The 72089-nt window shown below is 42.3% G+C and overlaps 2 protein-coding genes across 2 annotated transcripts; both read left to right on the forward strand.

Moving 5' to 3' along the window:
• The first annotated feature begins 8173 nt into the window (after window positions 1–8173).
• On the forward strand, window positions 8174–10805 carry LOC133275071 (homeobox protein HMX1-like). Its single transcript, XM_061464816.1, has 2 exons — window positions 8174–8450; window positions 10101–10805. The coding sequence occupies exons 1-2, from the start codon at window positions 8189–8191 to the stop codon at window positions 10676–10678; spliced, it is 840 nt and encodes a 279-aa protein (XP_061320800.1). The 5' UTR covers window positions 8174–8188; the 3' UTR covers window positions 10679–10805.
• Window positions 10806–18202: 7397 nt separating this feature from the next.
• Window positions 18203–20068, forward strand: LOC133275075 (homeobox protein HMX1-like). Its single transcript, XM_061464828.1, has 2 exons — window positions 18203–18472; window positions 18959–20068. Exons 1-2 carry the CDS (start codon window positions 18274–18276, stop codon window positions 19543–19545), a joined length of 786 nt encoding a protein of 261 aa, XP_061320812.1. The 5' UTR covers window positions 18203–18273; the 3' UTR covers window positions 19546–20068.
• The last annotated feature ends 52021 nt before the right edge of the window (window positions 20069–72089 follow it).

The raw sequence follows: 72089 nt of genomic DNA on the forward strand, positions 1-72089 counted from the left end.
GATTTAATTTTCTTTATAGTAGCTAGTATGAAGCTATGTTTTGGGTTTGTGCTGGAAATAGTATTGGTAATTCAGGAATGTTTTAGTTACTGCCTAGCAGTGTTTACACAGAGTTGAGGCCTTTTCTGATCCTCACCCTACCCCACCAGTAAGTAGGCTGAGGGTGCACAAGATGTTGGGAGGGGACACAGCCCAACACAGTGGGGGACACAGATGACTCCAACTGATCCAAAGGATATTCCATATCGCATGGTATCATGCTCGGCATAGAAAGATGGGGGAAGGAGTAGAAACAGGGGGATGATCAGAGTGATGGCTTTTGTCATCCCAAGTAACCATTCCGCATGCTGGAGCCCTGATTTCCTGAAGATGGCTGAACACCTGCCTGACCATAGGAAGTGGTGAATGAATTCCTTGTTTTGCTTTGCTTGTGCATGTGGCTTTTGCTTTACCTGTTAAACTGTTCATCTCCAAGTGTCTTCCTCTTATAAAATTCAGTTGACTGCATCTTGTCTGCAGAGCTGCCCTTCACCCATCTGCACTATGGTATGTATTAGCATGAAGTGGCAAGAAAGTCCCCCCCCCAAGACCAGAGAGCTTGACGGAGACATGGAAAGTGATTCAGCTGGCTTTTTGTATGAAAATTAGCCCCTGAATGTGTGGACAATACTGGCTAGATATCCTTTGCCTTTAACAGCAGCACAGAATGAAAAGGTTAGATGTAGAGATCTCAATTTAGTTTGATTAATTTCCACCCTCCCAGTAGATGTGGAAGGAGAATTCTGAGTGAGAGGAGGAGATAAAAGGGACATTGCTACCTCTTCCTACTTAGTTGGCAGGGCATTGTGCTGTGATGTACATTCGGCTCTTCTTGCCCATCTCTCCTGTACTGCCTCCATTTAAATCAAGACTTTTGTGTCCTCTGGGTAAGACATGGATTTACAAAGTGTGATATGAAAGTTTTCCTGGAGCAAGTCCACTTATTGCTCCAATTTCAGATAACTGCAGTGTAGATTTTATTATTCATAGCCAGAGGCCTGTGCAAATTTCTGGGTTGACTTCTCATGTCCTCTCAAGGGCAGAATGTGGGCTGTGGTGTTCAGGTTTCATGAGGAATTACTGTGGGAACTGGCTCACGCTGCCCTAACACAACTCAAGGAGTTTGTGAAGTCAAAGGGGAATCTTATGAGAAGGAGCTGATATGGTTGGGTTTCCTGCTGAGCCCCACTGAGATCCCAGGGAAGATAGCACATCTCAGTGCTGCTTGCCGAGAGAAAGCAGAGCTTTACCAACGGAGTTCACTCAGTGTTTGACCTAGCCTTCCTACTGCTTCAGGGTTTTCTAGGACTAATCACACTTGATCACAAAATAATTCAGAACAAGAAATTGAATGCATTTGGGGTTTCCATGGATTTGCATTACGATCTGAGTTCATTACAGTATTAATTTTGACTAGGTCCAGTCCTTTCTAAAGGCATTTCAACACTACTTTCATGCTATGTGCAAATGTAATTCTTGTATGCCATAATAAAGATATTCATGTGTATGTAACTGTATATATCTCCAGATACATATCTCCACATATGCTGGAGCATTGCAAAACCATTTATAATACATTGCAGAACCATTCGAAAATTGCATTCATCCCAAGATTTTAATGACTCACATTAACTGCTCATAGATTTATATAAATTATTTCTGCACTGACTAAAATAAAATCATGCTTTTACATTTATATATAAATCACTGGTGACAGAGGGTTGGGGGGCAGAATTTATATCCCTCACTCAAACAGATTTGCGAAAGTATAATTTTCACATGATGGTGAAAAACATTTGATCTATGGCAGTTTTAAAGCTTGATATCTTGTCCTCTTTTATGATAAATAAATGATGGGTCAGTGGAAAGGAGATGCTGTTTTCTATCTATGCAGAGCTCACTTGCTTCGTATTAATGTAACTCACAAATATAAATGATTTTTCAGTATCATAAAGCTCCATGTAATTTTTACAAGTTTTCTTGAACTTTTCCCCTATAATGCACACAGTTTGAATCATTTTACTACCAAAGTACAAAAGCTAGTATAATTCTTACCCCTATATTATTTGGGGGCTAACTTTGATCCATGCATCAATTTTCCTTTCACACGACTGTAAAAATACAAAGGATGTTTTGTACTGGAAGTTCTTAATACTTTCTTTGATTGAATTTGGCTCTGTCCTGGAATTAATCTAAAACTCCTGAGTCAACCAGATTTAAGAGGGTATGAGGTTTTTACTAAGTGTACTAAGATCCAACTGTTTTTGAAGTTTGATCTAAGAATCCGATGTATCAACACATGCAAAATATCATTACAGTCCTTGACAATGGTTTAATGCTCCCCTAAAATAATTCAAGATTGGATGAGGGAAGAAAACAGCATCTTGATAAAACTTTAGTTCAGAATCCTTAGCTTCAAGTTCTGGCAGAAAACCTTCAGATTCGAATTGCAGGTACATATAGACTGGAGATAAAATCTACCTTCCTAATTAAAAAGTAGTTCGATTTTCTTATCTTGCGTAACACAAAAAATCAACTGCTAAATGTTATTTCAACATTTAAACAGTTATATTCTGTTGTGATAGTGCAATATATTTTTTCCCTAGATTTTTTTGTTTGTTTGTTTTAGACAAAATCAAGAGTTGTGTGCAGTGATTCATTTCAGGAGAACTTCGTTTTCTGAGGGAAAATAATTCCAAAAGTCTTATGGAAAATAGGTTAATATTCAACTCTGAAAAATCATTGGGTTTTACTGTCTCTCTGTATTTTCCAACTTGATTGTTAACAGAACAAAATATCCATGGTTAGGTCTGGTAAGGATCTCTTTCCATAATGCTCTTTTGTCTGTATAACAATAATAAAAGCTTTATTGGCACCTATTTCACATGACCTCCATAATTCTCCTGTGGCTGACCCTAACCAGTACCAATAAAACCACACATTCTCTCACTGTACATACAAAAAACCCCTCCACAAGCATGTTAAAATTGTGTAAGAAAATCAATGCCAAAGACCTTTCTGGAGTAGTCACTTTAAAACAGGAGTGTATTGTAATTGTTAGCTCATTTCAGTAGGGACTACCTTTTCTTAAAGATATCATTTAATTTGCTGATGAACCATCTCCAGTCACAAAATTAATAAATATTTCTCAAAAGGCTCTGGAATTTTAACACTTTGGAGTAGGTATCCCCCAGAATCTTTCTCAAAGTGTTTAATTCATTCATATATTCACGTACCCAAGGATATCCCTCAGTTTCATGGGTTTAAATACTCCTCACTTAGCAAGGAAACAGCACTTAAGGGTACGATTCATGCTCCCAATTGTATGACATGTATAACGAGCAATAAATAAGCATCACGGACAGTCAGGACACCCTATAGGCTGAAGTTTCCATCCAAAGCACTTAGTGACTACCTGTGAATAATGAATACATCTATGGGAATCAGCGTGCAGGGTCCTTGAAAGGGAAAACAGTTCTCTGTCAGTATCACTGGTGGTGAAGAATAGAGTGGGGTTGTGTTTATAGAGACAATTTGCTGGGGAAAGAGCACAAACAACCCCAAACCGTAGTTATCAGTTTCTGTTTCACCATCCTTGAGGACCCCTCAAAATGCACTGCAAATTTAGAAATTAATTACACAAAGTTTTGCTGCATTCAAGTGCTATCTAACCCATATTTGAAGGGACTTAGGGTTTTCTACCTGCAGAAAACCAGCGGTTCCTACTGCCGTGTTGCCCTAGTCCTTTGCGGGTTCCCTTCTGGAAAGGCCACCCAAAATGGGGTACCCTCGTGAGATACGGAAAGACCCTCACCGAGGCTGGAAGGGGGGACTGTGCGGAACACCCCTCTGAAACGTTCCCTCCTCCTGTCCCAGGGGGGATGTGTCCCCCCTACCCCGGGTCCTGCTCCGCGACTTTCTGAGGGCAGCAGACCCCGAGCAGAGAGTTGGCAAGTTCCATGCAGGGATGAGAGGAGCCCCGGAGGGAGAGGTTTGAGCGACTGCTTCGGGAGCTGAGCGGGCCCCTTCACCCAGCCCTCCGAGCGGGGAGAAGGAAGATGTTACACAGAGGTTTAGAGGCGGTGAAACATCTTATTGCTGATTTTTTATGTTCGTTTTTTCAGTAGGTACCAAACAGCCCCACCGCCACCTCTGCTCCTCTGAAGGAGCCTTGGACCCAAAACGCAAACGCTGCTTTGCATCTGCCTTTCATCTGGCTCCGGACTGTTTACTGAAGATGAGAGTATGGTCTTTACTTGCTTTATTTTTATAACTAAACCGAACCTGGCTGAAAATTTGGTTTTATTTACATGTATATACATACATATCTATGTATCTCAATGTCTCAACCAGTGGCAGATGACGGTCAAGAATTTCCTTACCCGCAGCGCTGCCGTCGGATCTGTTAGGAGGGTGACAGGAACTGAGTGATCTGCTCAGGACCGTTGTTTCCTTGTGGAGACGCGAGAGGTGATTCCCCTGCCCAGAGCCCCCCCCGCTGCCCATTGCAAGAGGGGTTAAACGCGTCCCGCAGAGATCCGGCTCCCAGCGCCTGCGGGCCCGTCGGTGCTGAGGAGCAGAGGTTAGGCAGAGAGCGCTCCAGCCTGTCTTTCATTTCGCTTCCAGTTTACGACAACATCGAGGCAGTGCTGGTGAGGGGGGAGCCAGGGGAGACATCAAACACCAGCACGGTAATTGCATTCACATTGCAGGCGGGCCCGCTCCTTGCGAGAGGCGTGAAGGCAGCGGCGGGAGCGGCCGGCCCGGCTTCACTGCGGCTCTTGTCACATTCTGGAGGTTCTTGTCACACCCACGGACACCGTTTCGGCCCTCAATCTGCTGATTCCCTCCGGAGCCAGCCCCGGCCCATCCCGTGCCTTGCACCTTCACCGAGCCACTCGAGAGCCTTCGGTGGTGGTGAGGGGGCTATCCCACTGGCATCCCAGGCCAGTAGTAGACACAGTCTGGGAGCCGGAGCTGCTCGGCGGGAAAGACGCCATCAGCAGCTCCCCGGAGCTCCAGCCCCTCCCAGAGCTGATCAGAGCTAGAGGTGTCTATAAAGCTTCGGATAAAAACATATATCCGGGAAAGAAACAGAGCCTGAGAAGGGAAAAAATAAGGGACGCGCAACTCATAGTCTAAATCTGGTGTCAAAGCCACCGTTGCTCCTTTCTGACCCGCGGAGGCAGGCAGGAGCTGGATGCCCATCGAACGCCTCTTCATTCACCTGCCTGCAAAAAGCAGAGGTTTCCCGTGCCGCGAAGAGGTGTCTGTGGGAAAGAAGGCGGTGGGGGAAGGAGAGGTCCTCCTGGGACAGCCCAGGCCCGGCTGGGGATGCCCGGGGGTGTTGGAGATGCCCTCGGCGCAAGGGACTCGCCCGCTCCGCCTTACTTCAGGGTAAGTGACACCGAAAGGAGTTAGGACACGGGCCAGGGGTGTATTTCTGGCATTATATTACGAAAATACTGTCCCCAGCTGCTTTTTCTGCTCCCTACACGGAGCACTGCCGGGTGGCGGCGGGGAGACGTCCAGTAAACACACGCCCTGTTCCTCCTCCTCCTCCTCACAGAGAGTAATAAGCACGAAGTGTTAGTAGTCAAGTCACTATAGCAATGTAGAAGGTACGTAAACATAGCTACAAGCTTAAAACAATACCCCGTACACGCAAACACGTACGTACATGTGTTTGCAGGTATAGAATTATCCTTATTTGGCGTTTCAGGAATATGTCTGAGTGTACATGACTTTGCACAATCACTGTTCTGCATTACTGCACCCAGTTATATGTTATTCTAAAGAAATACTGAGAAAAACAAGAACAAATTTATTTTAATTGATTTTATTATACTATTTCTAAGTGGAAAGCAAAAAATATAACATAAGTTGCATGCCCACTCTGTAAGAACGCTTTATAAAACATGGGTACAGAATACACGTATATCACTTGCGAATTGCATATAGAATGTATGGAAGTAACCAGTGTCCACGTTTTTCTGTTTATTCAGGAAAGCCTGTATCTATTTTCTGACTCTGCCAGTCAAACAGAGTTGATGGTTTATGGATGCTGAAGACATCTCGGTCAAACTCGTATTTCCTACCCAGCAACACTCACCAAAGTGCGCAGATCATGAAAGCGATGTTTGTTAACACCGCTCCTATGCAACAAGTGACGAATGCCCGTCTGCTCTGTTTACAACTCACCGGATTACTGCATGGCTCTTCCCAGGTGAGACCGAAAGCTAAAGCATGCCGCCCTATACTCCTGTTTTTCCAGAGTCCCTTTCAGAGCTCTGTTTACACCTTTCTGGCGTCTTTGGAAGTGGCATTATTCCTTTTTCCCCTATTTATTTATTTATTTACATATATATATTTAAAATTTATTTCTTTCCAAATTTTTTCCTCCCTTTCCTAAATAGGCCCTGGCCTCAGAGGTCCCCACTGCCACTCGGTAAAGGAAATAACCACTCCGCACCGGAGGCACCGCCTCCGCACCAGACTGCAACCTGGCCCCACCGGACACTCCCGATGGGCAGCAACCGGTGCCCTCGCTCCAGAGGGGAAGGGGAGGTGGGGCTTGGGAAAATGGTGCTTCTCAGGAGTTCCGTAAAGGGGAACAGGTAGGGGTATCCCGGCAGAGGGGGAAGAGCAGGGCGGGAGGAAAAAACTGACCTTCAAATGAGCATCGCAATGATATCTGTGTACTCACCCAAATCTCTACGGGTCTCCGGCATGCACTCTGGATCCACTCGTCCCTTTACAAACCTGGCTTGCCTGGTCCGAAGGAAAAAGTCAGAGGAAAACCCTCCTGCCCCAGAGCCCTGCAGCGAGGGGGGGATATTTGTGGGATTGCGGGGGGTCCCTGTGTCGAGGCGGGCGGATGCAGAAGTCTCCGGAAAAGGGGGCACACAAAGGGCTGGTTTTGGCTTTCCATGAGGTAGAATTACAGCAGAAATAATAATAAAAAAAGTGTGGGGGTTCGGAGGGGAAACGCCAGAAACCTTGGGCTCCGTGTTGGAGCAGACAGCGCAGCGCCGCTGCCTCCTGCCCGGGCTTCGTGGACGGACCCGGCTTCGCTGGGCGGGGTTGGCTCTTTCCGAATAAACTATACAGGCATAATATACGCATATATACAAAAATACATATATATATATATAAAGTAGAAGGTTAAATATCACCAACTGGCCCCTGGGACGCTCTGTAGCCGAGAGCCCCCCCGCCCTCCTGGACCCGACACCCTCCCCTCCACAGGCGGGACAGTCCGCGGCAGCGGATACTCCTCCTCACGGGGATCCGTCGATCTACCCCTCCAGGTTCAAGAGCCCCAACCCGGGGTCTCTGGGCGGGGGGGAGCCTCACCGCTCCGCAGCGGCGGCTGCCGGGTTCTGCGAGCGGCGGGGGGCGCATCTCCCCCGTCCATCGCCACCGACGCGAACATGGAAGCGCTCGGCGGGGGGTGGCGGGGGCGATCATTATTATTAATTATATTAATATAACGGCGGTGTCCGCGGCGCGGATTGGCTAGCTGGGCTGCGCGCTGAGCCTTCTACAGCCAATGGAAGAGCCAGAATGTGGAGCGGCCAAGCCCGCCCTTTACACCCCCCACCAAACACTGCCGCCCCCCCCCCCCCGGCTCCGGGATTTGCTCCCTAATTGACCTAAATAAGGAGTTCGTGAGTGACAGCCCCACGGTGGCGCGCGCACCTTCCGCACCGCACATGCACACTCACACGCATCGGTCTCGCCGCGCTCCGCGCATCCCCCGCGGACGCCCCCCCCCCAACTCCTTGGCCGCGGCGCTCCGCCCATCCCAGGATTCCCCCTCTCGCGCCCAGCGTTTAACTCGCGTGACATTTTTATTTCGTTATTAGCGTTTTCGCGCAGAATCTGGCGCCTCCGATGGGTTGTCGGGCTAGGTTTTTTTTCCTTCCCCGTTCCCTTCCCCTCCTCCCCCTCCCCCCTCCCATCCTAGCTTGCAGGAAATGATGGCAAACCGCGATCTGAAATGATTACTCCGGAAAAAAACCCTTTTATACCAGGAGAGCATCCACGGGGCTAGGCAGAGGCGGGAGGCGGCTGCTGGGCAGCGGCGCGACGAGGAGCCAGCCGCCGGCTGAGCCGGGACCCCCCCGTCCCGCACTCCTCTCCGACCATGCCGGACGAAGCCACGGAAAACGCCGGCTCCACCTCCGCCCGCGTCTCGTCCTTCTTCATCGAGGACCTGCTGGGCACCGAGAGCGCGGCGGGCCGCGGGGCTCGGCGGGCGGCTGCGGGCGGTGGTCCCCGCGGGGCTCCGCGCTGCGGGCCGCGCTCGCCGCTCCGCCTCGGCGCCCCGGGCTGCCCCCTCCGTGACGCCGCCGTCGGCTGGTACCGCCGAGCGCACGCCGCTTTCCTGGGCTGCGCCAGCCCCGACAGTAAGCCGCCTTTTCCTATCCTTGATGGCCAGGCCCGGCTGGGGATGGGGAGGGGATGTCTCTGCTCCCCCGGGGTGTCCAGTCCCGTTGCACACTCCACACCCCCCCCCCTCGCAGGCAGACGCTGAGTGGGACGCGTGGAGAGCCCGCAGCCCTCGCCCTGGCTCTGCGGGCAAATCTCCGGAAACGCTCCTTGTGTGTGCGGCACCTGGAGCCTCCGCCTCGCCGCCCAAAATGTAAACAGGGGTCGTGTGCTGGCTCAGGGTTTTTTTTTTCTTTTTCCTCTCCTCCATCTCTTTTTCTTTCTTGTTTTTTAAGAGAGGTGTCTGTTTTGTTTTTATATATATATGTATATATGTATGTGTATATATATATATATATTTTTTTGGCACCCCATCATGCCAAAAAGATGGGAAGCAGGAATTTGGGCAGCCAGGGGAGCCGTCGGGCTGAGCCCTACGCTGCCCTCCTCCAGCAGCGCAGCTGGGGCAGGGGCAGGCTGCGGGAACCCCGCTGGAAAGGGAGCTGGAGGAAGAACCTGGGTTCGGGAGGCAAAACTAACATCTGAAAAAGTTTATGGGCTGCCATCGGTTGGTTATTTTTATCCTGATAGAAAAAATATTGCCTTTCCACTCGTCTCTATGATCCTGCACGAGCCTTTAGAGTTCTCACGATTGCTCAGTAAGGAAAAGAGGCACGAATAGTAATCCTCTGAGTTTGTTTTCACAGATATAGGTTTATTAATATTTTTAATTTCTCTCAAAACTACATTTAGAAACAGAAATCTATTCTAGAAAAAATTGCCTTAACTTTTTGCCTTTTTTTTTCTGTTATGCTTTTCTCTTGCTCTAGAAAGAATAGGATTTTTTATCTCCTTTGAAACTGCAAATGGAGAGAGCAATGTTGGAAATTCCTCGGTGACATGCTGGGAGGCAACGTCCCGATAACAGAGTAGCTGACCCGATCGTTTGGTTTATCAAGTTCAGAATAACGTGAAGGGAAAATACTTCTTTTTAACCTCTCTTTATATACACACATGCACTCCTATACTTACCACTTCTACACACAGCAATACACTTATGTGTATGTACGTGTAAGTATATGTGTGTACACATGTGCGTGAATATATTTGTGCCGTATGTGTGTAAATATATACGTGTGTATATAAATTAAAGCTCAAGTGTAGTCATATGTGTACATACAGATATAAAAAGTACATACTTCTATTTAGATAATGTGTGTATGTACATCTCCGAATATATACGTGTGTGTATACATACACATGCACACTTGTATATTTTGTGTAGAAAAAAGGTACACATATCCGCGTGAAAATACATGCATACACTTTGCTGTGTCTACACATACGCACATACGTGAGTGTGTACATAGCTGAGGGTATGTATACATACATGAAACACCATCTAGGTGTTTTTATATAAGTATATAAGCTTGTGTGTCTACACAAACGCTAGGCGGGTTATCCCAGGAGAAGCAGCAGCGGCAGGAGCCATTGCCGGCGGGCCGGCCCCGGCCCCGCTCTCTCCACAGCGGCGCCGGTGAGCGGGGCAAGGGCCGGGCGATGCTCTCCCTCTCCTCCCCTTGCCCGGAGCAGCAGCTCCACCTCCCACCCTCTGCCTCTCTTCGCAGCCAGCGACCGGGACTCGCCCGAGCTGCCCGAGGAGCCGGCAGAGCGGGAGAGCAGCGGCGGACGGGCGGCGGTGCGGGGCCCAGCGGGAGGACGCTCAGGCCTGAGCGGCCGCGAAGAGGAGGAGGAGGAGCGCGGAGAGGAGCCGGGAGAGCCGGAGCAACGCGCCGCCGGCCGCAAGAAGAAGACGCGCACGGTGTTCAGCCGCAGCCAGGTCTTCCAGCTGGAGTCCACCTTCGACGTTAAGCGCTACCTGAGCAGCTCGGAACGGGCCGGGCTGGCAGCCTCGCTGCACCTCACCGAGACCCAGGTGAAGATCTGGTTCCAGAACCGCCGTAACAAGTGGAAGCGGCAACTGGCCGCCGACCTGGAGGCGGCCAACCTGTCCCACGCCGCCCAAAGGATAGTGCGGGTCCCCATTTTGTACCACGAGAACTCGCCGGCGAGCGCCTTGGGCTTCCCCCTGCCCCATATGTCGCCCCCCTTGGTGGGCTTCTCTAGCGGCGTCAGCTACCCCCTGGGCACCTTCCCCGCCGCCTCCATTCCGTTCCTACGATCGCAGATGACAGGACTCGTCTGAGCTCCCACCTGTACCCATCGCCCCCTCCCCCGGCTCCCAGCTCCACCCCCATTCCCCCGGAATTTTCATTTCCCACTCACACCTTTCTCGATTTTCTGCTTTTTGATTTTCTATTTTTTTTTTTTTAACGTGCAATAAACTTACTTTTGGAATAAACTCGGAGCCACTCGCAGCAGCCGGAGGGAACAGAAACGACTATGAGGACCACGCCATGAACAGGGAGCGGCTCCACGGGGCTCTCCCTGCTGCGCATCCAAAGAAAGTGCAGCCCCGTAGCAGTGGTCAAGCCCTCCCCACCGCCTCGGTCCCGGCTGACACCGACCGGCGTTTTCCGTGGGGCCCGCAGCTCCCCCAAACTCTTCCTCCCCGCTTTCCGCAGAGCTGCCGAGCCTGAGACGAATGTAGCTATCGGCCGGGGCCCCAGGGACTGCGAAGCTCGCTTTTCTCCCCTCTAAGCGACCTTCCTCAGGTCCTCCGCTGCCCCGGGCCAGCGCTCCTGCCGGGAGACCTTTCCTTGTCCCCGGTGCCCCGGCTGCGCTTCGTGCAGAGCGGGGACTCAGCGGATCTGCCCCCAGCAGCTTCTCCAGGGCCCTTTGTTTTAGCCACTTAATCCGTAAAGAACATCCCCCCTTTCCATTGTTACTCTGATTTTCACCCGATCGATACCCAAGCATGTGCTGGTGCCCCCTGCTTCTTCCCGCTGGAGGCTTTTTGATTTGAAACAACTTGAAGGAAAATTGTTGGAAGGAATTCGATGAAGCCCGAGCTGTGAGGATTAGATTTCTTTGTTTTAGTTTATATTTCCCTTTCAAACGGTCGGCTAAAATACACGGTTAAAACGTATATACACATATAATTCAACATACTGCATTTTTACCAGTGGGTTTGCCACATTTCCGTCTCCTGAGGAGGCTGAAGAAAGCGCATCTCAGTTCTTCCGTCTCTTAACGGTTTGTGTAATCGATTAATAGTTCGTGCTGGTAATTAAAAAGGAAGGAAAGAAAAATAATCAAGTGGGGATAGACTGGGGAGCTGTACGGCTAGTTATGCAAGCTAACCTGTAATGTGATACTATATGAAGTATTATGCATGCCACTCTATTTTTTTTCCTTTAATAGTTGTTTCTTTTCCCCCTCTCTACCCACTGCTAAAATGAATATCGGATCTATCACTGTTTATAAAGGTTTGAATTTCATTTTCCAAATATTAAGGGGGAAATGACCTTATAAAACACAGCTTTGGTGGAAGGTCAAGCTTTGATCCTGCGTTTTAGAGCATAATCAGGTGTAACTGAAGCGACCAGCTCGGAGCACTCTGTGTCCCCGCAGGGAGAACCGGGTGCTGGATCTACCAGGGTACGTGCAGGCGGACCTGCCTCCAGTGAAAGAAGAGCGTCTAATCCTTGCTGTTTCCTACGCTTGACATTGTATTTGGACCAATCTCACCGTTTTTTGGTTTGAAATAGATCGTCGAGATGCGGTGGAGCTTCAGCTTTGATACGAAACCTGAGCAGAAGGAACAGTGGCGGATTACAACCTCTCCAACACCTCCTCCCCCCCCCCTTTTTTTTCCCCCCCTTTTTTTTTTCCTTTTTTTCCGCTTTGGCCTGAAACGCGGCTACATACATCAGTCTGCGCAGCTAAATCAGGGTGCTGGAAGCCTCAGAAGCACTCGAGAATGAAATACATCTAGATATGCCGGGTTCCTGAGAAAAGTACTAACTTGCCGGGATGCTCGTTTCGATTTGAGCCGCGTTTCTGGAAGTTGCTGTTTTGGGGGCTTTACTTACTTTTATTTTCCCAACTGCTATGAAATCCCTCGTCTCACCCCGGGAGATCTTCGCCAGCTCTTTTCTTTGCATATCCTTCAAACACCAGCCTTCGAGGCTAGTCCTTATGCAGCCCGGCCCTGAGTGGTGTAAGGACTGGGACGCGGGGCTGGGGGTGCCAGGGCCCCGGGCGGGCTTCAGCCTTTCTATGTGCAGAGTAGAGGACCCGGGGAGATATTTTTCTCGGGGCTCAGCCCCTTGACTCAATACCCTTGAGAGCCTGGCTGCCCCTGGGAGAAAGCTGGCAGAGCGTTTCCCAAGTCATATCCAGCTCCCCAGATCCCCCAGCGTTACCTACTGGAACAAAATCCTGACTCACTACAGTCATATCAGAGTAGATTGTAATGCAACGCGAAACTTAACATGCCTGCCACTCTCCACATGCCTTTTCTTTGGAGTAACATATGAGATTATAATACTTCTGATTCTACTAAATATTCTTTTCTTGGAGTTAAGGAACTGGCAGGGCTCAATGATCAATCGGATTTTTAAAATGTGTTTTGACATTAGTTTGTTTTTTAAAGACGTGCTGATTATATCAATAAACAGATTTTTTTTTCATACACTGTACTTGTAACTTATGATCATAGTAAAATATTAAAAGGTGCAAGACATGAATTCATCTAAGAAAAAGTGTTTACTTACGCCTTATACTGTACCTGCAGAAAGTGCTTTGTGGTGGCTTATTAAAAGTATGTGCTGAAAGTAGGAGCATATACACCTCAGGTTTCTTTACCTCGTAGCTTTTTTAATGGCACTTTTCCTTGTATCTGCTAGCAAGAAATTTCTGCAGGATGCAGAGGAATAGCCAAGCAGCAGCCATAGTCCCGGATGTATGTGCACTGACAATTTCAACAGGCAAAAAACCCCGCTAAATCCCAAGCCCCCTCCTCAAATCAGGACAACAGATTCTTGGCAGTTTTATTCTCCGTGTATATTCTTTATTAAACAAATCAAAGAAATAAGAATCACACATTGTGATCCCTCTGCACACAGAACGCTAGAAGAAAAATGTTGGCGGACTGTAAAACTCAAAGTAGTTTCACAAAGGCTGTTTGCGACATATAGAGACATACGTTGCTGCTTTATAGATCAAAGCAACCTCAGAATAGCTTTAAAATAAATCCAGTTACAGTACAGCTGTAATATTATTATGCAACATAAATCCTTGTCTGTTGACATTTATTTAATGAATGTTGCTACAACAGCTTAGCTAGATGGCACTCCAGAGGCGAGGCAAAGGAAAGCCTTGCCAGACTGCTCACAAAGATAACTTGTGTTTATTGGACGCTATTAAAAATAATTAGTGAAAAGGTTTATTTTCTTTTCATTTTAAGCAAAGCAAACGAAAATCAAATTCGGGTCCGAACTGAACGTCTGGAATAAATTCCTGGTGTAGATGCCTTAAAATGTTATTATTAATTACACTTTAAATGAAAACGATCGATATGCTGCAAAGCACCTTGTTAAATGGCGACTTTGCAAATGGTATATTGCTCACCGGCTTAAGCTGGCCTATAACTTTTCTCGTAGACATGGGTCTAAAATATTCATGCAAATCAATACTTGATAAATCTCATAGGTGCGCACTGGCTCCACTGTTGAACAATTTATTTGGATCGATTCCTCCCCCCTTTCTCTTATGCTACATTACCTTGGGGCAGCCTGGCTCTGCTCCCGCCCCGCTCTCACCATCGATCGGGGGAGACTCGCTCCAGGCTTCGGCGGGCTCGCAGCATTTAGTGCTCTCAACCTCAAATAAGATCCAGGCAATTCTCTTACATTTCCCGTCCCATTGCCGATTAATATAACTTTATGGCGGGTGTCTTAATGTTTCATTTACCTACCTTGAGTTTCTCAACTGTTCTTAAGGATCCTACGTTATCATTTCTATGTTGTGAGATACAGGAATGTAAAAAAAAAAAAGAAAATATTAATGGAACTCTAGATGTGTAACTAAAATTTTTCCTCTTTTCTTGTCTTTTCTTGTCTTTTCTTGTCTTTTCTTTTTCCGTTTTTTTTTCTTCTTTTTTTTTTCTTTCTTTCGTCTCCTCTCTTCTCCTCTCCTTTCCCTTTAGCAACTCACATCTACTGAACAGCCGAGAATTAGTAACTTTGTTCGCAAATCCCCTCTAGGATTTTCCCCGCAAGCCTCTGGTGTCGAGCGCAGGAGTTACATGGAGGCGATTTGGCCGAGGACTTTGACCTGCCCTCAGAGGGGAACAGAAGGGTTCGGGCAGGGACGCTCTGTCCTGGGGTCACCTCAGAGGCTCTGTCCCGCACCTCTGGGTGGAAGGGTTCAGCTTAGCGCCCCCAACTCCCTGGAAAGCCTGCTTGTGTGTAACATTTGCAGCTGCCTTCCACCGGGCCAGAGAGAGAGCTGCTTTCCTCCCTATGAAACGGATGTCCCCGCTGTCCTGACCGGCGCCAGGAGGGGATGACAGCCAGCAGGGGAACACACCATAGCAATTGGCTATATCCAGCTAATGCCGAACTCCCAAATCAGGTTTGTTTCGGGGACCAAAGCCATCTGATTATTTTTATGATCTTTTCAGACAGCGTTTCTGTTCTGGACCCGCCCACCGGGAGAGCCGAGAGGAAGGCGCGAAGACCGGGGTCTTGTTTGCAAAGGGGTGTGAGATCCGGAGAGGGCCCATGTTACCCTCGAGTACATAGAGGGACAAACCAAGCTCGGTTCCGTAAGCCAAGCGAGCCCGGACTCTTTGGCTTTTCTGGGGAATCTAATCAGATTTCATTTCCATCAGATTTAGATTTGGAAACTTTCTGTGCTTTGAGCTAAAATGGAAATGAAGATATGTCTGCTGGGTAATTTCTGGTAAAAAGCTTTTCCTAGGTAAAAGGTTTCCACTCAACATGATATTAGCTTCTAATACAGGAATACATTATTCAGAGAAAAAGGGTCGCTCTTCCTGCGCTGCTGCTCTGCGGTGCCGGCCTCCATGTCGTGGCATGTCCCAGGCGACAAGATTCCACCCGGATAAAATACAAATGAAACGCGGGATTAAAAAGTACCAGTGTCAGGAAATGCCTACCCATTGTAAGGAAAGTAGTTACTTTTAACCGACAGAGTTTCGGAATGTCCACTTGGGGAGTGAACAGCGATCGTGCGGAGCAGTGCTGCTGGGGGGACCCCTCTCGGGCAGCGAGACCGCCTTTTCTGGCTCAACCAGTGCTAGGAGAGCCCAGGCAAAGCCACCCTTGGCAGAGATGGGATGAACCATCCACCTGGCAAAGCCTCTGGCTTCTGCCAAGGTCTCCCACCCCGTCGGACGCCGTCACTCCCCACGAGTTTTGGGACAAATGCATCTCGGAGGGGTTGCCTGGGGTCTGAAGCAGACCCAAGAGGGGAGACACCCTCCGTAGGGGTGCATTTTGTAGGCGGTTGGTTGTGTGTTGCAGGATACACTGGGATCAGGCTGTCAAATAGACATACGAAGCCAAGTCCTTAAACCTTCCCTGAAGATAAGGAAGGACACTAGGAGAGGGCATGAGGAGCCCGGTACGGGTCTGGCTTGTAGGACTTGCTGCAGGGGGTACCCCGGAGGCTACTTTTGTTGAAACTGAATTGATTCTACCTTGCCCCAGTGCCTGGGGAGACCCGGACTGTAGTGTGTTCCCTCGCTGGGCAGGGTTTTGTCAGGGAACACAAACCCGGATTTGTACAGCGGCCAAATGGGGCTAGGAAAAGAGAACAGCCTTTCCCGGCTGACTGTAGAGAATGGAGTCTCCTAGTGCTGGGCTCGGACTGTTGAGGGTGTGGAGGAGTCTGTGATGAAAAAATTGGGCTTTGAAACTTATGTCTCCTTCTTCAATTTCCTTCTTATTTTCTGCATTCTTCAAGTTTTCTTTTTCTTCCAAGAAAGTGTCTTCTAGGAAAACACACTGAGTCAATGCGTTTGATTTTTTTTAAAGATGGATTTCTGCTAGACTAAAAGGGAAATGGTTTGCAGCAAGAACAGATGTGAGCACCTGGGATGTGCCCTGCTCACAAACAGCAGGAGAGGAGGCCGAGACAGGAGCGCAAGGCAAAGACTGTTCCCGCCTGTCACTCAAGTGCTCCAAATTATACCAACTCACAGGGAATTTCCTAACTCATCTTTTCAGCTGCTTCTTTGCATTTGGTACCACTGTTCCCCGTCCCTTCCCTCGCCCTGTCGCTCCTTCTAAAGGGACTTTTCGCTCCATCAGAACCACCAGTACAGGAGATTGCAACAAGTTCAGGCATTTGGCCAATAATCGTGTTGATGGAAGACATACATATATATATTCCTCCTAGTGGAAACCGTACAACTCTTCAGAAGATGGCTGTACTAAAATCTGAATGCACCTATAAAGTGAAACAAATTTCATGAAAAAGAGCTGAAACCCGTTCTCTCAAGTACCAGCGCATTAAAGATTAACGCCTTAAGATGCCCTGATTTTAGCTCGCAGAATCTCTGGCATCACAATATTTAAGAGACTGTCAGCACTTCCATTGTCAACTGTTTTTCAAGGGCTTCTCGCTTGCCCTCAGCAGTTTTCGTAGTGGAAACCTCGAAAATAGGACTAAAAGGGCTCTTAAAAGCCGGTTGGAAACATTTTCTTGTCTTTACACATGGTTGCAGGGAGGGAAGGGGTTCTCTGCGATCCAGAACGAATGGTAACTCTAGAGTCGCTGGATCTTGAGTCATGCAAACGGGTTTTAAAAAGTTGCAGTGCTTGTAGGTGGTGGGGACAAAAAAATTCTTTATTATACGGGGAAACAGATCGATCTTTCCCCAGGTCCCGCAGGCGAACCCTCATTCATACCCAAAAGATATCCCGCAAGGTGCAACCCTCCAGCTCACCATCCCGTACTAAGTGCGAGGTCTCATACAACTTTTAGCTCTTGAAAGCTACAGAGCTCTGTAGAGCCACGGGCGTGTGTATGTGTGTGGATTTCAGGGTGGCCTGACATCACGGGGCTTCTTGGAAGGAAAAGGGATTCCTTTCTCCCCAGGGAAACTCTGCATGATTGGCTGAAGGTCTGCAGGTGGAAGAACCACAGGGAAGGGACTCGGGCTGTGTGAATTGCCCTTCCCAAGGGCCTCCCACCTCTTTACGATGGCATCATAATCTGCAGCAAATGCCCCCAGCAGATTGTCCGGGGTCGTGCAGGTGCTGTACAAACAACACGGAAGGGATTCGCCGGCTCCCAGCTTCCCTTTTCTCACTTTCCCTCTCTCACTGCCACCACTGCTTTTCCTTGCCGCACCCCACCCCATCTTTGCTCTCATTGCCAGTCCTCTCCCTCCACCCTGCTTCAATTCAGAAATCTCCATCTTGCCATCCCACCTCCTCCTCGCCTTTCCCGTGGGCCCTCTTGGGCCTTACTCTGCCTTCCCTCCACCCCAACAGTGACGGTCCTGACAGGAGGGCAGCCAGCCCTGACCTGCTCTGCTCTGGCTGCCCTATGGAGGAGAGGAAAGAGGCACCTGGGCTTGCTCCCCTCATCCCTCCCTTTCCGCTTCCCTCCAGCTTCTTCTGCTTTGCCCTCTTCGCTCCCTTTCTTCCCTGCCACACGCCCTCCCCGTCTCCCTCCCCTGCACCACTCCCCTGTCCTCAGCCCTTTGGCTGCCTCTAGCTCCATCCCCTCCCTCCGTCGCCCCGACCCCTCCTCCCTTCCGCCGCCTCAGCCTTCCCTCCTCCCCGGCTGCCGCTGCCGCCCTCCCGCCGCAGCCAGTTCTGCGGCACGGCTCGGCACGGCTTGGCTGCGGCTCGGCACGCCATGGTGCAGCTCGGGGGCAGCCGCCCAGCCCCACCGCCGGTCCCGGCCGCTCCGCCGGCCTTCAGCATCGACAGTATTCTGCAGGTCGGACCCCGCTGCCCGGCCCGGGAGAACGGCAGAGCGCGCTGCGCGCTGCCGGAGGAGGAGGAAGAAGAGGGGCCTGCGGAGCAAGACTCCAGTAAAGGCTCCAGCAGCTCGGGTACAGAACCGGCATCCCGCCGCAGGCTGTCTCACACGTCGGGCTGGCACCGCGTACACGCAGCCACACGCACTCACACACACGCAACCTCTGCGTTCACGCAGTTGCCGGAGGAGGAACCGGGGCTCTGCGGTCGGACAAGCGGAGATGGCACCGGCACACGCACACGCACCAACCTGCTCCCAGGGACTTTTCCAGGGTGTTTTACCCGCTCCCGGCCTCCTTGGCTGTTTGTGCCGTGTCCAGGAGCCCCTGACTTTGCATGCAGCTGGCAGAGAGATTTCTTTAGATCCTTACTGAATGCTCCTAAGCCTTCCTCTCCCCTTTAAAGGGGGAGACGGGACCCAGCTCTCGGCAACCCCCTCCCTTCCCTGTCCCACCTCACCCTTCGGCTCCATCCCCTCTCCCCAGCTTTCAGCCGGGCCGTGCATGCGGGGCGCGGGTGCGGGCGGAGGCGGGAGCTGATGCTGTGCTTTGCCGTTGCAGGCAGCGAGCCCCGCCGGCTCGGGGACGAGGGGACAAACCGCGGCCTCAGCCCGGAGGTGGAGGGTGGCGGTGGATTGGGCTCCCCGCTCTCTACGGAGGGGATGCGAGGGGCCCCGCAGCCGCCACCGCGGGATGCCGTGGGCTGCGGCGGGGAGCGCGGCAGGTCGCCGGCGACGGGCGGCAGGAAGAAGACGCGGACCATCTTTTCCAAGAGCCAAGTTTTTCAGTTGGAGTCCACCTTCGACGTGAAGCGCTACCTGAGCAGCTCGGAACGGGCCGGGCTGGCGGCTGCGCTGCATCTCACCGAGACCCAGGTGAAGATCTGGTTCCAGAACCGCCGCAACAAGCTCAAGAGACAGATGTCGGCCGAGCCCGAGGGCCCGAGCCCGACGGAGCCCCCGATGGAGCCGCCGCCCCCCGCCGCGGCGGCGGCTCTCTCCTTCCCGGCCCTTTACAAGGACAGCCCCTTGCTCAGCCGTTGCTTGCTGCCGCTGCCTTTCCCCCTGCTTTATCCGGGCAGCGCCATCCCCTACCTCTGCCTCCCCGGCCCCGGCAAACACTTCAGCCTGGTGGACGGGGACGTATAGCCTCTCTCCCGGCCCCCGACTTTCCTCTTGATGGGGGCCGTCCCGGTGTTATTTATGCCCTCGCCGTGTCGGTGGGGTGTCCGGTTTGGCCACAGCCGGCGGCAGCCGTGACTTGTCCCACGGAGGGGCAGCCCGGGCTCCCCTCACGCTTGTTCGTGGGCCGCCGGCACGTCGGTAAAGCTTGAAAAGGCGCTGCCAGCCCTCCCTGGTTCTTGCAGCGCTTTTTCTTTGGTCAGGACGGAGGAGTTAACACGGAGCCACCAAAGAAACGGGGATGTGTTCTGCCTCCCTCCCTCCCGAATTATCTAGTGCCTGTATTGGGGGAGCTGATGCCCTGCCTCAGACCACGGGATCGGTGTCCCCGAGGCTGCCTCAGCTCCGTGGCCGCCTCTGTACAGTGAGCCGAATCACTTTTAATACAGCTTGTAAAAGCGAAGGCCGCCATGTGTTCCACCACTTTGAACTCGCCACCTGTGATAACCCTCTGATTAACTCCTTTCCATCTTTGACATTATCAAATTGTAAACACTTTTCTTAAATTGTGGCTCTGATTTATTTTTTCCCCTGCAGAGTATATCAAAGCTCTCTTTCACACTTTCTGTGCTAACTGGTTCTTAAATTGTGGCTCGTCTGATGTTTTTTTTTCGCAGAGCAAGACAAGCTGTCTCATACTTCTTGTGCTCCCCCCTCACCCCGAAATCTCGTAGGACAATTATATCTGCTATCCTATAGGAAAGATTATTTTTCCCTTATAGATCTCCAAATGTTTTTGTCGTTCTTTGGTTTCCAAGTTCACACGCTTTATATTCAAACGTTGGAAATAAACCTTCTCATAAAGCTGAGACGCATGCCTTTTCCATACTGTTACTGTTGGGCAGTATCAAACGAAAGGTATTTCCTTCGTTCCATCGATGGTTTTTATTTTAAAAATAAAGCTTAAAAACACAATGGTGCCATTACGAAATTAACCCGTGCGTGCGACAATGGGCAACTTGTCTGGTGTTTCGGCTGGAGGAGAAGGGATTTTCTTCTCTATTCCCACTCCCCTCCAGTTTGTCTCTCCGAGGGCAGTTAACGAAGGTGTGTACCGGCCCCCGTTCGAGCTGGGGGCAAGAGGACTCCGTTGCGGTTCCCCCCGGCGGGGACGGACAGGTCCCGGGCGCCTCTGGGTGCCGAGCAGCCGGGAGCCGGTGCCGAGGCAGCAGGTGCCGAGGCCGATCCGGCGCCCGCCGAGCCCTGGGAAGTGTCTTCGGCTGCTCTGTGGGGTTTTCTCACGGCTGCTCTTATGTGGGAGCTTCCCTTGACCTCTCCTCCTGCTTTATAACTGGTCTCGAGTTAGCGTCAAGGAGCAGTCTCACGGGGTGCCCTCGCCCTGGAAAATTAATACTACAGGGGCTGTTGCAAGGGCAGCTTCTCGAAGTGGACGCGCTGGAGGGGAGCTGCCGGGAGCACTTCACGGCTCAGCTTTCCCCTGTTTTAGCTCCCGGGAAGGTGCAGTCGACGAATTAAGGGTTTGCATCACACAACGACCCTTCTTGTCCAATTTGACTTTGTAATGATTATTAAGATTAATTCTTAATTAAGATGTTAGATCCTCTGAATACGCTAGTTACTCCGTGGCTGAAACCATTTGGAGACACAGATAAGTGCGATGTCCTTATGTCCAAGCGGTAGTGGTTCGTGTCTGCCTCTTTTTCACGATTGATAATCTACAACGAAACCTCCTTTTGGTTGTTATTTCTGTTGTCGACACACCCTAACTCGATTAACCCCACGAGATTAATCAATACCGATAGAGGGTAATCTGTTTTTTTTTCAAAATCCGTACTAATGGATCAGATGCCGCAGCTAAACACTAAGGTCACTTTCTTTAGTTCTTTGACATGGAACAAAAATTCATTTAAAGAAACTGCCCTTCTACATTAGCGCAGCTTCAGACGTCTACATGATGAAATATTTTATATAAACAGTCGCTATTCGGCAATTAATCCACTTCTCACCGCATTCATCAAACCATTTTCAGTCTTATTCTTCCATCTGTTTTATCAATTTGCGGTCCGAATTGTTGCTGGACTTACAGAGGCAAAGAAAATACGACTCCCCTCAAAAGGGAAGAGTTATTTTATAATAAATACAACAGAAATAGATCTTCTGCATGTCGTAGATGCAGTGCATAGTGCGAATTCACAACTTGCTGCCGAGCAAAGTTACTATCCTTAGGAGTTAGTGATAATGAATGCCTGAAACGGCCGGGTAGCTAGTAAAGTTAATCAGATGCCGAAATACTTTTTTTTCCCAGAAAGAGATAACTGCTTGTGTTGAGATCATTGGCCAAAAATATTAACCAAGCTGTTGGTACTGGGTGTAACACGGCCAGTGGCCGGGTGGCTTTCTCTGAAGATAACCAAGTTCAGGATGTACCAGGAGTCCCAGTCAGCGCTGCTCACACTGGATATTCGTGACATTTCTTTTTGAGTTTAAACCAGTTGCATCTGCAGTTATAAATAGCTCTTTCCTACAAGAAGAGATGGCTACTAGCCACCGTACAGCCGGGGATTAGCACTGGATAATCTATTGATGGGATACTTTTAAAACCAAAACAAACTGCAACAAAACTAAACAAAAAAACCCTCTGTGAGCACTTGCAAACAATTTGAGAATTAAAAAAACCCAACAAAACCAAACAAAAACCAGACCCCAAGCAGTGATGGAGCCGAGATTTTTAAATGTTCTGTTAGCATTTGACACCATGAAAAGAGATATTGAGACTAGGCGAGCAGCGAGTGGAAGACACTTTGTGCTTCCATATTTAAGCAATGCTCTAGTAAAATATCATACGCAGTGATGCAGATTGTTGTTTTTTTGTGGTGTTTTTTTTTAGAATAGTTAGAGCCCCTACCTTTGTTAGCGTGGCACGTATGTGAGGACAGGCTGGCTCACAATAGCCTACAAACTGAATAGAAAAAGAAAAGTATGGCTAAAACCTGGCACCTGAGTCTTCCAAAAGAAAAATCATCATCAAACACAACCTTTATCAAGAGGAAAATATATTTGAAAAGCAGCTGGATACATACATAAAGACATTGTTCATGAAACAGTGCAGTACAAGGGTTTTAAAAAGCCACTTGCTTTTAAAAGCCCCACATGGCTGAAACTTGATTTTCATCTCACCTATTACTTAAAATTCCTTGGGATTTGGATGATCAATCACACTGCTGCATGTGGCAGATTTTTCCAATTATTTCTGCTGGAGAATAAGTCTTTTAACTTCTCACTTAACTGTTGGAAGGTTTTGCAAAACTCTCTTAGGACTGCTTTTCCTTCTGGAGTCTCCTGATCAGGTAGCTCATCCAGACACTTGCTACTGTTTTGTTGTGCTTTGCTGTTCTCTGATTACCATGTACGAAGACATCTTTATGGACCAGGACAAGGACGCTGTGCCAGCCCTTCTTGTCAGCTCCCCTGCTACTTGGACGTTTGCTCATAATCAGGCTGGGGCTCATGTCTAGACTGTGAGGGGAAGGTATGGTACAGACTAGAGAGAGAAAAGTTACTCATCATAGCTCTTTGGCCCTCCCAGGGGTTGATCTAGAGTACATAAAACCCACTTGCTTCTTCTCCCCTGCTCCTGGATTTGCAGTTTTTCTTTAACTTTGGTTGGTTTGAAATGGTAGCTTGTTTTCCCTTTCCCTTTTTTAGAAAAAGGTTGAACTTACCACCCCTTTTGTATGCTCATGAGCAAAAGTAGGGCTCCATCTTCCTACAGGAAGGCTTGCAGTGTTACCCCCGAATTCAGTAATCTTTCATGTGCTGCAAGGAAGCTGCCATAGATTTACATTACAATTAGGCAAAGGAAGAGGAGTCATAGCCTTACCTCCCAGGGGAGACTCCTTTGAACCTGGGCAAGATTAATCAAATTTACGGAAGATAAGAATTCATCACAGTATCACAGAAAAGGCACAACAATGTGTCTGACTTAGAGCTGAATTTGACAGATTGAGTCCTTTAATATTTTTCTTTTTAAAGTTTGTGAAGTAGTAATATCCTCTTAGATATGATTTGAAATAGTAACTGTATTGAAAAAATAAGGTATGGATTTACTAGAGAGCCTTGGAAAAGAATGTAACTCGTTACTCCATGCATCTACATCTGCCTCAACACTGATGTTGAACACAGTTTTACATCATGAGATGTGATTGCCAAGGTTCATCTGTCACTTTGAAGTACAGCTTGCACATAAATTCTTAAAATGAAAACCTGGACACCGTCTATTACCAAAAATAAAGGCACCAAACAGTACAGTAGTAAGATTACTTACCTTGTGTCCCGTTCTGTGTCATAGTACCTAGGAAATGCTCTACCCCTAAGAGCAGGAAGCCTTTTCTTTCAGAGAAGAATTGAACTCTATAGAAGGCAGTGTGTTCTGAAGTGGGAAATGGTGATTGTAATATAATCAGTGCACAGACGGGATGACCATATCTGCCTCTGCTCTCAAGAAATCCATTACACTGGTACTAGTCTTTGCATAAAATTCATCAGAGACCAGAAAACATTACCAGACATTCCAAGAAAAATGAAATGTGAAGGAATGTCCAGTGTGAAACAGCACAATGTTCCCAGATGTGTCATCAACATCAAGTTATTTTGCACAAAAAGCAATTGAGAATATACAAGCAAAGGAAGTCTGCAAGATGAGACAATCTGCAGTAACCTACAAGGTACAAAGCAGGAGAGGAAGACACAGTCATGCCTGAAGGGGGCTCTGAAGGGGGCTGAAGAACGGCAGCAGGTAACAGATTATTATTGAATTGCCCAGCTGTGAGCCTTTTAGGACCTAGCGGACAACGGAAGCTGCTTTACAAGCAGGTCTGTGGTCAGAGGATCAAGAGTGATACCTGCAGTCAGCAACCCAATATACGAGACTACCAGGACAATGGGCTGTTGTGTCAGACCAGAATAGATGAGTGGGTTTGAGGACAAAGCCAGTGGCAGAGCTTTGTATAAAGACCTCACTGTACAAAGCCATGTCTGTATTTTCTTCTCCACAGTCTACTGCAGTCATATGTGCCCTTTGGGATAGTGATGCCTGAGCTGGTCTGGTTGGAGCAGACCCCCCCAAGTTTGCTCAAAGGTTTTTCATCAGTTGTTTGTGAATCATTATACATGGAGAAATGACAACTTATTAAACAACCGACACTTTCCCCACAGTTTTGATTTTTTCATTACTTTCACACTCAGATTTACAGAGGTCAGTAGTATGACCTTCATCAAGGATACATCTATATGAAAGAATAACTGGGGAATTTCTTCATGGTCATCTTTTGGATTTAAATTATTGACCCAGCATGGCTCTTCTCAGGTAGGGATGGCATCCTAGCAATTGATGAAGCGCTTGATTGAATCTGTATCAGCTTTCCTGGCTCTTCTCCTCAAATCTGCCAGATTTTTGCACTGATTGCTAGCTATCAGCTGAGTATAGAACAGATGTTTATGTATTTTCAGATATATTTGTATGTGTTTTAGCGTATAATGGAGCACTGAAAAATACTAAATGCTTAAGGGTTTTATTTGTGGCAGTCTCTAACTTTTTGTACATGTAGGATTGTTTGACAACTTCTCTGATGCATGCAGTGACATAAGCTATCTCTGCCTTTTTGTACAACACAAGTGAACCATCCTGGAGCCGTTATGGTATATTACTGTGTAATTTCAGTATTTGCTTAGAGAGTCATTAATGTGAGATTATAGATGCAAAGAACTCTAATTACTCGGTAGGAAATGTTGTGTGGTAGGATGTGCATGTGTTTTTGGAAGAGCTTGTAATTTGTGGATTTGTAGCTGAATATCTGCATTCAATTTCCACTATTAGATAATTACTTCACATATGTGTCTGCTTCCCCAGACTCCTAAACCTGACTTTTTAATGGATAAGGAGAACAGCACTAGTTTATATATCCTCATGTCAGCAAGCTTTTAATAACCATGTGGTAAAAGTTGTACAATTGAGATCCAGGCAAAATAGATGAGAAGACAGCATTTAAGTTAAAAAAGAAGTATGCTCAGCATTGTGAATTTATGGATTGTATCATAAAATCTGTGAAAAAGTACATGGAAAATATAGTTATGTCTTCATATTAAGGAGCTCACAGATGCTGTTTCTTAATGTTTACATGGTGTTTTTTTGCTAGATCATTTTTATCCTGAAAGAACATTTTATTGAAAAGAAGATTTCTGATTTAGAAACGCAAAATAGTTTAAAAACAAGTAAGAGCAGCAACTCAGTCATAAAGACAAATCCCACCTTTAATAAAGTCTCCCCGTAAAAGAAACTCGATCTCTCAGACATTTGCATGTCTGAAGAGAGACAGAGAATCTATAAGCATCACTATCAGGAATAGCAGATGGCAGGTACAGTTAGGACATCAGCCCCCTTTGCCATATCATTGGATTCTGATCTCAATCAATGAGGAAATGTCCCTAATATGTCTGCTTGTCCCTTTATTGTATAATCTTTTGCCCTGGGTCAGATACCAGGATCGATGGATTCTCATGTTTTCTGTTGAATTAACTGGCTTTGTATTACGAAAGGGCTACTTAGGATGGTGACAGAGGACAGTACTTGATGAACAGAAAGCACCTTCCACCATAAATCTGCCCAGGGATTAGTGTAAGCAAACACCAAGAAACATTGTAAGTGAAAGCAATTTGGGGAGAGGCGCTGGGAACTTCTGAAAAGTATGCACTTTTAAACCTGCAGCTTTTCACTCTGCAGCCATGTTTTGGTGAAGTGCTATTGTCAGAATTTGTTAGATCACTGTAACCCTCACAGATCTGCTTGGAAGCTGAGGAACACATGTAGCAAACCCATGGGTTACCAAAGTAAGTCAAATGGATTGGAAAGAGTGTCTCTTGATGAGGTCTTTTCTGAAGGAGAGTTGGGGTGCTCCTCTCAATAAAAATGGTAAGAAAACCATGGTTTAATTTAGTGGAGGCAAGCCCACACTGGAAATGTGTTGTACATCAGGCTCTTAGAAATAGCTAAAGAAAATGAGAAGCTCTTGCATCTTGTGACAGGCTGTGTGTGCTAATTTTCCACTGCTGTTTTTGCTTTCTTCTACAAGGCCCAGAGGAATATACTGTTTATATTCTCAGTTTGTTTTATATACTCAGATTATGCCAAGGCCTGTTTGATGAACATGCAAAAAACTACAATGAAGTCTCAGTTTCACATATTGAAACAGGCTGTCGAAGGTAAAGTGTATAACCTGTTCACCACTCCAGCAGGGTTTCAGAGCTGGTTCTCTCTCACTTATTGCTTCTGACCAGCAGGCCTAATTGTCCCTGCCAGCATGCGAGGGTGATTTGGCGACTAATTTGGTGTTAAATAATATATGTTGCCTTACTATGCATTTAGTAGCTAATATTGACCCAGGGATGAAAAAACTGAAAAGAGGTCAATTAAAGGAGAGGGATAGCTAGCCAAGCTGTTCACTCTCCCAGTATGAATGAAATGAAGAAGGGACTTACCTTCATCAGACCTTATAGTCCTTTTCCGGTGTCATAGAGTATCAACTTGACAAAATTTGAAAGTAACACTATGTCTGTGAAATGGGGTTTAGTCTCATTCCTACATAGAATATATGTGGCTTTTGGCTATGTTTGAAAGTATGTACATTCCAGTTCAGGTTTTAATAAAATTAGTACTTGCACCTGGCCCCACCGTTTTGTAGTGGCGATGGAACAGATCTATAATTGCAATTATTCTCCTCTTGGGTGATTTAGTTCAACTCCCTGCCTCATGCAGGATATTCCCCTACATTATTTCTACTACTTATCTAATCTATTATTGAATAGTTCTGGTGATGGTGCCTCAATTACCTCCATTACCTCTCTCCCAATGCTTAACTGCTCTGTCTGATACCATTCTCTCCTGCCCAACAATGAATAGCTTGGGCTGTATGGCATGTAGTTTTAGGCTGTATTCCTCATTTTGATCACTTTCACATTGTTTAAAACATCCACTTTGAAGAGGTTTATAGTGTCACCAGGACTTGTGCAATCTTTTCCATCCTCAGACTTATGAACTGGGATCCTGTCCAATCCTTCTACCATTGATGTGGCTCTTCTTTACCCTTTCCTGAAGTATTTATTGTGTGTGATCTGTTTTGTTTCCTTCCCAAATGCATAGTACAGTGAAGTAGTACCTAAGCTGGTGATGTACAGTAAAAGTTTAAAAAAATTTGCTACATCCCCTTTTCTTGATGTTCCAGTGACAGAATACACTGCAATGCAATGTAAATTTTCTGAATTACTGTTGTTTAGGGTGAGTGTTTTAATATATTGTTTAATTTTATTTGTAGAATGAATCTTTTTATCTCCCCACCTATTCACCTATCTGTCTGTCTGCCAATACAGCTACCTCACTTCTACTTCCACTATGCAATTTAACCACAGTATATCGATAATGCCACATATTTTGCTCACAGAAGCAGATCTATGGCTCCTACCCTTATTTTCAAGTAAGCAGCATGTCTCTCAAGAGCATTTTGCCAGTGACCCCACTGCCCTAAATATTATGTCCAAGGGAAAATGGTAAAGAAGAAATATAATTTATTATGTATTTAGCATAGCAAAATGGGACCCATCTTGGCTATGGTCTTAAGGCTGAAAAATGAGAGTGTGTTGCACATAAGCAATGATGCTGGTGGGGTGGTTGGAGATCCTCTGTTGAGTAAATATGAAGTAACTTGAAATCTGCTCCAGCTTTCTCACTGTGTGTATGCTGGAAAACAGAGTCCAGCTAGGGAGAGCCTGGGTGTCACCAAATACAGATAAGTAAACCAGAAACATCTATCAGTGAAGATTTCTATGGTTACATATATAATCTCTATTACATCTGCATGTAGCATACACACGAGCATTTTGACTGTGCATCTTTGTTATCTGCAAACAGATGAGAATGACTGGAAAAGCAGCATAATTCTTTCAGGTAGAAGGGGGAAGATGTATGTGAAGGGAACATATGTAGCATGAGGGCTGAGTAATCCCTAGGAAAGGTGTAGCCTGGGCTCAGATTAGTGCCAATTTCCTCATACCACTGCTGTGCAAGAAATGGGCTGTCAAAGGTAAAATGTGTAATCTGTTCATCACTCTAGTAGGTTTTCAGAGCTGGTGCTGGTGTCCTCTTTCCTCTATTGCTTCTGACCAGCAGATCTAATTCCATCTCATGATCACTGCAGCCAAGGCTGCCTTGGAGCATCACATTTCTCTCAGTGCCTCCCGGTCTTGCATGTAACATTTATAGGGAAGACACTTTTTCCCCTTTCTGCAACAGCTTTACTAAATGTCATGTAAAGGAACTCCAGATCAGCAAATTTCTCTGCATACTTGCCCAAGATTGAGGTTTTCCCTGCATCTGAAGAACAGAAGAAAGTAAACAATAAATCATTCAGAAGAAAAATTCTTCACTATGAGGGTGGTGAGGAGCTGGCACAAGTTGCCCAGAGAAGCTGTGTCTGCCCCACCCCTGGCAGTGTTCAAAGGCAAGTTGGATGTGGCTTTGAGCAACTTGGTCTAGTGGAAGGTGTCCCTGCCCATGGTAGGAGGGGTGGAACTGGATGAGCTTCCGACCAAAACATTCTGTGTCCCTGTGAGGATGTAAGGGTGCTTTGGTGATTAATTTAATGTTAAGTAATACATCTTGCCTTGCTATGCATTTTAGTAGCTAATATTGACACAGGGATGAGAAAACTGAAAAGAGGTGAATTAAAGGAGAGGAATACCCAGCCAAGCTGTTCAGGATTATGTAGGCAATCTGTGATGTGGTGAGGATGAGACCCCTTGAGAACCTCCAGGTTCCTATTTTCATTTTGTTATTTCCCCTCACACGGGAATACTTGCTGTAAATGTGGTAAGAAATTTTTCGGAAAAATATTTATTTAATTATAAATGCTGGTTCATCTGAAACCCATCATGGGAAAGGGAGTATTTGGCTGGAATACTTTGCTCTTGGGCATTCTGGAAATACTGTAAAATCATCAGAATTTTCAGATGCAATATTTTTAATATGACAAGTGCTAATTTTGTGGTTTGAAAGAAAGCAGGTTTTTTTTCATAAAAGAGGAAAAAGAATTACAGATCAACCGAATAAATTTTCAAATATCTGCTGTAGAAATAGAATTTTGACCAATAAGCTTGAATATTTATGTTCTTTTTCCACTTTTTGACAGTTTTCTTTGGAATAAGAACATTTTGAAAATTATAGTATTCATGGTGCTGTAAAATTATTCCATTAGCAGATTAAACAAGGATTAGAGAGGAAATTCAGATCCTTTTGAGCATTTTTCACTAATTTCACCATTCAAAGCTGTGTTTGGTTCTTGGGTTCAAGGCTGGCTTCTTGTTATGTTAGGGGCCAACCCAACCAAAAGTCATGCTTTGGACTGTGAAGGCACCTGGGAATCCACAAAATCCAGCCCTTCTAGCCCCATGTTATTGCACAAGTCAACCCACACAGGCTGTTCAAGCAGTATTTCAAATGACAATATGGTGAAATCAATATTGGTTCTAATTATATTTTGGAAGTACTCCATGGATTAGTTCACAAGCAAAAAGTTGAGGAGTGCAATGTTACATGTGCAAGTGTAACAAATGGAGTCTGACATGACCAGCAAGAATTAACTCTGAATAACCCACCTTTGTGCACTTTGACAGACTTCCACAACTGCTCTCTGGAGCATGAAATAAAAGTCTAAAGTGTGACTGAAACTTGCTAACTGCGTGCATGTTTTACCATACTTCTTTTAACATTCCCTGAAAAGAGAGAGAAACCATGCCCTTTCTCCATGGCTTATGCAACCCTGTTGAAGAAGTAACACACACTTGCATTTTTTATCAATAGTTGAAGTAATGAAAACTCTTGAGGACTTGGAAAACAGAAACTGACCTGCACAGAAGTTGTCACACTCGTGGGAAGGAAACTGAAGCCTGTTTCAGATTTTTTTTGAATCTATAAATGTCAGATTAAGTCCCATTTGTAGATCCTGAGAAGGCAACACATTGCTATAGGAAACCAGATTCCTTTCATAATTAAGGGCTCAATTCTGCAAGGTCTTCAGGTGGAAAAATCCTGTTGGGGTAATTCTAAGAAAAATCTTTCAGAATTGGGATCCCACTTGAATATAAAGGAAAATACATATGCAAAACCAACGACATGAAAAGTTACCATCAACAGTAAAGTGGTAGTTATATCAGGAACCAAGGAAATAATTGAGTCTTGGAAAAGAAGTCAGGAAGTAACATGTTTGATTGGCTGTGTAAGAACGGAAAGAAAACCCAAAGTAGAGGAAGGGAGCAATGCACTTACAGCATTTGTAGAATAAGGATTCAGTGAACATTACCAGTCTGCAGAATTACCAGTGACCTTTGTTTCTTGTTAGATTGAAACATGTTTAATTTACATTATAACCTAGATATCATATATTTCCAATGGTGGGATTCTGATTTGAAATGAATGTGGTCAAAATGAGTTAATTAAAGCACCATCAGAATAAGTCTTTTTATGAAAAGTGTGAAGCAGGTCAAGCTGGCTGAAAATGCGTGAAGTGGGCTAAAGTTGATCCCGTCTCCATGAAGTAGCTGACCACTTATGATCAGGTGCAAGGATAGATTCAGTTAAGCCAGTGTGCTATGGTAGAAGGATTTGCACCAGAGTCCAGAGCTGCAGAGGACTCAAACTTAATTTTTTCTGTCCTCATGAACAAATAAAAAAGCTATGAAATTGATCCTGTGTAAACAATTAAGCACTACTGATAGTTTAGGAAATTTGTGACTAGAGTTACAGATAATTTGATGTCTACAATATAATTTAATTTACTAATGAACTTTTGATTTAACATCTCTTGTGATTTGATATGTCTGTATACTTTTATGATTGCTGCTGAAGGAAGGACCAATAAGAAAAATTCAGGCAGGTTTTCATATTTTTCTGCTTGTCTTACAGCAAACAATTGATATAATCAACCCCTAGACTCAGATAATTTTTACTGTAGAAAAGAGACCTGACAGGTAATTTCATTGCCTGTCTGAGGACCTTTTGATGAAAGATGTGGTCTGACTTTGTCCTTCAACATGTTCCTCCTTTTTGAAGTCTGGACTCAATAGAAAAATAGTTAGTCTTGAGGATTCTCTGAGTAACACAACTGGCAAAGTGGTCCTTGGTCACTTCTTGACTTATGTGAATGAAGGCATAAGACAGACTAACACAGTAATTGTCTATGTCCAAATATATAGTTCTGTGAAAATATGTCTGATAAGACTCCTGACTGAACCTTGTTTATTCATAAAGCAACTAAGGAATACACATGAGCATTTCTCCAATTTATTGTTATAAAAGTATTCAGAGAGTACTTACAGGGAAGAAAACCCTGCTGAGCTTGTTAATCATTATTTTGAGAGCAAAGAAAAAAAGAGAGCTAAGCTATAATTATAACCTTGGCGATAATGTATGTAGGAATCTGTCTTAATCCAGGCTAATCTTGTTCCGTGTTCTTGCCTACTATAAAAATCTGAATGATTTTTGACAAGATCCAAAGTTTTGTCAGTTGTTAAGAATTAATTGAAAAAATTACTAGAGCACAGCAGCCATTTCAAAGGGACTGACCCAGAACCAATTAGAATTTTGTAACAATTGACCATTCACCACAAAACAGTTATCATGAGCTTTGGCCTCTGAAGTGTGGTGTTGGGGGTGGGGGAGAATCAGATTAAAGAAACTTTAATTTTTTCCCCCTTTAACTAAAATATCGTTAGTAGCAGCTTTCTCAACATAACTATCAATCAACTTATCTGGGTTTTAAAGACTATGCTCAGCTTGCAGGAACAGCAGTACAGAGTATAATGGATGCTTATCCCCTGGCTTTAGATGATACACAATATAGGTTACTATCTTGAAAAAACAGGTCAGACATAGGAACATTCTTTATCAAATTGCTGTTGACAGCCCAAACAAGAGATTGAAGAACACCACAAAAAGGTTCTTTCATCTAAAGACAACAGAGTTTATAATTGGTCATTCTTTCGTCCTTCATCCTCTCCTTCTCAGCAGAAAAAAGAAAATTCCTAGTGCAGTTTCTTGAACATGGTCAGCACGAGGGAAGGCTGGTGTGCACAGAGAAATAGATTCAGTTTTCAGTCTTTCCTCTTAATGTTCAAGCCACTGAGGGGGACAGGAAAAGCCAATGTCAGTCTTAAATGTTAAAAATGAATGAGAGCAAGGTAGAACTTTGTGCTGGGTTATCAATATTTTGGGGCAGCAAGTACGTAATTGCTCTGAAAGAGGAAAGAAAAACCCAAAGGAATAAATATTTCCAGATTATTCTATTATATGTGCAATATTCCATCTTATCGTCAGCCTAAAACAAACGCATGTAGTAGGTACATAACTATGTAGAAATATGTGTGTTATCACACCATATGTTTAACTATATTCTGCATATATGTGTATGTAGGTATAAAAACATAAAGATACAAAGTAGATCAAAAAGGGTGCTAGAATCAGATATTTAGGATTAATTTTGTTTTTTCCAGAGGACCACTAATGTTTAAGATAAGAAAGAATACTGTTAGTTTGATTTTTCTGCCTGTTTCAGGCTGATACGTTTCACCTAGTTACTGCTCAGTTAAGTTGCCTTGGGCTGGTGAAGCATATTTCCAGGAGATGTTTGCAAACCTAATTTGAAAATACCAGAGCTGGAAAACGTACTACCCCATTTGGTGGTTTCTTCCAGCAGTCAATCCTTCACAAAGAGCAGCTAAAAAAAATTGAGATCAGAGCAATTAAATCACTGTCCCACAAACACTTATGCTTTTGCTTACCCTGACACATGTGAGTAACTCCACTGAACTCAATATAAAGAGGAATCAATAGAACTGCTCATGTGTATCAAGTTAAATATACAAATGATTGTGTTTAGATTTGCAGCCTGAAATTGACTTGGAAAAAGTCTACAGTAAGATTTTAACAGATTTTATAAATGAACTCCATCCTGAAGAGGATTCATCCAGGAAATTCATAGTACGTATGAACTGATCCAACCATTATCCTACACAAATGCTCAGCTTTGTTCATGGGTCTTTAGCTCTGGCTTGGTGTTCTGACTGGCAACAGCAGAAAAAAGCCCCAGGCTGCACAAGATGAAGCTTCATATGGACCTACGCATGCTTCCTGAAGGGAGCAACAACCATAATTGCTAAAATTCTGCAAGAAAGGCAAAGCCCCTACAAATTGGTTATATATGTACATAATCTTAAACTACCTCTCCAGGGACTGAGTAGCATTTGTAGTAGCAATATAACAGAAACGATTGTTCAGAGATTTAGAAAGGGGAAAAGGCTGTTGTACGCTTTTTAGTGAAGTATAAAGACCTTTGCTGACAAGGGGCCTCTGTAGGCAAGCTTCCTAGGTAGGAAGCACAGGACTGACTGTACAGCCTTGCTATTTTTAAGAAGTGAGCAAAGCTGGGTCCTGGATGATGGAAAGTTTGCTGATGTATAGCATTTTTGAGGATGAGTTCCAGTGCAAGGTCTTTCCATCTCTCAGCAGAAGATGGAAATCATACACACATGATCTTGGTACTACTATTACTTTGAAAGAGCTAAAGGCAGAAAGTTTGTGACAAAGCAAAGAGTCTAAAGGTGCTTTACTTCTTTAGGTTTCTTGCATAAGACTTAGAACATCTCTGGGATGTGTTCTATGTTTTACTGTACAGGGCTTTGAATAAAATCCATTCTAAAAGAATAACAAATCATGTCATCTCCTTCCTATGAATTTCAGGGTGTTCAAAGGCAGGAGAGGAGATGAGATGAAGTCCCCACTGAAATATACACTTTGTTCGTGATTACTGGCACTGTCCTGAATTCTTAATGGGGCAGGGAGAAAGAAGGTCCTGAAGAACAAGGACATCTTGGCTTCCCTTCTTCTGCAAAGACACTATGTGGGAGTCTCACTTTTAGCTTGTTTTCTGGATGAGTGTAATTCCAGTCACTTCAGTGGATTTACTTCCAATTCATTTAATGTCATTGTGAAAAGAAACAGACACAAAGTTTGCTTTGGCACTGCACATTGTGTTGTGTCATTGTCTAGCAAGCTTCCCATTGCACATTTTTTCAAATGGATGCATCTGCCAGCCCAATACAAACAAAAATGACTTGCATATGTCTTATGTTAAAGCTGAATGAGAAACGTGATGCCACGTCAGTGTTGTCCATTCACCAGTTAAAAACCTAATGTCACATGAAAGACATCAAGACAAAGTGTTTTTTTCTTTCCCTCTTAACGCATAAAGGATAGGATCAAGTCCTAAACATCTTCCATGCAGATAATTTTTAGAAGGATCTTTATTTTTGTATGGCATTGAGATCCTTTTGTGCCATCCTTTGCATAGATAGAATGATTGGTTCTGAAATAATTTATGACCTTATTATCATGGTTACAACTTGGTGGTAGCTAATGAGAGAAATCCTGAAAATCTCAGTTCACATAGAATATGGTAAACCTGCAATGTTGTGTAGAGGTTGCATAGACTCTAGAGATTTTGCTATGACTAGCTGCTTGCTTGCTCTTCTCTTTCTTTCTATCTAATCTGGTTCATGCATTTATTCACCCATTCCATGTTAATATTTTTATTGCTCTACTCTTCCTGTGTCTTAAAGCCATTAGAAGCTCTACACATTGACTCCCAATCAAGCTCCCTAGAAAACGTTCTTTTGTGTCCCGATGCCAAAAACAGAGCACAGTTAGAGGAGTGCCTGGATCTCCTCTCAGCTTATTTATGTAACCCTGTTAGTCCTGTCTTGATATCACCCTCCTTCTGTGTGCACTGGACTGTGCACTCCAAGGCAGGCCAGTAGTTGCTTCCATGCAAGTGTTTCAACTGGAAAATTGGCTCAAAACTCAACCTACTGCAATAAAGTGCGTTTTGTTTGGTTAATTTGTCTTCTGTGGAGATGTTGATGAAGTGGTAGCTTGGCGGCAGGCACCACTTCTGTCTATCTTACTCTTAATATCTTGTTCTTTGTACAATGAAAATAACATTTACAAATACCCTAGAAAATAACAGCAGAATTGTTGCAGGTGTGCTTTAGCTCATGGAAGATGTTTCAGGCAACAGCTACAGTTGTTGAGTTTAGTTCTGCCTTTTGTTTTTTTCGCTACAATTGCTTATCTATCTATTTATTTATTTATTTGTTTTTTTTTTTAAGCATAACAATGTTTTTGTGATAGGACAATGGGTAATGGTTTTAAATTGAAAGAGAGCAGATCTAGATTAGATATAAGGAAGAAATTCTTTACTGTGAGGCTGGTGAGATACTGGAACAGGTTGCCCAGAGAAACTGTGTCTGCCCCATCCTTGCAAGTGTTTAAGGCCAGGCTGTATGGGGCTTAGAGCAGCCTGACCTAGCAGAAAGTGTCCCTGCCTGCGGCAGGGCGGTAAGAGCTAGATGATCTTTAAGGTCCCTTCCAACTCAAAGCATTCTGTGATTCTATGATTCTATGATAGGATATCTGAAGGCACTAACCAGCCCAAGAGATCCATTCTGTGCCCACAGTATATAACAGATTTTGATGCTCATCACTGTCAATCTAAATAAATGAAACAAATAAATAGTATATTTTCCTTAATCTGTATGGGAATGATGAACAAAGTAATTTTCTACCAAAACTAAGAGTTGAAATAAGTCCAGTGAGTACCAAGCTGTACCTTAATCCAAAATCTACCTTAATCTTTATGTTTATCATATGTTTGTATTCCCCATCCTCTCTTAACTACCTTTTGCTGTGATTTACTATTCACCAGAAAACTGAGAAGCTGTGATTGTCTCTGTAAGGCACATTTCAGCTGATGTTGTTCTGGCCTCTCATTATGTCACACTTCAAGTCAAGGAGAAGATAAGAGCATGAAGGAACATGAGATAGTTTATTCATAACAGAAAGTTGTAGTCTATACCTCATATTATCATGTTCTTATCCACCTATCAGCTTTTCTTGGGGCTAGTGTTTCACTGGGGATAGATGAGTCAAGCTATTAGCAGGGTTGCTCAATAAGAGGTCAGTTTTTTCTCACGTTTGACAGCCAGGACTGACATTTTACCACCTTCATCAACTTTTCTCCATGACAGACCTCTTATCTGCAATGCTGATGATGATAGCAATGGCAGCAGTGGATGAAATATGTATTTCCTACTGTATTATGCTAAGGAATTAATAAAATAGACAAGGTTTGCGGGTTTATACAACTTGTAGCTGCTATTACTGCTTTTCCTTTCATAGTGTTCCCTTTTATTGTGATTAATACTGAGTTTACACAATTTAGTAGTGCATGACAGAAAATTTTTCCCATCTGACACTGCTTCTGCAGGTTTGAATTACGGAATGAAGATGTAATGCGCTTTTACCACAATGTCCTCTTGATGTATTTCCAATTGTAACAGAAAGCAACTCACAAATAACACATGAGAATTTACCACCTTCTTCCTTTAAGAGGAATGTCTAAAAAGAGACCATGATTTCCTCAGTATTCATTGTAAGAAATCTTCTATTTCCATCTAAACAAACACTGTTTGGAGGTTTTTAGTTCCTGTGTTTTGTCCAGAACAGTCCATATGCACACAATAATTCTCCATGGGAGCTGTGCTGATCAGTGGTAATTGCTCAGGTGAGTGATGTAATATTGAGCCCATGGTTGTGTATGGCAGTGAAGATTTATGAATGCAAATAGAAAACTTGGCTCCCACAAGCACTCATGGTGAGTCTCAGCATTTGTTTTCCCAGAGTGTCTCTGCTTATGAAACCTGAAGGTATATATCAATTCTGATATAGCTAGATGTAAGCACATATGAATTTCCATGTGAGTGGATTCAGTGCAGTAACTAGAATCATAGTAAAGCCATTAAGATCAGCTTGGATGGTCAACTGCAGAGGAAACATTATTGCTGGAGGGATCATAGCTAGACGAAAATATTTTGATTATACTGTGGACTTTAAACATGCTCAGAACCAAAGGAAATGATACTAGAAAATGATGAAATACATCCACCAAAGGAAGGAAATATAAAACCAAGCAGAAAGGAAGTTAACAGGTCAGCATACAGATACCCAGAGTAGGAAACATTATGAGGTTGCAGAATAACAGTAACAGTGTGATAGTTTGAAATAGCTGTAACTAGAAACTAAAACCAAGAAGGCTAAGTTTGGCTGCATGCTGAGACCCCTACAAAGGTGCTGAGAACTCTTTTCTCTTAACCTGACTTACTTAAACTTCCCCAAGAGGCATTTATGGCCTCACTGCCTCAGATTTCTATCAAGTCCATATTCAACTTGTTACCAAGTTTATAGTAGTGGTATAGACAGAGGATGTAAGAGCAAGTCTGAATGTAAGAAACAAATCTGAGGGGTTTTCTTACAAGTCTTTTCTTTATCCATGATAAATATGAACACTAAATACTCTGAAGACTTTCTGTGTCACCAGGGAGAGAGGTATGGCTTTGACTGCTGACGGAGAGCTGTGGAGGTGAGACAGGAGGCAAGTTCTGGCCTTGAGGGTGAATTGTTCAGCTCCTCACTTGTCTGTCCATGATGAATAGGCACCCCAAGGCAGTCCTCTGAAGTGCTCCTCCATCACTGGGCACAAGCTTTCTGAAGACCCTGGCCCTCTCTGCACATCCTACCATCCTGACTTCATTCTGAATATCATCCCGGTATGAAATATCCCTTATATGCATTATGGCTGATGGGGGAGCCTGTCTTTGAGCTGTAACATTATCAAGAGTTATTTTCTTACTGTCATTGTTTGCCTTATTTGCTAACAGCAATAGGGCAGAAAGATGTCTGAGAAATGTTTTTCCAATAAATGTCACAAGTGTGAATCTGCCAATTTAAGATCCCTGTATCCAGGGGTATTTTTGTTCAAGCATGACTTCAATTTACACTTTCTTTGATATACAGTGGAGTAAGATAAATGCTGGACTATAACTGAACAAATGTACCACAAAGTGACCATGTTTGCTTCCAATTGTCTTCGATTTAAATTTGAGTTGGAGGCTATAATGACAAACTGGTTAGAGAGAGGAACCCAAAGGCAAGTTTGAGCAGCTAGAATAGAGTAAATGTTGCATATTTTGGTGGCAGGTGACAATTATGAGGATTAATTTTCTGTCTGAAATACATGGAAATCGATAGGTTTTATTAAAAGACAATTGGTAAACCAGAAGTAGAGAGGTCAGGCACAGCAGAGCAGTCTTGTTACCTTTCCCTTCAAGGTTTTGCTTAGGTTTGGCCTGATTGTTGAAAGCTGAGGTACAACACTGTCTGTGAAAAGCTCACACCACATTGTTTTGAGTATTTTGGAAGGAATCACCAGTCCTGCTTGTGTAGGATGGGGTAACATATCACTCCAGTGCTCAGCTTTGTGTCTGCAAAACCACTTACACAGTGGTTCAGGATCTGCTGTGCAGTTATGGAACTGCATGGGAAAAAGAAAAGGCAGGAACACACATGAACAACCTGGAAGTTAGAAAGTGAGGTCAAAATGTTAAAAGAAGATAAAAATAGATTTCATTCAATGACACAGCAAATTCCAGGTGAAATTTTTAGACAGTTTGAAACCTAATTATTATCATTCCCTGCACTCTCCCTCAAAAAAATTGAGGGTTTTTTCTCTATAAATAAGAGGAAAGCAATCTATAATTCCTTTTTATTTTTAATAAAAGTAAAATGAGGAAGTTTGGGCTGAAAGATTTAAGGAAAACTTTTTTTTCCATTCAACTTTGATTTATGCAGAAATAAAAAAAATAATTTAGCATTCTTTTTCCTGAGAAACGCTTTAGTCAGAAAAACTGAGACTGCAAGTTTGTTATGTCGCTGACATAAAGCAAGAAATTGTTGTCTTAGAAACTCAATTTCAGAAGGTGGCTCAGCTGTGTTTTCTCTATCCATATAAAATCTTCTGTGGCACCTTTGTTTCTTTCTTTGCTTGGCATAAAGGGCATAACTGTAAGCATTATGACAATATAAGTAAAACAAATTATGGATTTGTTAAGTCATAGGTAGGAAACCTAATTCTAGATATAGTTTGGCCATTTGGCATCAAGATGAAGGTTTTGCTGAGAATTAGGTCACTTTTAAAAAGTCTGAGTTGCCCTGGAAGATGCAGCAGTTTAAAAAACTAAAACATTTTATTAATCTCATAATGAAAAAAGAAGAAATGGATCACCCACCAATTATTTTTTTGCTTAAGAAGAACAGTCTGGGCACTTGTGTAGCTGCAGTTTTGGTTGTCCTTGGGGCAGCTCTCCAACATGATGTGACAGAGGGAGCATCACAGATGTGCTGCGTCTCTGACTTGCACAAATGTTAAACAGTTATAAATATCTTTGATATGCTGCTCTGAGTCTTTTGGAGCTTCTGTCTTTCTGGAAGCTCAGGTGACCCTGTTAGAATCCTAAAATAGTTAGGGTTGGAAAGGACCTAAAGATCATCCAGTTCCAACCCCCCTGCCATGGGCAGGGACACCTCACACTAAACCATGTCACCCAAGGCTCTGTCCAACCTGTCCTTGAACACTGCCAGGGATGGAGCATTCACAACTTCCCTGGGAAACCCATTCCAGTGCCTCACCACCCTAACAGTAAATAACTTCTTTGTTATATCCAACCTAAACTTCCCCTGTTTAAGTTGTAACCCATTACCCCTTGTACTGTCACTACAGTCCCTAATGTAGAGTCCCTCCCCAGTGTTCTTATAAACCCCCTAATCTCTATAAGCCTCCTGCTCCTGGAGACTGTGCTGGCTCTGAAGGGGCCAGGGGCTTCTGATCCAGAGGCATGTCCATTGCTGTGCTCCTTTCAACAGTCCTAGAAACGCATCATTTGGGATGCTGTTGGGAGTTAAAGAAGCCTTTAGTGTCATATTGCAGCTACTTTCTCCAGTTTCTCCTTCAGCAGGAATATGTTAAAAGGCACATGCATGGATAGCAAGTTGGAAAAAAGCCCCAAACCAAGCACAAATGCTTGTTAGGAACATTTTTACAGAGCATGATCTTGCATATTTGTAAGTTGTCTGGGCAGCGCATGGATGGTCAAAAATGCAGACTTGCTCCCACATTTTCTCATTGTGTCTCAGCCAGGCAGCGTAACTTGCTGAAGTGAGCTTTCCTGTCACTTCCCCAGTTTTGTGTTATCTGCTATGTTTCCTTTTACACCTTTTTTTTTTTTTATATTTATTTGGTATATAGTCAGGCAGGAGGAGTTCAACCACAGGTGAAGGCAATGCAAAATACCCAATTATACAGTTGTATGGTGTTGCTAGATTCCAGTTTTTTTGAATGTGTCAGAGCTACAGAGGATTTGAACTCTCAAACTAATGTGCCAATGGGTGTCAGCAAAAGGTCTTCAGGAAGCAAAGCCCTCCTTCCATGATGTGGCTTGAAATAACATCATTATATTCTGGATTTATCATTCTTTTCTAAATTAACCACTTCAATCCCAATGAATTGTAATGCATTTTTTTAAATTCAGCTATATTATTAACATAGATGAAATACTGGGGTTCTTTATGTTAGGAAAACAGCTGCTTAAGGTAATCTACTTCCTCTTTTACCTTAATTAACTCAATGTGCATAAAAAAGTCATCTGATACTCAAATCTACCAACTTTGGCTATTGTTCGCTTTTCTGGTGGAACTAGTGAGTACCTTCGAAATCTGAGAAAAGATTCAGTAAAATCAGCTGAATTAAATATCCTCTGGTATTTTAATCTAGCAGTGGTGACCACTTTGTGAATTTCAAGCTCCAAACTCTGCTTCTTGGGGGCAACTGAGTTAAGTACTTCTTGTCTGAATAAAGAGGAAGAAAGCGCTCTCAGTGCACTCTCTCCTTTTCAAAGAGAAATATCCCAATCAGCTTCATTCCTGCTAGAAGCTTACAAAGCAGGTGAGTGGTCTGCATTGACCTATTTCTTATCTTCCCACTGTGCCTAAAGGAAAGAGGAAAAGAGCTCTGCCTGCTCCCTTGCTTTCTTCCCTTCTCTCTTTCTGAAGCCTGGAACCAGCAGGCTTCCTGACCATTTCTAAAGAAAACAATGTCCATAAAGCCATGGAGCCTGCAATGCCAGCTGTGAGCCCAGAGCAACACTCAGAGGTGCAGGGAAAAAAAGAGGGTGCCTTTCTTAATGAGCTTCCATTAATGGATAATTTATAGTGCAGATAATGAAAGTATTGATTTAGGCTCTTTAAATTTGAAATATTACATTTAGCTTGAGGTTATAAAGATTGTTTATTATAGCAGTGATAATGACACTGTGGAAGCAACAATACTTGTTGACATCTATGGGTTCCCACAAAAACAGGGAAGAAGTATTTTCCAAGGTTGTCAAGTTATGGAGGGCAGGGAATGGATTTCACAGGACAGTAATGATGCTACTTCTATAGAAATCCCTTACTCAACCCCACTTAGGGACAGGAATAGCGTCTGACACACTAAATGTGAACATCAAGGCTGTACATGTTGGTACAGATACCCTCTGGTGAAGGGGGGGTCTTTCTGTTGAAAGAATCATTTCCATTTGCATACTATCTTGATTTGGAAGTAAACATAAGGATCTGAGGAATCTCTGGAGCCCCAGCCTTGTGCCTGCAAGCAGACAGCTGGCTCTGCCAGGTGCTTCATTGTTTGGGACAAAAATAAGGGTGCCATAAGCTCAGATATAGGCTGCTGTCTGGGCAAAAGGAATGCTTTTGCTTTTGTTTGCCAAAGAACCATAAATATATCTCTGGTTTATCCAGAAAGGCTGCTGAGAATGTGTATCCACTAACATTTGTAAAATGAGATGAAATTGAAGCAGCTGCATTATTTCTATAGTTTGCATTGAATGGAAATGCTTCTATTAAACTTACTGATGTTTTCAGAGGATTTGTCTGAATCTTCAATGTTTTCTGTACATAACATTGACTGATCATTCACTTCCTGCTGTCTTCAAAACATTCAAGAGCCTGTCACAGCCTGTGTATGAAATGCTGCAGCACCTGATACACTGCTATGGTCCCACACTGGTGAATGCTGAAGCAGACTGTACACAGATAGAAGTAGTTCTGGCTATTAAATGGGAATTGCTAGATCTATTTCCATCAACCAGTCGCCTAAAGCTTTGACAGCTTGATCAAATTAATGAACACAAAAGTGACAGACATATTGGTTTACTAATATTAGGTTACCAGTCTTTGCCTTAAATCCCCATTAACGCTTCTTCCTTTGCCTGCTAATGCTAGGATAACAGACAGCAGCCAGACTTTCTGGCTCTACCCATGTGCAAAACTTCTAAACATCAGGCCATTTTTGTCTCCCACTGCACTTTGCTATAAAACCACAAGGTTAACACGACCTTCTGGCCCATTCCATTTTGCATCTTGTTTTGAGTTGAGCTTTGTTAGGGACAAAAATCTATGTTATATTCCATCTGATCTAAGTACTTCAGATGAAGACATGCCATCTGTGTTCATTTAGCAATATCTAAGACTATAGAGCAGTACAATGGTATTTCATACATGGTATTGATTGCCTTCATTTGTAGCTATTATAGACAATGGACACTGTTCACTTTTAAACCTGAACATCAGATTTCCCATCTGCAATCTCCAGGTGCTGTCTTCCCACGCCCCTGCTTCCACAGCAGCTTTCAAAGCAAGCTGAACAAGCTTCCCTTAAAATGATTGAAACATTGCATGTTATACATTGTACTTATCTTCTCACAATTTCCTATATTGTTATGTTGGTTATGTGTCCCAATGCCTCCAGTGGAGAAAGGTGTTTAAACCTATACTTTTATTCATATCTCCCAGATTAATCTATTTGCACTTGGTTGCTATTTTTAGTAGTAGCTGTATATTTTGCATCACTGCAGGGTGTTGTTATGGAGCAGATCTCTCATAGTTAAGCACTGTATTTTTGTTCTGTCTTGTTCAGCTCCTGCTTCAGAGTTGGCAGCCTGGTCACAGACCTGTCTACTTGCATCTTGGTATGATTAGGTGCTCAAAGCTAGCCTAACTGACAAGTATTTAGATGAGTCCTGGACATGAAAATAGATGTCAGAGGTAAAGGAAAAGATAATAACTCATACATGGCGTATTTTCAGCAGGCATGGGTTTTGCATTTGAGCATGTCAGCTAAAAATGTAAACTTTTTCTGATGAAACCAACTGGATTTGGTAGAAATTGTTCAAAAGGAAAAGGTTATAAAATAATGAATATTTGTTAATGGATTTTATTGTTGCTTCTTGTTACCTTTTAGCAGAACATTCTGCAAGGGTTAATCAGAATGTGGCCCAGTAAAGTATTTAAGCACAAACTTTAGACCTGTGAATAGATTCATTTCTGTTCCAATGTTGTGGTTTAAACCAAACCAGACAACTCGTTCACTCAGTTCTCCCCCCGCCTTCTTGCCCTCCCCCTGCTCCCGGAGGGACAGAGAGGAGAGTCAAAAAGAATGCAACTCCCATGGGTTGAGATAAGAACAATTTAGTAACTAAGGTATAACACAGATCACTACTGCTACCACCAATAATAATAATGATAAAGGAAATAACAAAGGAAGAGAATACAACACCTCACCACCAGCCAACCGATAACTAGCACCCCCAGCCCGACCAAGCACTGACTGATACCTCCTCCAACCCTGCAGATTTCCAGCCCTTCCGGCTCACTCCCAGTTACATCCCGGGCATGATGTGCTGTGGTATGGAATACCTCTTTGGCTAGCTTGGGTCAGGTGTCCTGTCTCTGCTTCCTCCCAGCTTCCCCTCCTCCCTGGCAGAGCACGAGGCCCACAAAGTCCTAGGCCAAACCAAAACATCCTTGTTATCAGCTCTGTTCCTAGGCCAAAAGTCAAAACACTGCACTGCACCAGCTACCAAGAAGGAGAAAAATGACTGCTACTGCTGAACCCAGGACATCCAAAAAAATAGACAATCTTCCACACTGAGAGAAAATAGGTGCTATGTCCATTATGACTTATTTGAAGTTACAGACTAACAAGACAAGAAATCTAGCATGAAGACTGGTAATGGCAGGGTCCACATCATCACAAGCAGGATTTCTATCGTTAGGAGATGTGTGTGAGACAGTACCTGAACCAGCAAAGACTTGAGAGGTGCCACTGTGGGAGGTGTTTTATAAAACCAGGGAAAAAGTAAAACACTTCTGAACAGAAACAAGTGGATGTCCTCAATGTACTTCAGAATGCTGACAACCCTGCCCTTTCAAACCAGTGAAAGGAATACAGGTTTCCACCCCCCTCTCTGTAGCCTTACTTTATTCCTCTTCCCCTTGTGTTGTGGTTTAAACAAAGTCAGCCATAAATCACACAGTCGCTCTCTCACTCCCCCCCTTTTTGGCCTCCCCCTGCTCCTGGAGGGATGGGAAGGAGAATCAAATGAATGCAACTCCCACGGGTTGAGATAAGAACAGTTTAGTAACTAAGGTATAACACAGATCACTACTGCTACTACCAATAATAATAATGATAAGGGAAATAACAAGGGAAGAGAATACGACACCTCACCACCCACTGACCGTTAACTCGCCCCCCCAGCCCGACCAAGCACCAACTGATACCTCCTCCACCCCTGCAGTCCACTAGCCCTTCCTGGTAACTCTCAATTACATCCCGGCCATGATGTGCTGTGGTATGGAATACTTCTTTTGTCAGTTTGGGTCAGGTGTCCTGTCTCTGCTTCCTCCCAGCTTCCCCTCCTCCCTGGCAGAGCATGAGGCTCACAAAGTCCTTGGCCAGACCGAACATTTGAGCAGTAACTAAAAACATCGGTGCTATCAGCGACGTTCCCAGGCCGAAAGTCAAAACCACAGCACTGCACCAGCTACCAAGAAGGAGAAAAAATGACTGCTACTGCTGAACCCAGGACACCTTGTCATGCTCATGTACCTGCATTCACACTGTAAGTTGCAGTGCTTTATATATGCAGGGTGGAGACAGGGAATAAGTTAGGGGAGAGAGAATACTTCACAAAACTCTTTGCTAATGGTGAAATTGCATGATGGTAAATGCAATAGGTTGGGGTTCTTTTGAAGCAACTGGAATAGATGAAGACTTGCCCTATGGTGACAGCAGAAATCAAAGGTGTCGTCTCGGTGTCTTCGGCAGAAGAGAGAGGACAGCCATGCCTGTACATCTGCTGCCTCTAATGCAACTCTGGGCAGTAACCTCTGGGCCATCTGTAGAAAAATGAACAGTGGATGTTGTGTAGAAAGTCTGCTTCTAACACTAGCTCCTTGCTGCCATTCATGGTTGATTAAAAATGTGCTGGAGTATGAAATAGAAATGGCAAGTTCTCCATTTTAATGGCTTCAACACACTTCAGGCTTAAACAGCTTAATTTTCAGAAAAAGATGAAAAATCAACAGAAAGTTTTAGTGAAGATTTGATTTATTCAGTATCAAGCACCTGGCCTGTAGAATGAAATTTAGTGCAGGCAGCAACCAGATGCTTCAGCTGAGTGAACTGTTTGGGTAAAAGCTGCATCTGTGTAAAGCAGATTTTGTTCTTGCTGCTGCTTTTTAAAGAGGGATGGTATGAGAGTGACTTTACAGCAATAAGTCATTGTTACCAGTATGCATTTTAATAGCCTTTAACACAGTAATGACAAAACCAAGCAACAGATCTTCAAATACCAATGAAAAGACTGATTTTTCCCATAGCTGTGCTGCATCATTCTGGAAAGGACAAAAATGCATTGGGAGGAATTTCAAGGTACTATTCTCTGCAAAAAAGACAAAATTTATCAAGGATGCTCAGTGACAATCAAGAACTATTTGATACCTTTAATTTCACCAAGGCTTCATTTGTTGCAAAAATGTAAATGTCTTCCTGGACATATGAGCCTCCAGATTTGAGCTTCAACTAAAAATAGCACTCAGCAAGTTGTCTGACACTGAAAGAATAAATCAGCCTACATATAACTTACTGGGAGGATTCAGTAGTGATATTTTACAGGCAAATGTCTTTTTGCATTCATCCAAACCACAGACAGCTCTGAAGATAGCCTCTCTGTCCATTTTCACATTTTTTTTTTTCCTGAATAGAGAAGCCTATATTTCTGTGAAATGATGTTTTGTGCAGGAAGTAAAACTTCTATCAAAAAAATCTGGATAGTAAATGCTTAGGAGAAAAAACACAGAAATGGAATTGCTGTTTTATCATAAAAAGGGTATACTGGTTGGCTCATCTATGATGGGCAGAATCTGGGCAATAACACGGGACAGGAGTAAGAACTGAAACCTCGATGCTGTGAATGAGACAGGAAAACAAAGTGTGTATGCTCATCTGCCAACTTCCACAATAGCTGGCTGTTCGTTAAAGGACTTTGTGACTTCTGGCAAACATGAAATATAATTTTTCTTTTTTTTTTTTTTTTAATGAAACTATGAAGATGCAAATTAGGAAATAGTTTGTGAACAGCTTATAAAAAACCCCAAGCAAGCATTACATGGGAAAATTATCTGCGGAATGATTTCCATGCACTGCTGGGTGGTTAGGCTCTGTGCTAGCAGAGAGTGCACTCTGTGTTCAGGAGTGATGCAGTGTTTTTTGGAGGATGAATGCAACTCTTGGTTTGTGGCTTTAAGCAGCAGATTTGTTCAGTACTTTTAACAATCCTCAATTTCATATCTAAAGAGAATATTGAAATAAAGATTTTCTCATAAAGAAACTTTACGGAGGCCTTTTAAAATGATGTCCATGATCTGTATGCTTCCAGTGCAGTGTCAGTGTAGTTAAAATGTCCAGAAGACATGGTTGAAATGTGATGTTCAAGACATCACCAAACCTGCGATGGACATTTGAGAGCTTCAAACATAGGGAACTTACCTTGGGAGTGTTTTCCACTGTGTGATAAAATGTCAAGTAAATGATGAATGAAGTAGATGCATCGTGTATTATGTGACTGTAACAGGTGTGGTCCAAAAAAGTACCTGAGAGAGTCAGGAATAGAGAAGAAAAGTGCTGGAAATTGTGTAGTTCTGTTAAAATCTGGACAGCTATTTAATACTCTACAATTCTGTTGCTGTCAGCTGAGGGTCTTGGCCTTGGAGTCAGGTCCAAGTCTCCTGGTCCTTAGTGCCAAAACCTAATGGCCCTGTTTACAATGGATTTTACATTGGTCTTAAGAGAGATGGAATTGGGCCACAAGTCCTTCATTCATGTGGTAGATACATTGTTATGATAGATTAAATATTTCTATGTTTCTGCAGTGTGGAATATATGTGAGTAGATATGAAAAATGCCAGACAAATCGCAAGTCTCTTTTTCCCAGGGTTCATGTATGTTGTGTAAAACCATCATACAGTGTGAGGAACAATGCAGCTCAGGCCCCAAATCTTTGAGTTTATCGTCTCTTGGAACAGAAAAGCTAGCTGGGAAGGGTAGCTTTTGGCTTGAAATACCTGGATTCTGAGTCTGATTCTCATCTTTTGTCTAGTTCCCAATGAAACAATTCAGTGCTGTGATAATAACCACTCTATGTTCACATTAATGTCACATTAGAGAGCAATTCTTTGCAGTGTGCCCAAAACTGAAGAACATGATGGCATGATTCATCATCCATCCTACAAGAGAGGGTGGCAGCTGTTTAAAAATATGGGCAATTGAAATAAATGGAATGTTAATACGTAAATCTGAGAAGAAAACAAGGGTGAAGACTAAAGATACCGTCTGTGTTAAGCAGGTTGGTTCAATGTTATTGACCAACCTGAAAAAGTAGTTTCACCTAGCAGTGGAAAACCAAGCCAAACCAAAACAACCCAAAGAAAATAACATTCGCTTGCCATCTACTGCTGTTTAGATAATCAGAAGAGGTCATCTGCTTTCATTTCGCTGTTACTTGTTTGTCATCATTGAGAGATCTTTAAGGATCCGGCTGAGAGCCAGTATTCCAACAAAATGAGAAATGAGAGCAATTAAAAAATGGAAGCAGATGATTGCCTGTGTGTTAAAAATGAAAGCAAATTGAGAACCTTGTCTTTGAGTAATAACAAATATTTTGGCCAAGAGCATGGTATTTAACTTGGAGGAAACAGAAAGCCACTCCATCAATATTAGCTCAGTGCAGTACACTTGGCAAAGACCTGATGAGTTATCAGCTGTTATCCTCTGTGGAGCTGGGGAGAACAAAAAATTCCTCTCAGGACACAAGTTCATGTCAACATTGCCATAATACATGTCCTCTGTTTCTGATCTGCTTTCCGTCTTTTTGCCTATTGACTGGTTAGAAATTGAGATGTATGTAATAGGGTAAAACACAGCATTGAACTTCAGGCCTTTTCACCAGTTGCTTCAACTATTTGCATTCTGAGCCTGGTTCTTAAAGGCACTTTTTTGTACTGACACATGTATGTAAATGACCCTTAGCACTGGAGGGAAGGGGGTTACCAACAGCACTCTTTAAAAATCTGGCCACACATTCATTATATTCACTGTACTTGGCATCATGTCACTTGTGATCTAGTGGGCTCCATTCAACTCCCATCCTAAGGCCTCTGTGGAAAGAGTCACTGTGATTGTTTTTAATGCTGTGGCAGGAACAGATGGCAAACATATTTTAAAGCGCTAAAAACATGGAAGGGCAGTAGAAATCTACATGGCAGACATCTATTAAGCTCCCACAGCTGTGACCAATCTTTTTTAAAATAATAAATCTATTATATAGAAGTGCAGTCCCTAGAAGGAAAGTCTCCTTTGAAATGAGTTGGCATTTTGAATTTGCCTGGGCTACAGCAAAGGACAGAATAAACTTCCACTTGTAGTTTCCAGTTTGTCTCAGTCATGCTAATGAAAAGAAACAAGTAAATGTGGAGGTGGACAGCTGAACCCCGACTCACTGCAGCAGAGCAGCATGAAGAGGGCAGCCCCTATAGATCACTGTCTCGTGGACACCGTGTTTCGCCACTCAGAAGGGGCTCCTAACATGGTATTTTTATAGCCTTTGCAGATGTTTCAAGTTTCTGTTCATCTATCACACTCTGCGAGGATGATTTCTTTTGGAAGATGCCCCGTGGCTCAAGCAGCAATCTGTATGTGTAGCTGTCAGGCTGAAAAGGCTAACACCCATCCAGTCTGTCGCATGCTGTAATCTTACAAGAGCCGAGACAGCAACCTACAGTAAAAATACAGAATGTTTCTTAATGAGTTGCTTGTCACTGGCTAATGACAAAGCCCAGGGAGGAGCCTGAAGGCCATGGCATGTTTCTTAACTTTTGTTGAGGAGCTCTTTGTTAGAAGCATGATATATTCAGGAAAAGGAGCATCTCACCAGTGAGAGAGTTATTCCCAATGAAGAGGTGGTGCAGGGATGCTGTGCCTGTTCACCTCAACGTGAGTGGTGGGTGGCTGGTGACTCATTTCTGAGTGACACCAGCACCCAGAGGAGCCCAGCTGGGTGCTGGGGGGTGCTGGCTTTTCTGCCCCTGCAGTGGCACAGATACCAGGGTGGTGGTGCTGGTGCAAAAGCAGAGCAGATTGGGGCATGGGGCAGGTCAATCTGCCCATGGGACAGCGGGGTAGGCAGGGCACTTCCTGCAGGGGTTAGGAGGCTGGTAATGTCTCATTAAGCATCTTAATCCTAATGAGCTGGGAGCTCTCACTACTCCATAAGCCACAGAGCTCTGCTTGGCTCGCTCACCCTGAAATAGTCTCAGAACTGTGTCTCCAAAACAGCTCTGGCTCCTGGCTGTGAAGCAGGCAATATTGAGGAGAGCTCCTCTGGCCATGGCTTCCTGCTGGCAGCCCTTCATGCTCAGGTTGTTTAAGCCTCTGAGATATGGCTATACCTAAATTCTCTGCTCCTAAAGCAGGGCAGAGGGTAACTCTCCCAACAGGAAGTGTACTGCCGCAGGATGATGCTGCCCACGGGGATAGCTTGGTGAAGAAGTTGCACATCTATAATCTTCAGGGCCTAATGCTTGCATATGGTGTTTGATGCAGCTTGGCCGGTGCTCTCAGAAAGGCCCATGCTAGAAACGATCTTGGAAACGATCCCATGGAGAGTATTGACATGAAGTGTCCAGCCATTTGGGTCAGACCTGTGCTGCCTGAAGGTAATGATCTCCTCACAGGCAGGGATGCTGCTTAAAGTCCCTTGCTTCAGTGTGCTGGAGGTATTGCTTGGGGAAGGAGTCAAAGATGTAGACCTTGGCTATACTCTCCCAGCCACAGTCAGGACACTCTGGCAGAGTGCACTGTATCGCCTACAGAAGTGCCTTAGAGAGCTGAGAGCATGGACACTTCCAGCCCCACCAGTTTCTGTGGGGGAAGATTTGCTGTGGCTGTGTTAGTACTCTTAAAAGCTATAGTATCAAAAAGCCTTCAAAATCCTGGCCCTTTTTGGTCTTTAATGTCATGTTCAGAGTCTTCTTCGTGCTACACACACTCCAGGGGGAACCAACAGCCACTTCTAATTAATTTCCCCTGTAGGGAATCAAGTCAGGAAGAGATTTTTTTCCATGCGTGAAATAAAGAGGACAGGATACAAAGAGGAGGAAGACTTCGAGGGGAAAATGATCTGAACAGGGTGTGCCAGATTGGGGCTTTAAACTGCTGCTTCTTGTTGCACGCAGACACACACACACACGCACACGTTGTGAGCTTGATTTAGTTTGGCTCAGCCGGTGGATGACAACATGTACTTGAGGAGCCCTCCCCAAACAAAACCATGCTCCTATCAAAGCAGAAAGCCTAGCCCAGGAAAAACTTTACAGCTATTAACGTGGTATTCATAAGCAGCCTAACAGCTAACATGTGGCTGGCTTTTGCCCAGGGATGCTTGCTGGTCCTGGGGAAGGAATAGTATGAGCTAGACCTCATTGTTCTCCAGTGTCTGGAGACAGGAGGTTATCTGTGCCTGGTGATGCAGTGGGTGATGATGCGGAGTACAGGCAGAACCCCAGTGTTTTGGAAGGTCAGTGGCAGCTGGAGGGCTGTGACTTCTAGCAGGGCAAAACTCAGATCCACAGAGTAGTGTAATAGTATAATTAAACAGTGTGCTACCCTAAGCCTTCAGTAGTGCAACGTTTAGATGAAAAAATAATGGCAATAGTAATATTCCACTACAGCTAAAGGCAAGATATAAAGAATTTATGTCACAGCTATTTCCAGTATAACCTTTTATTCTACCTTCAGGCTCTCTTCTCAAACTGTTGACATAAGTATTTCATTTTGCATAGATATATAGTTCCTCTGAATTTGGGAGGTATTTAAAATGACCATGCAAGCAAGACTTTGAATACACTAAGAGTGCTTTGCTGTATAGGAACACAAAACCACTGGGGAGTCAGAGCTCCTTTTCTGCAGCTGCAGCTATGATGGAGTAAATCAGTTAGCATAGAAGTGCTGGTAGAGTGAAAACAGCCGTAAGAACAAAACAAGCTCAACTGCAAAGGCAATTTTTGCTGTCTCAAGTTTTTCTAAACTATGGGGGAAGTATTAGAGAGATACTGTGGTCTCTGCCGCCTACCAGTTGTCTCCTTTCGCTTGCAGGCTCAAATGCAGCAAGATGAGGACATTATTGATTTCTTGCCCCCTTGCTATGGTCTTGGATATGGTGTTTCAGGGACACAGCACTGGTCCTTGCAGCTGTGACCCATAAAGCAAAATGGTCTGAAGTCTGTCAACTCTTGGTTATGGCTTTTCATACATATAGCATAGCCCTTTCATCTCACCACACAACAAAAAGAAGGTGTATGGACAACATTAAGTATAGTCTTTACTGAAATTTCAGTTAGGCATTCTCTGGATTTAAGGTATCATTATCCCTGAATTTTAGGGTAGAAATTTCTGGGTCCGATTCTGATCTATGTTGTTCACAGAGTGAATTAGCTTTATAGTTTTTTGCTATGCAAGCACACTACTAACTGATGTGGCTCCTCATTTAGGGTGCTATCAAACCCTCAAGTAACACCTTAACACAAGCTGATGGTGGTTTCCGTTCTGATGGGTTGTGTGCCGTTTATTGATTGATTTAACCTAATGAAATAGTTTCTGCATCTTAGAAATCTCATAAAAGAAGTCAGACATTTTCTTCAGATTGTGATATTGTCCCTTCTTCAGCTGCAAATTCAGCATTTACATAGTACTTTTTTCCCTGCCAGAGAACCCATTGGAAACAGCATGTGGGTAGCGTAGCCAAGACAGTGCTCAGAGACTTTAAACAATATGGCTAAAATCCAGGCCCTGTTAAAGAAATGGCAGCACTCCCATTGACTTCATCAGGATAAGGATTTCACGGCTGTTGTGTGAAAGTTTTCCCAACACCCAGTATCTGCAGATTTAATTTATGATACATCTTGAAAACTGCATTAAAAATACTGGGATCCCACGACGCTTGGCTCAGATAAGGTGTTTAAAAATAGCTTTAAACTTAATTGAAGACAAGATGAATCTCCCTTGTCTCTTCATTCAGGGTCAAAAGGCATGAATTTCATTCACTAAATTATCAACACTTAAAACTTTTTCTGCATGATTAGACTATTACTAAGAGTCAGGACAGCAGCGATCCTCCCACTGCATTGACCTGTGAACTTTGTTAAATCTTTTGACAGGGGTCATTGTCTATAGCATGATAGCGAATGACTTTCCAAAACGGAGCCATTCTTTCAGCTGTAACATGAAGCTGGTGCTCTTTTCTAATGGCTTGAAAAAGTTAATTTACGTTGATGACATTTCTTGTCAATTTATGTACCAGCTGAATTTGCTGATTAGTCACAAATGATGATGTGCTGCTTACGGACTGCTATTATTGTACTTTTACAAAAAAACTTCAGATGCTTCAAATACTTGCAGAAATAGAAATCACTTCTTTGCTTCTGCAAAATGTGTGCGAGGCTTTACTCTAAGACTAAGTCTTAAAAGAATGCATTTACCAAATGAATCTTCAGCAGGGTATTGAGGAAGTGGGAAGTTACCGAGGAAAAACCTCTTTAAAACTTTCTTAAGTACAGGTATGCCACGTTTCTCAGTTCTAAATGAGTTGTTATAGCTTAAATCTGTTGTATATTGTTTTTATGAAAACATAACTATTTCATGATTCCTACTGTCATGGTCTCCAAGCCCTTTTGTCTAAGCTGGCAACTTATAAGACCTTTCTTACCTACAAACCCTTTCTCCCGTTCCAGTTTTCCTTCTTCTGTGGTAGATATTTCAAATTTCCTGAAAGTGTTTTGCATCTCTGATGGCAAGGACCAGTAAAATGAAACCTCATTTGGATTCTAAGACCCTTCAGTAAAATATGTGTCCAGCTATTGTCCTCCAGATCAAACTTCCTTAAAACACTTGTTTCCAGTGATGTATACAGGGAAAAAACTGCCATTGATTAGGTGGCTGATATACTGGGACTGTTTTTTGCTTTCATAATGGTCTCAATAGCCTCTTTAGTCAGTTGTGTCTTGATTTGTACACTGAAGATATTTGTGTAACCCAGTCACAAATATAAAACCAATATGCTTTTAGCTTGCAGCTTAGCTCTCCAGTGATTTAAATGTGTCTGTTCTTACAGGCTGAGACTTGAAGGCAGTCTTAGCTAGCCAAATTCTGCTTTTATATATATGGCCAAGCCTCTGAGGAACTTTATGGCTTCCCCAAGGTGTGAAGGCTGCTCTAGAGCACGAGCTCTCTTCTCAAACAAAAGGATGGGTTACAGCCAGCCATGATTTTTGGATATGTTAGCGGATGTTCATGCTGATTACTTACCCAGACAGATTTGTAATGAATTACTACGGTCTCTTCCTTTGTCAATTCAGCTGTATACAGGAATTATCAGTATTATTTTGTATATGGTCTCATTTAAATTATGGATGTATTGTTATGTATTATTGAAGAACTTGTCTGTCTTATGTTGTTATTGCTGACACAAGTAATAACTGACAATTTTTCTGATAAATAGCATCAGGACAATCAGGTTGTGGCTTGAACTGTACATGGTGTGCAAACGTTTGTCAGCAAACTGTGTGACAGAATATATTATATGACTCAGACAAAATCAGCTTGTGGAAAGCCACTTTGTTTTCTTCTGCCCTCCAGGTCTTCATATCTTTATGGTAACTTTTCTCTTTAAGGTCTGTGGAGGTAGAAATTTCATCCATGCCAGTGTACACACAGCCCCATCATGACCAGTGGTTAGTTGCCAGATAACTGATATTCCTGATGAAGCTGCCATGGGACACAGCAGAGTCACTAGTAATACCAGTGTTTGTAGTGTAGTGTTAAGGGTGAAACAAGACATGGCACCTGTACCATTCACAAAGTGAAGGGAATGGTCAATTCACCATTATCTGGAGAACCAACAAGATGTGGCTTAACCGTTTCAGTCCAGGACTGGAAGTGGTGATGGTTCAAGGAAAGATGACGAGGACCTTGGCTGAAAGGGATAGAATTACATCTGCAAAGGAACAGATGCTCCATCAGTCTGGGTTGAATAATGCTTTCAAATATTGATGGTTTTGGATGTGGGTAAAAAAATTAATGCCAAAATCAAAACTGATGACATCCAGATCAACTTGATGTGAATTCTCTTTCTTTTCAACTTCCTCTGTTGTTTCTTAAGTTCTGATTTGGACTTTTGGACTCAAATAAATCTCCCAAATATGTTTTTCAGTTGAAACTGTCAAGTTGACTTGGAAAGTTCTGAAAAAATATTTTTACATGGCTTCAATGTACAATAACAAATCAGATTGACTTCTTTCAGAACTTACTGTTGTCTAAATTCTTTTATAGATATCAGGAACATTTTTTCCAAATTGTTCTGAGAATTAGATTAATATTTTGTCTCAGATTTTAATAAAGATAATGTTGAGCATGAGAGAGAGGTTAATAGAGAACTGGAGTGGAGGCATAGATATGGAAATTATTTTATTTGAGATAGGAAAAAAGCCTTAATAAATACACCTGCAGAAAAGGAAACAATCTCCATTTCAGGTCTAGTAAGAAGGACAGTAACTATATCTATTAAATGATAACTATATCTATAAGCTATATCTATTAAACTGGACATGCAGAAACATAAATTAATACAGGGCAATTTTTGTGTGATTTTAGAAAGCATTTTAAAGAGCAGCGGAAACTGGAAGCCAAATGGAAGGTGATTTAAATACAACATGAGTTTACAAGGAGATTAGTTACCTTGATTACCAGGCAAATTAGGTTTTAGACAAGATTAATGCAGCAGATCTGATTTAGTTAGACTAATGCAATGCTTATGCACGAAACTATGCAGATTGGAGGCAACTGGCACTAGAGCAAAAAAACGTAGGTTGGGAAAACCTTGCTAAAATCAAGCTGATAACAGACAGTCCTCTTTAAGCCAGTCGTCATCAAAGAATGATTTTAAAATGATTGTCTTCATTTTTAATTAATTAAACCAGTTTAACTTTGCTGCTACTAAATGCAAGTTTCTTGTAACCAGAAGTTCAAAGTTCTTGTCAAAACTAAAGGAGAACAGGATGAATGGAATAACAATAAGAACTGTAGAAATAAAAAATGAGATGAAATAAAATAGTACAAATTGTGTAGTCTTAAGGGTTTATGAAGTTGGTTTCTCTATCAGACAGGCACTTATCAGCTGAAACTTTCAGACGTGGAAGAAGATCTTTCTCCACTAGCTGATTACAGAGTCACCTATGAACAAGCAACGTGGTAAGGAGAAGATAAATGTAACCTCAGGAGAGGCGTTTCTGGCAGAAACAAGGAAATTTTACATTTCTACAAAGTTGTTTGAATACTTCATCTGTTACCTCTGTTCCTCTGCATTATGTTCACACGGGGGCTACAAAGGTGATCATGGGAGAGACCCTTGGCTTATTTCCCATTGTGAAACAAAGGCTGAGAGAGAACGTGTTTGTTCTGAGCAAACACAGATAAAGAGGGGTAGAAGAACAACTGAAGAGCACTCTTGGCACGAGAAGAAATGGACATAAAATGACTTCTAGTAAGTTCAAACTAGAAATAGAAGAAGGTTTCTGAGGCTTGGTGGAGTGCGTCCTAGGGTGGTCTCCAGTAGAAGAGCTGCAGCCAAGCATCTGATTAATTTCTGTGTAGAACCTCTTGCATCTGTTATCTGTATTATGCAATTTCCTGTAACAGCAGAGATGAAAGCAGTATTCCCTTTATATCAAGAGTATATGAACCACTCTCATTAGAGTATTATTTTAGAGTAATATTTATTCTCACTTTAATTATTTTAAATCTTTTTAGGGAAGATAATAAAATGATCAAATTCTAATATTTAGGGAAAAAAAAAGGTTTAGCACACATATAGCCATGCTCCAAATCCCATGACTCTGCTCCAAAACAGGTGTTAGACCTCTTGAAAAAGGAGAAATGCTCATTTTACTGATACGTGTTTTCGCTTAGATCCTTTCTCACAGATGTCTGAACAACTTTGTCTTATTTATTTTTTCTTAACATTTTCAGGCTTCTGATGACATCTGACATCTTAGCTTAGGCATTTAAACCTGTTCAAGATGTAAGCAAATAAAACCGAAGCCTTGGAATAAATGACATTAATTGTAGGTGGTATTCCCAGCTCCTTCTTTCAGTGCACTTATCTACACCTAGGGATATAATTATTTATATAATTTTTAGAGATATGTACTTTATAGAAAAATATAGTGTTCACATAAAGAGAAACACACTGACTACAGGAATGATTTCTTTCAGAATTGGAATGTTTTCTTATAATTTTATACACTAAATCTCCTTAGAATACTATAAAAAGGACTGAGAGTTTACTGAAAGACAGAGAATTCAAGGGTTTTTCTTTAGAAATAGCTATAGTCAAATAATAAAACATAAATAAGATTTACTTTTAAAGGATTATTTAAAAAACACAAAATCAAACAAAATGAGTGTTTGGGCATGCTGAAATAATGGTGTTGTGTTTTTTTTTTCCAGATCAATTTATTGATGGGTTCTGTTTGGACTGTGGCCAGGAGTTTATGAAAATATTGGCAAACCATGGTGTTTCATGAACCTCATAAGCAAGAAGAAAATATGTGAGAAAACTGGCTATCAATTTCTCAGTAAGTAAACTGAGAAGGTGAAATGAGAAAAATGAAATATAGAAACAGTCTTTCTCTAAAGTGTACAAATTGTGCACTCTTAATTTGAGAATATGCAGTTCTTAATGCTCTATTACGCATTATCATCTTATACTAGAATTTATTAATGAAGCAGAAACAATAAAGCATGTCTCCTAGACAACCCTAGCTATGAATACTGGAACATATGGGCAGGTTAGCTGTCTAAAGGATGAAAAAGTAGGGCAACTACAGCAGACCTTTACTTCTAACCATAACATCTTTAAGGTTCAGATTTGGCACTGAAATTCTGCAGTAAAAATCTTAGAAGATATTTTGGACAAGGTTCCAGTCCTTGTAATTGGCATTATCCATGCTGAATTATTTGATCATCTCTGCTATTAAAATAAGCATTTTGGCTTTGAAAATCCCCAAACCACTACTCCGCCATCTGTTTGGATATGGGTACTCATTTGTGTGAACTGATTGTTTCCCTGGTGCTGTGCTTATCTACCCCACTGGGGAACTAGAATATGGTGTTTCATCTCAAAAGTTGCTTCCACATATAATATTGCATTATTTTAAACATATTTTAAAGAGAATAGTGTTAGGAATGTTTTAGTTTCAGTGACTGTTTTTTGGCTTGTAAATTGGGAATAGATTTTTGTTCACAACCTGTCACAGACACAGATGCTCAGACTGTTAATTGACCTCATTATTAATAACAATAAACCAAAAATGATCAGCTTTTGAAGTGATATGTGCAGCCCATTTTGATGTAATGCAGTAAGCAAAATAAACTCTTGCTCAATACAGAAGAATAAACTAGTTTAAATTTATTTAAAGTTATTTAATATTTTAAGAAATATTTTATTTTTTATACACTATTGCTATTATTATTGTTACTACCACTGTTATTATTATTGCTATTATTGTTATTAGTTTTTATACTATATTTACCCCCTTTGTGTTATGTAATATTCTTTCAGCTGCAGAGAAATTTGAGCTGAGAGCAGATTCACATCCTTCCTGGCCAGCAGTGGCCAGCCTGTGGCTCTCAAAGTGTGGGACTCATATTGGGGTGAGGACTGGGGGACAAGTTTCGCCTGGGACATGAGCAAAGGAAAGTAATATTTCAAAGGAATGCCTTCAGGCTGTTGAAAGAGATGAATCGGGGGTTTCTGAGCCTAGCTACCATCCTAAGGTCCTCAGCTTTGAGCCAAGACCAGGTCCATGCAAATTCTGAGGTATACAGAATTGTCTGTTGTTTTTAAAATCAAAATCACCATAAATTTAACTTTAGAAATTTAATTTTATACAAAAAAGGTAAAATTGAAATGTTTTTAATTTGTGCAGGAAGCAATTCAAACAATTACTCTGAATTTTTGTGTAGATTTATTGATTAATTGAAATGTTTCATTAAAAATGACAGAAGTGCAAGTAAGAAAACTTTGAAGGTCATCACAATGATCTGATTTTCAATGTTTTGCAGCTTAGGTAGTATATAAGTGTGTATTGAGACCAGTGCTCTCTGCTATCATACTTTCTTCTACCTCTGGCATTGCGGAATTTGTCTCAAGTAAGAATAGTTTTTCACTTTCTTTCCCATTGTAAGATGTAAGGCAACATGACAGAACATGGTGGTGCTACTATGCAAAATAATCATGTGCTTGCAAATGAACACAGACTGCATTTCTAAAAATCAGATGTTTTATTTCAGCTTTGTGGATGCTCTGCTTAAGACAGTATCAGTGAGATAATTTGTTATAAAAAGCACTGTAATCATACCAGGACATCTGTTCACCTTACACCCAGCTGATTAAAAGGACTTTTGTTTTCTGAATGCCTTTTACAAACCTGGCAGTGAAGCATATTTCTGCAGTTTGTTTGCAGCCACGATGGTGATCATCTTGTCTCCAAACTTTATTTATCCTTTTGGGAGCCAAGTACATTTTAGGGGCCATCTCCAAGAGAGTCTTGAAATTACAGAACCAAGTTTTATTAAAACATATAAACTTCTGTACAATGTAGAGGAAAACAGTTCATGTTATGTGGGTAATAAAGCATCAAGTTGCTTAGGTGGGGTCTGGGACATGTTGTCGAGATTTCAGTGTTACCGAAGTATTTAAACAAAGGTTGGCACAAAGTTCCACACACACACATAATGTGTGTATATGCTTTCAACTAGGGAAGCCAGATGAAGAACTAACTTATTTAATTAGCTAATAAGTTAAACAGGGAATCCCATGGTACTTCATTCAGTCTGCAACATAAAAAAAAATCTACTTTTCTTCTCATGACTGTAATTAGGACCTTAGTTACGCATATGTAAAGCATCTAGGAAATCGGTAGAGGTCTTGTGTCTTCTATGATGCTAGTTCAAATGTGGCAATGGTTAAATTTTTTTATGGGTGAAATAAATGCTTTACCAGTACAGCTCAGGTGACAACAGTGGGATGATTTTGTAACATGAGGTGACTGGCAACTGGGCAGAACCAGTTCAAATCTTGATTTGTAGCTTTCCTATGTGACTCTGAACAAATGATTTAATCAGATATTGTCTCCCTACCTGTGCTAGAAGTCAGTAATACCTCTCATTGCATTGCATTTGTCTGTCAGATCTACTGAGAATGTAGATTCCTCTAGGAAGGGAATGAAGTGCACTGTCACATCTGGAGCCTCCAGATGGAAGTCCCAACTCATGAGACTAGTGGCAGATTAATCTCTAAGGTATCCATAAGAGCAATCTCACAAATTCAGGTGAGCAATAATTACCCACACACTCTGCTAAGAATAAAGGGACTGCATAGATTTGCTTACTTTTATAGCTCAGTTGTCTATAGCTGAGCAGCTCAGGTGAGTAAGGACTTTTCACATAGATAAGCATCTGCCTCCCAGTCCCTCGTTTATAGCCTTACTCCAATAGTGCTACAAAGACAGCCTTTCCAACACATGTGAATGCCTCCTGTCAAATGAATCTTAAATACCATAATGATGCCCCTTATCTGAAAATGAAAGCTAATAATAAACAGCAGCAAGTATTTCAGGAATGCATGTTCCAAATCACAACTTCATTTCAATGAAATCTTTAGGAGAAAGCACCACAGTCAAACATGGAAAAACATACAGACTAAATTTACCACTACCTGTGCCAAAAATAACAATTTAAAAATTAACTAGGAAAAGTATTCATCCTTATTTGTTAAAAACAAAATTATTCTTAAGCACGATTAGAGCATCAGTTGCTAAATTTCAGTAGAAATAACTCAAAACAGCTATTTTATGAAAAGTTAATAGATTCCAAACTTTCATATGTGACATATCAGAATATGTGCATAAACATCTTTATTCCAGAAATGAAGTTTCTATAGCTCATTATTACATCTGACAAGTTTTGGAAACGCAGATCATGCATTCTCTCACATTTAATGTAAAACAATCACTGCCTATTTTTCTGTCAGATTAATTTTTTCACTCCTAATAGCTCATGCACTTATGGGCTCTTCTGACAGCTATTTTTGCAGCAGAGCTGCTCTCTCCTTTGAATGCAGACACTTATTAATCAATTGATCAATAAGTCATTTGAACCCCCCTTGGGAATGCTGAAATAGCTGTTGTCCCTCTCAGATTGCAGAACTAAATGATTGTGTTGTTGTTGTGTTGTAATGGGGAGTGTTATGGAGCTCTTGTTACAACGGAGTATGAAATCTAAAGCACACTGGAGGGCTATCACTCGCTTTCTTAGTGATGCAGAAAAGGTGATTTGTTCTTGAGACTCTGCCTCTTCTTGCAAATACATCTGCTTGAGCTTAATTTAGGCATACCAATAGCTCAAGAGACTTCAGAGGGTGTGAAACCCATCTAGGCACATGACCAGTCACAGAATGATGCTATCTATTTATTCTATTTCTTCCTGTCCAACCTTAATCTTACTTGCAAAAGCCCATGAAAAAGTTGCTCAAGGAAAACTAAACTGAGCTTCTTTTTACTTTGAAGTTTTGGCATGAGTTATTATTGAGTATAAATTGATTTAGCTCCGAGGTTGCTCACTCACCCCACAGTTAATATCTGGGCTTCATACTTTCTGAAGTATAATGCATGTTTGTTTTCCATTGAAGTAAAAATTCTATTCCCCCTACAGAGAAGACTTAGTTGTTATTTTATTGCAAGAAGTGGTGGGTGCCAGATAAGTCCATGCTGTAAGGATCGTAACATAGACAAGAGGGATAGTTGTGGTAGAAGCTCCAACAGAGAGAGAAACACTGTAGATTCTTGATCAGAAATGAAATTCAAGCTCTATTTGGAATGGTGCTGTGCTACTTTTATGTTTTGAAACATAGTGGCAAAATCAAAATTATTACTTTTATTTTTTTCCTAAAAACAAACTGCTAGATCTGCAACCAGACACAGAGCAGGGGGAGAGCTCTGTCTGGCTTGCTTTTCCTGAAGTCTGGTGTGGATTATTTATGAATGGAACAAAGGCACATTTGAGAATCTCTGTCTTGTTCCTGGGGCACTCCAGAAATTCATCATCTTGTGGCATTGTGCCACTAAGTGCCAGTCCTGACTTTGGCACTGTCACAATGAGCAGAACTCTTGAAATACGTCAGTGGCTGGAATATTGACAGATCTAGAGATGGCTGATCTTGCACTCTGTGGTAGCTGCTTGCTGCTTTTAATGGGAATAGAGACAGAATTGCAGGAAAGTTAAGGAAACATTATTTCTGTGTCTTACCTACAGATGAATCTGGACCATGAGAAGAAGGTACGTTAGAGGACTAGGAAGTCCTCTTGAATAGCTATTGGATGGCTGATCCTTAAGCAAGTCCCTCAAATGTATAAATAACATGCCAGTGCTAGTGACTGAGGAATTACATGTCCTGATGCAGTTCAGACAGAAGCTCTAAAACAAGGAAGAAATGAGCACTGAAAGGAATTAGGGGAAGAAAACTAAGAGTAGACACTCCTGAAAAGGTTTTTCTGGAGCTTCCACATAGCAAATCTGTCTTAGGTACTACCACAAAAAATTTAACACTCTATACTCCCTCTGAGCGCAGAGGTATCTAAAAGCTGAGATATTAAATACTGAAAATATTTCTCCTCTCCCAATTAGTTAGATCTGAGACAGAAAGGTTGTACACCAGGAACATTAAGATTTTCCACCAAAAAGGAAAAAGAAGTATCAGGATGAAGGTTTCTTAACATCTGGAGACTCTGTTTGTGAAATCTGCCTGGGAACAGTGCGGCTACAGACCTTGGCATTTCAGTCAAATGTGAAATCCATCTCTACTGTCTGACTTCCATTTAATGAAAAAAAAGGAGCAAAAGAAAAAAGAAAGGGTGGGTAGGGGCCATCTCAGTCCTGTAAAAAACTTCAGTTTCTGTTGTTGAAGTTATTTTTGCTTTAAACATAAAGTACATGCAGGTCTGTGAGGGTTGAGACTCAGAATGTTGCTTTGCTTCCGCTTGTTTCTGTGTGTTTATTAACATTTGCTTCCTTCCAGTAAAGCACAGGCAGCTGAGATGTCTGGCGATCACATCAGGATAAGCTCAGCCTGGAGAAAGCTATTTCTGGGATTGCACTGCCTCTGTTTAGACTTGTCTTGTAAAAAAACCCCACAAATGAACCCTTAAAAAAATCACATTGCAAGGACATCTAGTGATCCTTCAGTTATGTTAAGTACTGCTTCCACTTGCATTAAAATAATCTTGGCCAGAAGAAAAGCTAATAAAAATCACTGGGAAGCCTAATGTCTAGACCTCTAGCAGAAATCACATGTTAGTGTCCTCTGCTGACCTTTGCAAATACATGTGTGCAAATTGACTGTACATATTCCTTAAAATCAATAGCACTAGCTGATAATACAGAAATGTGAGACTAATGGATTAAGAATTAAAATGCCAAACCAAAGGGTTAAAATTCATATTAATATGGACAGCTAAGGCCAAGTCATTCTGCAGAAATGAGGGCAGCGGGTCACTTTGACAGTTTGTCCATAGTTAATGGAAGTTTATTGACCCAGCTGTGTGAAACCACAGTGAATATTACAGATCACTTTGTCATATGGAAAAGCCATGTTTATGGATTTTTGTTTCATCAGCAACAGTGAAAGATCTTTTTTGAATCCCCTCTTTTTTATTGTTTTTTAAGATCAAAGTGGCCCCTTCATAAGCTCCTGCTGCAAACATCTCAGTGTATTTTCCAGTTGTAGAGATTTAGAGTTATTTCTCATTTTAAAGAGGCTCAAATCATGAGAGAACCTCCATAGGACCTTGAATAAATCAGGACCTCAGCAAGGAGCCGAGTCTGTGCAATACAAAACATAGCTCCAGAGAAACTTTTCATTGTTGCCATCCCACCCCACCAATACTGTGTCTGCATTCAGTGCTTTTGTACACTGCAGTCTCTTATTTTTTATGCATTAACACCCTTGTGCTTGGTGATACACAAAAGACTGACGGTTTGTCTCAGCTGGTGAACTTTCATTGTAAAAGGTGAACAGCAACAGGTGATATATAGTGGTTTTATATGAATATCGCAATGAGTTTTTGCAGTTAGGATGTGGTGTGCCTAGTTGAACATATTGCACAAATATGGCATAAAAGAAAAATTCTTTGGTGAAAGAATGGTATCAATAAAAATGAAATAACAGACAGGAATGCTTTGACTTTCTGTGCAATTTGGATTAAGATTAGTCTATCTTCCAGATTTTTATAGAATTGGTCGAAGTGTAGGAACTTATATTTTAACTTTACCAACCTGTGGGCTGATTCACTGAGAACAGCTGGAAATCTGGAATTTCTGGTGTGATTTTCCTTTAAAATTTTCAGCTTTTAAACCAGACAAACTAAGAAAATATGAATAGTCATAATGGCCCTGTTAAACATCAACAGACCTAGTGAAGTCACTGAAATGTTCCATTTAAACTTTACAGCCTATGAAGTTAGTTTTAATTATTTTAAAAAATACATTCTAAGTATGTTATTAACTTTGATGTATTGTAATGGTGAAATACAATGAAATGCTTCCAGTTTTCCTCACTGAACACTGCACTACATTTCTGCAAATGATGTTAAACACTTATTTTTGGTAAAGAACTTTTCAATTGAACATTTTTTGCCTCTCTTTACTTGGAAGTATTCATAAAATGTTCCAAATTGCCAAGTTTGCTCTCCAAAGGCTAAATATGTGTGTGTGGGTACATGGAACAGAAGTGGTTTTTAATTTAGGAGAATTAGCCTCAGTGGGACAAGACTCTGCTCACTTCAACAGCTGCAAACACTGGCATACACTGAGGTAAACATGTTTAAATTACATAATTTCCAGACCACTGGTTTTTTTGCAACTAACTCCAGGGCAGTTCCCTTGAAAGAAAAACTCAAGGACAGATTTGTAATTCAACATTATTGTATCTATTAAAATATGCCAGAAACATTCTGCTCTGGCTCTGTATTAAACATATTGTCCTAATATGTGATTTGTGTGAGCCTTCTGTTCCCTCCAACTGGACCAAATGGTAACAGGCACTAATAGCCTGGACTAACAATAGATGAATTTTCTTTGAATTTTTTGCATATTTCTTTGTGACTTCTTCTTCCTACCAGAAATTATCTGCTGGTTTTGAGTGGTTTATTTCTCTTCCATTTTCTGGCCTGACACTGAGAACAAAAGTGAGTCAGTGCAGAAGGCATGAATCTGCAGTATTGACAAGTGCATGAAGCAGCAAAAGAAGTTAAAGATGTTTATCACTGTAAGCATAAAGTCAAATCCCTGCTTTTCAACCTATGTTTTAAAAGGTGTGTTAATCTGCACACATGCTTCCTTCCCAATTTCTGTCTCTTCAGAATGGGGGAAACATCCAATTAACAAAAGGGGATTATCTCCGAGCCACCTTCTGGCAGCTTCACTTCTATTGGAAGGTATCTTCCTTTTGGGTAGTCCTACAGAAACAAGTTTTGTGGATTGAAAGGGAAGCAATATCCTAATTGAGTGAAGGTGTTGGGCTGCTGAGGTATTTGCGAGGAATGCTGCTCAGCTAATTGTTTAGAATAGTCAGTGTAGAAGAAATGGTGGTGGTCAGTGAGGTGGAAAACAGGATAGGAAAGGACAAAAGGATTTTAAAATTCAAAATTTAGGCAGCACAGAAAGATACATTCCTGGATTGATAGCTGCAATTATTTCAATTGTACCATAAATTTCTTCAAATGAATAGAAAAAGAAATATAACACAGAAACCATTTCTAATGCCACTGTGACCCCTACCACATAAGATGTTCATAGACAAAATGTGAACTATGGGTATTTTTTGGTTTTGATTACCTGAATTTTGTATCACTTGAATTACAAGTGATAACTCTGCTTGGTGTGGAAATATATATTATCGTGCAAACAACGTAAGTCAGTCTGAAGGTAAGAAACACTTTAGGTTTCCTAAGGTTACTGAAACTACTCATTAATTGAAATACGGAAAGCAAAATAATTTTGGAGTTTATTTCCCCAGTAGTGTATATACCCATGGCATGGTAGTTTTACTCTTTCCATGGTATCAGTTTGCCATGGATAGACTCCCTTGACTTTTAAAAGCATGAATCAGTTGCATTCTCCTGATCACAAAGAGGAATAACTCAGAGGCTGATGCTGGTGCTAGGCTTACCAGTGAGAAATGAGAAGGGGTGTGGACCTCTTACCTCTTGTGCTGGGCCAGCAACCAATCTCCTCCTGGAAGAGATATTTTTGGAGGCAGCAGGCAGGAATATTTTTGGGGGCAAAACCAAGAATCCAGGGCTCTGCTTGCCCTCTGTATCTTCATATACTGTGAGTAGAGTAAGTGTTAGCTCAAGCTGATATAATGTTAAGAGGTTTTACAAAACAGCTAGTTCCTCAACATGTAGAGAGAGCATTCTTCTGTGTTTCACCAATAGTTCTTTAAGGCGTGCTTAGCTGTAGCAGTAACACCCATGCAATAATAAAAAAGGATTGAAAGAACTGCGCTTCTTGTCCTCTAATAACTTGTTAAGCTGCTGGGCGATCATATTCTCTGCTTCAGAGGGAGAGTACTAGAATGAACTGACTGTGTGAGAAAACATTATGGGACTACTTCAAGAAGAAAGCTTTTAATCTCATGTTTCTGGTATTTTATGAAGCATGAACTTAAAAAAAGATTTAGCAGGAAATCAAGATGCACCACTTAGGGCCACAAAAGGTATGGGAAATAATGGGAGAATATTGGAGTACTGGATGAAATTAAATGCCAGTTCCACAACTGGTGTATTTTTGTTTTTTGGGTTTTGTTTTTTGTTTTTTTTCTATCAATCAGCTCTGTTACTGGTGAAGATGAAAATACCAATAGCAATAGTGAGACAAGAGCTGCCCTTGTGGAGGCTTATGTTGTCTAATGTTTCTTGCCAGGAGGACATTTCCAGCCCCATTTTCAGATGGTAGAACTTGTCAAAACAGTCTGAATAATTCCCCAAAGATGCATCATTTTCCTGTAAGTGTCATGACAGCTTTGTGGTAGATGCCTTAATTTTTATATAATAGTCAAGAAGGCAAGAACTTTTTTTTTTGTTTCTTCTCAATGAATATAAGATTTTTGAGTCTTTGGTGTTCTGAAACTGCTCCAATTAAATTCAAGCTGTTTTCTGACTAGCTTAAATGGAAGAAAGTTAGGGCCACATAGAGCACTTTGGAAAATCCTACTCTTCCTTTCCATGCATTATTCAGTCCCTTTCTGTGTTTATACAAGCTCAAAGGGTGCAATACAAAATACTCATATCCACACCCTTGTCAGAGAGTACTTAACAGCCAACAGCCCTCTGCCAAAAAGTCCTGAACTATGGCTTAATTTAATAACCATGCAATTTTGTTGTATTTCCTTATGGTAATTTTTAACAAAAGTAAATCACTACTGACAAACATGCCTTTAACAATGGTATATTAATTGAATTAAGATGGAGAATAAAGGAGACATTACAGGCAGTTAAGTGTGAGAAAGCATGTTTGACACTGAATAATTAATTTTCATTCCAAGATAAAAATGTTGCCCATTGATTTACAACCCCTTCTGGCTATAAAGCCTTTTGGTGGAAACCTGATTCTTAATTATTGTCACAGGAATGCTAAGCTTGTCAAAAAGCTATTTCCATCTTGATGATCAGCCTTAACTGCTTGGAGCAATTTTTGTGCCATACTTAACAGCTGCTTCCTCATTTGTTATCTTTTCAATTAAGCACTCTATTCCTACATGGCTCATAATCTCCACCGAAGAAAGACACACATGCAAACACACACATGCTTACATGGAAGTACATACTCCCTTAAGCATAAAGCCTCAACAGCCGCTTGTCTGTTTTTCTTTATTATGCAGCGAAGAGTTCAAACATTTCTATGAAGCACTAATGGAATATTTGGACTGTTGTGCAGCATGTACAGATACTCTCAAAATAAACCAGAAGGAGGCTTCAAAGCATCACATCAGCATTTTCAGTTTATGTAGTTCTGCCTGCGTCCCATGATATTTCTGTCCGCTAAATTCATTCTGCTCCTTTTAGCGGCAGAACCGATTGCACCATTAAAGAGAGTGAGCAGAAACATGCTTCTCCCCCAGAACATTGTAATGATGCTTTTACTATTGCGAAACAAGATGTTTGTAAATTGTCTGTATATAGATTTTGTTTCTCCCATGTTGCTGTTTTATTTGGAAGTTTTGTGAGATGGAATGCTTTTTGCCTGGATGAGTTTAAAAGAAAGTAAAAAGGGAGGGATGTCAGCTGTGTCTCCTTCCTACAAAATGAGAAGGGAAAACAAATGGGGAAATTGGTCTTCCTCATCTGATGGCCTTAATTACCAGGATGACAGTATCTCCTGTAAGTATTTTAGTTCTGCATATGGAAACGCACACAAGAAAATTTACTGCTTCATTGATTCATGATGTAAATCAATTCAAACTTAATTTGAGATACTTCATTTAGACTTCTTGTTTGAGCCAGTGATCTGTGGCAAATCTTGTTTGTGCAAAAGCAGAAACAGAAGAAACATAGAGTGCCAAATTATGTTGCCAAACCACTTTAATGAAGCTTTTACCTGCAGATTTGACTAGTAATCAATTAGAAAGGCATCTTGACAGTCCTTAAATATTATTTGCTGTCAAGTGAAAACATGAATGTGTCTTTGTGAATTTGCTAAATTGAGGGTTGGGTGCATGTGTGAAATAACTTTGCTATCCAAGTGCAGTTTGGAGGTTTTTCAGAGGATACTTATTTATTACCAACAGAAACTGGCATTTATGATAAGATGTTATAAACAACTGTTCTTCATTAGAAACCTGATCTATCAAGGAAGCACATATTTAGCTATACTGTTGGAACTATTCAACTGTTTGACGGTTTGGAATTTAAATAAGTTTTTAAGAAGGCTTTTATATTGTACATATACCTTCTTAGGTTAAAATACCGTCATCAGGCTTATTCGGGCAGGACAGTATGGTGGAATGGAACAGGAAAATTGAAGTCCTTTTTGCATACATTGTATATACAAAAGTCCATCTTTACAGTTATAATGATGGTAGGCTAACCACAAAAGCATTTGTATTGTATTTTTAGGTTTTAAGAGCTTCAGATGGAGAAAAGCATTCTTTGAGCTAGGCGGTTTAGAAACACATAGCTCCACAAGAACCTGAACAGTACTTCTAACAATCTAGGCACCCTTGTTAACTTTTAGTTGGACGTCATCAGCCTATACACAGAAAGAAACATATTTCCTACAGCCCTTCTGATGATACGATGTACATTGATACCATCTGTGTCTGACAGTGCAGAGTTTCTCCACTACAAATTCAAACCAGATATATCTAAATGATTTTCCTTCAGCTTACTTAACCTAAATAATTAATCCTAAATCTATTTGAAGAATCTGAACGCACTTGAATATTAAAGCATCCTGTACTGAATATTGAAAGGATAAAGAACTCAAATAAAATCAGTATAATTTTGATCAGCCTTTTGTGCCTGTCACTGGGACAGAAGATGCCTAAGGCTAGCTGGTGGGATTCACTAGTGGAATACTGGTATTGCACGAAGACCACAACTGGTTTGGGTTGGCCTAGAGGCTCAGTGAACCTCAAGCATTTGCAAGGCCATTTTGCAATGTGCCCTGAGTTACAGACTGAAGATAAAGCTGCAGTGTGGATGGCAACAGGAGGTCCTACCCTGGGCAGTCGGACAAGGTGTGAACCTGGGCAGGGCAAGAGATCATCCATAGCATTGGAGTGAAAGAGAAATACCAGAAAGATGGACAAAGACCTACAAGGGCAGAAAATACTGCATATAGCCTTTTTTTTTTTTTTCCTTTTTTCTTTCTTTCTGGGCAATGATCTAAAGGAGTGAATGAGTTGGGTTTGATTCTGGAGCCAGGCAAACAGTGTGGCACCATGGGAGCACCTCAGGGCTCTGCTTGGCATTGCAGACTCAGATAGTGCTTGCTGTAGTTACAGACTAGATGGGCTGAGCTCTGCTTGACTCTTCTGGTTTTCCTTATAGGAGGTTATTTTACCTGGGATAAGCTGCACTGGGTGCTGATCACCATGCTCGTTGTAAGTGGTGGAATGATCCAGGAACCACTTTCTTACCCTGGGACAAAATCCCAAATTCTGTCTCCCAAATTCTCTATCCCACCCTGCCAGGTTGTTATTCTTCAGACATGCTCTTGCTTTTGCTAAATAGAAAAGCTTTTCCCATTCTTTAGGATAACTGGTAAGAGGACTAAGCTCTTAGTTCTCTGGTCAGAGAAAAGATCTTCCTTTGTAACTCCTTTGTTTTAGTGATTTTCCAGTAATCTCCAGTTCCGCAACTGATTGCTAGGACCACCTGTATTCCTGAGCTCAACTTTCATTCTGTCTTTGGTTGTTTCTTTCAGGTTTGATTGCAAAACAAACCATTTAAAGTATATAATGCTATTATCTTGCAAAAGACAATAAGTTGCCTATAAGTTATTTACAGAATTGGTACATGGGGCTAAAAACATTCTTATTGATTTGGTCAAAGCAGACTCTATTCATATATGGAGCCACAGAGCACTCCATCATATTTGTATTTGTACACATGATATAGGCTACTGTAAGGAAAAAAAGATTAAAAAAAAGGAAAAGAAAATGTTTTGTTTAAAGGGTCATCTGACTTAAAACATTTCTGTCATGCTTTGAAATGCTGAACCTGAGGCTGATGTACTGGGTCCAGCTGAGGATCTGGCCCAGCATTTGACATCTGTGGGAGGTGGTGGAAAAAACAGTGAGTGAGAGTCTCCAGTTCTTGAATGCCTCTGGTCAGACACTGCTGTCAGCTATTATCCATGTAAGATACTGAAATACATGGATTTACTTGCTAGCCCCAGAGTAGGATAGAGGCAGTCAAGTGTTGCTGTATACAGGCAAAATGCATAGCCCATACATTTAATTATATGTGTAACCACATAAATGTCTTCAGTGTATTTCTCCATAATGCACAAAAAATGTTATTTTCCAGTAGTATTTTTAACCCAATATGAAAACAAAATACAAAATTATAAAATATAATTTGTAACTATTTATATTCTGCATACAGAAGAAGCTCAAAATAGATTTCTTCCCTACATATTATTTCACATCCACTAAAATGTGAGATTAAGAGCACAAAACACATTTATGGCATCCAGAAATTGTGGAATTAAATCATGAAGTCCTGCAGTATTAGAGTAACAGATGTGTTGTGATAATCCATATGTGTGGAATACTCATATAACAGGGTTTAGCTTGTCCTGAGATATTAGGCAGGGAAATATGGAAGAAGGTGTTGCCTTGCACCTCACTTTCTCTCAACATATAAAATATTTGGGACCAGTGTATAGGCAGAGGCAAAGGGAGAAGGGAAGAAGGTGTGACATTCTGTTGTTAGGATTTATGACAAGATAACAGACAAGAAGGTCAGGTGGATGGGGTGTGGAATATGAGCAATCTGGAGAGACACCACTAAGAAAATCATCTCAGCTGTGGAAGGAATAACAAAGCTGAAGCACAGAAATTTCTGAGACTTTTCCAGGTAGATCTATGTGTACATGTCTATCTGTACCCTGAAGTTTCTTTTCTTGCAGCGTTCCTTGTCTGGGAAAAAATAATTGAAATAAAATCTGAAATTATATAATAAGAAAATTTTTGGCTGAGAGTTATGGTTTTCCCTCACAGAGCTTCTCTTGACTGACCTGAAGCTGACATTGCCTTAACATCAAAGACTGTTACTGCATCACGTTCAGATCTGTCCCCAGGCCACTTTCTTTAACACAAATATAGAACCACTTAGGTCTGCCTGGGCACGTGCTCCTTTTTTTGCCTTTTAGAGTCCCTGCTGGGAAGATATCTTATGTTTAGCTCAGGCTGGGGTGGTGGAAATCCCT

This window comes from Pezoporus flaviventris, unplaced genomic scaffold, assembly GCF_033815535.1.
Source record: "Pezoporus flaviventris isolate CSIRO_AGI_PZ_B2104156 unplaced genomic scaffold, CSIRO_AGI_Pfla_v1 ptg000002l, whole genome shotgun sequence".
Taxonomy (NCBI): Eukaryota; Metazoa; Chordata; class Aves; order Psittaciformes; family Psittacidae; genus Pezoporus; species Pezoporus flaviventris.

Excerpts from the sequence above, each read along its gene's own strand:
- LOC133275075 (XM_061464828.1), top strand. The coding sequence starts at position 18,274 with ATGGTGCAGCTCGGGGGCAGCCGCCCAGCCCCACCGCCGGTCCCGGCC. Across the intron at positions 18,473-18,958 it reads TAAAGGCTCCAGCAGCTCGG|GCAGCGAGCCCCGCCGGCTC; the intron begins GTACAGAACCGG and ends TTGCCGTTGCAG.
- LOC133275071 (XM_061464816.1), top strand. The coding sequence starts at position 8,189 with ATGCCGGACGAAGCCACGGAAAACGCCGGCTCCACCTCCGCCCGCGTC. Across the intron at positions 8,451-10,100 it reads GGGCTGCGCCAGCCCCGACA|CCAGCGACCGGGACTCGCCC; the intron begins GTAAGCCGCCTT and ends CTCTCTTCGCAG.